Source organism: Rhamphochromis sp. 'chilingali', assembly GCF_963969265.1.
Source record: "Rhamphochromis sp. 'chilingali' genome assembly, chromosome: 7".
In the NCBI taxonomy this organism is placed as follows: Eukaryota; Metazoa; Chordata; class Actinopteri; order Cichliformes; family Cichlidae; genus Rhamphochromis; species Rhamphochromis sp. 'chilingali'.
In genome coordinates this window covers 23913236-23983682 of record NC_137934.1, presented here as the reverse complement: position 1 = coordinate 23983682, position 70447 = coordinate 23913236, and the positions used below count along the sequence as shown (strand labels likewise).

The following is a 70447-nucleotide window of genomic DNA, read 5'->3' as shown; positions in this document are numbered from 1 at the left end:
ATCTCATAACATTTCTAATATAAAAATACAACATATTAGAAAATTAGGAGTCACAGCTGGAAGATGTATTAAAGTCATTGCGCATTGAAATGCTTGTGAGTGGTTAGGTGGAACTCTGATTTGTTTAATTTATCAGTTTAGCATCTGTTAAAATTAGTTTAAGATTTAAAATCAGGAATCTTCATTGATGAGCAGCGCTCGGTGAGAGATAAATATCTGGAGTTTTTCATGTTTGTCCTGATATCTTCTGCTCTTCGCTGCAGAATACTGAAAGGAAAAGCCCATCAGCTGACAGACTCACAGCCATTAACCTTATCATCGTTTCCCTGTTTGCAGCTTTAAAGTGGCACAGTTGGCACTCACACTTGGCCTAATGTGAGCAGAGATGCTGCTCTGACATTTTTACTTGCTCTTCCAAACGGATGGTTGGCAAACGGCATGGCTCCATGCAGACGCCGTGGAAGCCAAGAACGTGTCCTTCTCTGCTGACTCGGAGACACAGTGACATTTGTAAGGACCGACTCTTTGGGCTTAGAGAGGTCGTTGTAAATGTCAGCCAAGTGCAGCAGAAATCAGAGCAGGAAAACACCGCGTTCAGCCCTGCAGGAGCTTTAAGTCACTTCACTACAGCCACTGATCACATGTCAACACAGGCAAGAGGAAGTCATGTGATCTGAAGGCTTTTGTGACAGGAAGAGAGGAACTGAATGCCCAATCTGAAAAAAGCCAAACAATAACATTTTTAAGTTATCCAAGTGACTTATAGATCATGTTTAACCTGAGCAGCTAAAAACTGTGGGGGGTTTCTAAATATATAAAGGGGGTCCGGTGTTCTCGTCAGCTCTAGTGAGCCTTGACCCCCCGGCTACCTCTGAAGCTGGTGGGTAACAGACATCTCTGAAAACGTCAGAGCACTTTAGCAAATATGTGATCTCTTGATAAACTGAGCAGATATTTGAAGTTTACACACCTGCATTCTGGCCTGAAAATATGTTAAAAGTTTGTTTTGTGACCCAGAAGGAGTAATAAGAGTAATATTAAAACTAAGTAGCTGTTGCCATTGTTGGAAACTGGAATTGGCTCGCCGTGCTATGAATTCTGGGATAGGTTGGGCCATGGGAAGGATACACCCGATCCATCCTTCAAATTCGGGGAAATGAACGCAATTGTGGGCTGCATTTGGAGGAGCCTTCGAATTGGGACAGCCTTCATCACCTGGCTGTGACGCAATCCACCTTCAAATGCGGCCTCTGAAGGATGTGTCATGCATAATGTGTCATGGTCTGGGTGAGTCACAGTAATTTTTCCACAGTGCCTGCTCTCCTCCTCTGAGTGGAGCCTTCATCGCCCCTCCCAGGAGTCACACCTGGAGCTAATCAGACCGGTTGTGTTTAAGACCAGCCTTTGCCAGATTGTCTGCTAACCTTGTGTTTTTCCATAGTGCTTGTACTTACCCTTTTCCTCTTGTCGTCTCAGTCGGATCACGAAAAATCCACACCCAACCCTGCAATAACCTCTCACGCCTGGTTGCTGGTCTCCTCTGCTCACTCACAGCCAGTAACATTTCTTTGCCTGCTCTCCTGCCTCACCTGCCTGCCTGCCTCCCTGCTCCTCTGTTTTGAAAACCTGGGAAAATTCTCGATTGGACTCACCCAGGCCTCTACCTCACGTCCTCCCCATCCTGCATCACTTCACCTGCATACAAAGTAAGACATTAAGACTTTTTACTGGATGTGTATTCATTCAATCCTCAGAACCACCCTGTTTCTCCTCTCCCTTGGTTTCAGTGCCATAGACCACAAGCTCTTGAACCACAGTTTGTTTGACATGCTCGAGCACCTGTATCCAGTCGGCCTAGGCTGGAGCCTCCCTGTCCATGTATATTGTATTTAGTTAATCTCGGTCTAGAATATCATAGTTCATGTTAACTACCCAAAGCCTGGTTCAAAGTCTAGTTCATAGCTCATGTTAAGTATTCATAGTCCTGCTCAGAGCTTTAGTTCATGCTTTCACGTTGCCTTTCACAGGGTCACTTTGTAAATAAAGCACTCAGTTCACACAATCAAGTCTCTGTTCTGAATCTGCTCTTGGGTCCACTTCGTGTTTCTGATGGCCGAACCATGACCAAATGAGGCGAGGGCCAAAAAACAGGAAGACCGTAAAACCTGAAGAAAACATAAGCAACATGAGAATAAGCAATGGAACAGAAAGAAAGATGAAAACAAAGATGATTAGTGGCTGAAAACAGAGCAGTGAGAGGTCAACATCAGCCCAGTGACTGTCATCAAAATCAGATCTGTTTCTGTGTTTATTGGCGCCACAGTGCCTTCTCTCAGAGGACAGAGATAAATGCCACGAGCACTGTTGAAAAACTGGCTCATTGTGGCAGGTGTACGAATATGAAAAATTATATATTAATAAGAATACTGAGAGGTGGGCTAAAATTTCAATTTAACAGGTTATCACACTTGGTTGTACACCTCGGACAGGCCTCTGAGACCCAACATCGCATAAAACAAAGCTGTGGCGATGTCAACCACTGGTTTGAAAGTTCCTGTTGCAAAACCTCAAGCTCACTTCCACAGCTTGGTGTTTAAAAGATCCATGTGAATAGTGAACAATGGCAGTAATAGTAAGTTGCTATTAAGCTTAGAAAGCATTTATAGGGACCATGTGGAGCAAAGCAAATAATATTGAGTGATGCGAAGCATCCACTTACCACCTCATTTAAAATGGCACCATCAGCACTGCGCCAACACAGGCACCACATAGGTTACCCAGTTAGTGTGGCCATGATTGCTGTTTCATACGTGCTCATAAATAAATTGACTTGACTGCATCTGAAAAGCAGCAGCTCTCTCTGAAGTGCAGCATGAGTGTTCTCTGCATCAGCATGCTGTGGTAAGTTAACAGGAGGTTTATTGTGAAAGGAAAGCAGTCTGAGTACGTCCTGCCACTCGGCTCTCGGTGCAGAGGTGAAGTCGCTCCAAACGTCTCTGAATTTCACGCCGCTGTGCTCAGGCTGTGACCCACTTCTTTCACTCAAAGCCTTCCTTTTACTTCAGCAGAGATAAACAAACACGAGCTCCCCACGAGGTGTTTCATTACCAGCCGAGACGCTCAAACACCATTCAACACATTTAAACAGGAATAACTCAGCTGCAACGAGAAGACGGGGTTTTGTTGAACTGGAAGTTGTCATGCAGGGATAATGTGGTGACATGATGAGTCAGTGTGTTTCTGTGCAGTGTTTTCAGAAACTGATGTCTCCTGTTTCTGCTTTTATTGTTTTGGAGCTTTTTAAAAAAAAAAAAAAAAAACATTCTCAGAGAGAAATGTAAATGAGCATCAAAGAAGAGGCAGCTTGTTAGCGGCTCAGAGGGGCTCCACAGGCTCATGTTTAACATCAGGAACAACACCAGAAAGAGTGTTTCTAATGGTACTGTTAGACTAATCATTGGTTTTTTAATATACACCACATGTTAAAATGTTTTTGTCTAAATGTAGATTTGAACCAAAGTTCAAGAAATGTTGTAATAAGATGCAAATTAATGGTGGGTATTTTGGCCTCTGTGGATAATTTCCCCCTTCATAACAACGGCGTTAACTTTGGTTACAGACAAAAGATCGGACAAAGTTAAAGCGAGGAACCAGAAGAGAGTGCAGCTACAGTGGGGCAAAAAAGTATTTAGTCAGCCACCGATTGTGCAAGTTGCCCCACCTAAAATGATGACAGAGGTCAGTAATTTGCACCAGAGGTACACTTCAACTGTGAGAGACAGAATGTGAAAAAAAAAAAAAATCTATGAATCCACATGGTAGGATTTGTAAAGAATTTATTCGTAAATCAGGGTGGAAAATAAGTATTTGGTCAATAACAAAAATACAACTCAATACTTTGTAACATAACCTTTGTTGGCAATAACAGAGGTCAAACGTTTACTATAGGTCTTTACCAGGTTTGCACACACAGTAGCTGGTATTTTGGCCCATTCCTCCATGCAGATCTTCTCGAGAGCAGTGATGTTTTGGGGCTGTCGCCGAGCAACACGGACTTTCAACTCCCGCCACAGATTTTCTATGGGGTTGAGGTCTGGAGACTGGCTAGGCCACTCCAGGACTTTCAAATGCTTCTTACGGAGCCACTCCTTTGTTGCCCGGGCGGTGTGTTTTGGATCATTGTCATGTTGGAAGACCCAGCCTTGTTTCATCTTCAAAGTTCTCACTGATGGAAGGAGGTTTTGGCTCAAAATCTCACGATACATGGCCCCATTCATTCTGTCCTTAACACGGATCAGTCGTCTTGTCCCCTTGGCAGAAAAACAGCCCCATAGCATGATGTTTCCACCCCCATGCTTCACAGTAGGTATGGTGTTCTTGGGATGCAACTCAGTATTCTTCTTCCTCCAAACACGACGAGTTGAGTTTATACCAAAAAGTTCTACTTTGGTTTCATCTGACCACATGACATTCTCCCAATCCTCTGCTGTATCATCCATGTGCTCTCTGGCAAACTTCAGACGGGCCTGGACATGCACTGGCTTCAGCAGCGGAACACGTCTGGCACTGCGGGATTTGATTCCCTGCCGTTGTAGTGTGTTACTGATGGTGACCTTTGTTACTTTGGTCCCAGCTCTCTGCAGGTCATTCACCAGGTCCCCCCGTGTGGTTCTGGGATCTTTGCTCACCGTTCTCATGATCATTTTGACCCCACGGGATGAGATCTTGCGTGGAGCCCCAGATCGAGGGAGATTATCAGTGGTCTTGTATGTCTTCCATTTTCTGATGATTGCTCCCACAGTTGATTTTTTCACACCAAGCTGCTTGCCTATTGTAGATTCACTCTTCCCAGTCTGGTGCAGGTCTACAATACTTTTCCTGGTGTCCTTCGAAAGCTCTTTGGTCTTGGCCATGGCGGAGTTTGGAGTCTGACTGTTTGAGGCTGTGGACAGGTGTCTTTTATACAGATGATGAGTTCAAACAGGTGCCATTCATACAGGTAACGAGTGGGGGACAGAAAATCTTCTTACAGAAGACGTTACAGGTCTGTGAGAGCCAGAGATTTTCCTTGTTTGAGGTGACCAAATACTTATTTTCCACCCTGATTTACGAATAAATTCTTTACAAATCCTACCATGTGGATTCATGGATTTTTTTTTCACATTCTGTCTCTCACAGTTGAAGTGTACCTCTGGTGCAAATTACTGACCTCTGTCATCATTTTAAGTGGGGGAACTTGCACAATCGGTGGCTGACTAAATACTTTTTTGCCCCACTGTATACTGGAGAAGAAGATAACTAACAGTTATCTGGGGTTCATTTCAGGAGTCAGAGACAAATATAACAACTGTATAGAGGAGAATATTTTAATAAATTTGCAGTATTTGGGGTGTGACCTCTTTGACTGACAGGTCGATGGTGACATAAGCATCACTATGGTGTTTTTCACTCATGTTCAACACCATAAACTCATCAGGGAAGAGTTTCCAGAGTTCGAGGACCAGCAGGTTCATTTCTTCATAGATTTCTTATCAATCAGACTTCCGAGGAATAGCCCCCTGCTGGTAATGAGAGGGAGTGCAGGTTTAAGTGATGAGTTCATTTCAAACTACTTTTCAAACAGTAAGTAATCTGATGTCTCGGAGGGTTTATTAAGCTTTGTGTAGCTGCTGCTTTATACTTTTGCTGCTTGGTCGGAGCAGAATCAAACTAACACATTACCCTGGAACCTCCGAGCCACACTGTGCAGCTCTTTGGCAGCAGCTTGTTCTAAATTTGAGGGTTTAATAGGAATGAATTATTAATCAGCATAATTCAATCATCTTAGTCTGATTGTTCTAAAGTCCCTCCAGTGTTTGCTGAGCCACTTAATATTAAGGCCGAAAGACAGTTTCTAATCAGCCGTTCTGAAGAGGCCGACGGGCAGACTCATTCATCACACAGATATTTCCCCAGGTGCAACATCAGCCCACAGTCGGTTATGAGCTCTGATCCACAGCGGCAACAGCGGGGAGGAGCAACCAGAGACGAAGAACCGAAGACGAAGCAGCAGACGGTTTAGATGACACGGTCCAGCAGTGTTGTGCAATTAAACACAGCAAATTCTGCAACTGAGCACAACTGCAGCAAGACCTGAAACAAACAAACAAACAAAAAAACTTGTGAAACTCAGCAGCAACAACACAGCAGCCAATCCAACTGCTGTGATTAAACACCTGCAGCTCAACACAACAACTTACCTGCAGCAACAATTGCAACTAAAAACAATAATATTATAACAACACCTATAACTGTATACAGCAAGTCCTGCGGCAAAAACTGCTTAAACTAAGGATGACCTAGTTTATTGGTCCGGGTTGCAGTGTTTGTTTGCAGAAGCAGGGCCGGACTGGTAATCTAGCATGGTCCCGGTGAACCAACCCACTTTTGGGCGGATGGGTCAGTTGAGGGGCTGCACTGGCCCTACATGCACTGAGAGCAGTAGTTTAGTGCAGAAGAAATGACTTAAAGGCAGAGCTGAAAATGTAAGACAGAAAAAGAAACTAAAAGTAAATTCAGCAAAATTGGCAAATTAACCGACATGTTAGCTATCGAATCTCCTGGACAGTGGACAGTACCAGTAACAACCAGCTACCACGCTGAAATTAACGTGGTAAGAAGACAGATGGATGGACATAATTAGGAAGGGAGAGATTTATTTTTGATCATGATGAGCTGCATTGACCGAAAAAGCCAGGGCCGATTATTTGTCCCTGTCCGGCCAGAAGTTGCTCTAGTTTTATTTGTTGCAGAAATGATTTCATGCTGTTAGTCGCAGCTGTAGCAAAAAGGTTTTGTTGTTTCTCTCTGAAAGTTCTGCAACTTGTTGAAAAATGTAAATGTTAAGTTTTCCTCTCATTGAAAACCAGCAAAAGTAAATATCCACATCCATATACGGATCTGAGAAAATTAAATCTATTTTCCTTTTTGATATGTCTGTGAAGGTTCTCAGTCATCCAGGTTATCATAGTCTAAGGAGCTTGGAAAGAAAAGCGTCTGGACTTCTTTAAGTTGCTTGAAGACGTTTCACCTCTCATCCGAGAAGCTTCTTCAGTTCTAAGGTCAAATGGTGGAGAGTCCCAGATTTAAGCCCTATGGGAGTGTCCCCCAAGGAGGTCGTGAACCTCCTATTGATCCTCTACCTAATCACATGAGCCAAGGTGTGAAAACGGGTGTGGGTCACAATCAGCCAAGGCTTTGGGTGAACCCACTGTGAAACCTAGCCCCACCCTATCATTTGATTTACTGAGGTCAAACGGCCCAGGATGTGAGTGGGCGTTAAGACGACTGGGAAGGGGTCGTAAGCCACAGCCTCTGTTCAAAGATGGTCGCTCACAGTGGACATAGATGGCTTCTTTCACTCATCTTTCAAACCATCTGTCTTCTCTGTCCAAAATGTGAACATAGGCATCCTCGAAAGAGTGACCTTCATCCTTAAGATGCAGATGGACTGCTGAGTCTTGTCCTGTGGAGGTGGCTCTTCTGTGTTGTGCCATGCGCTTGTGAAGTGGCTGTTTGGTCTCTCCAATGTAGAGGTCTGGGCATTCCTCGCTGCACTGTACAGCATTAACGACATTGCTAAGTTTGTGTTTAGGAGTTTTGTCTTTGGGACGAATCAGTTTTTGTCTGAGTGTGTTGCTGGGTCTGAAGTACACTGGGATGTCATGCTTGAAGAAGACTCTCCTGAATTTTTCTGAAACACCGCCTACATAGGAGATAACAGTGTTGTTGCATTTGTCTTTCTGATCCTCCCTAGATGGTGTCTGACTTTTTTTCTGTGCATCTTTGCTGATTTGACAAAAGCCCAATTAGGATAACCACATGTTTTAAGTGCTTCCTTTACATGTGTGTGTTCCCTCTTTTTCCCTTCAGGCTTAGAGGGAACATTTTTCTGCCCGGTGTTGTAGAGTTCTGTTGGGAGTCAAAGAGGATGTACTGGTCCTTTTGTGGGCTTCTGGTAAACTTCAATGTTTAGGTTTCCATTCTTCCATTTTTTTTCCATTTTTTGATGTGATGTGGGGTCTTCCCCACCAGGGCTGTTAGGATGCCAGCAAGGTGTTTAGAAATGTTGAAAAATTGGCTGAGTTTATGCTGCTAACAGTGGGTCTGAGTGGGACCCCTTCTTTGTGGATCTTAGGAAGTCTGTAAATACAGGGTATGGCATTCTCTGGGTATAGACGATGATATGCAGGGCGGCCAATGATTTTGTTCTTTTCAAGGTCTGGAAGCCAAGCGATAATTTGGTTGGATGTTGAGCTCCATACACAAGTCCAGTTGAAAAAAAACTCTGAGAGGAAACAGTAGAAGCTCTGATAACTTAAATTATTTTATTTAATGGAGACAGCATCGGGATCATTAAGAAACATGCTGCTTCCCTTTAATTTGTCACTGTACTAATTGCTGTCCACATTGCAGGGCAATTAATTCAACCTAATTAGAGCTCCATTTGCAAAAGCCTAATTGACACGTAGATCTGTGTGCTGAACTGGCGATTAGAGCGTAGACGCATGAAAAACTGTGAGCACTGAACAAAATGACTGTGAGATCTTAACGATTTAATCAAATGAAATTAATTAGAGGCGGGAATGTGAGGGCAGGTCTGCTGCGATGAGATTATTAAAGAAACGGAGTCAAAGCGTCAACCTGACAGCTGCACCAGAGTCCATTCAGAAAACACTCAATTTTAGCTCCACGCATTTCAGTTCTGATATTCTCCTCATAAAGAAGTAAACATAAGGGCACATGAGACACTAAATATACCGATTACTCAGAACAACTCAGTGAACACATGAAAGTGTGAATGAATCACTGAAATACTTAAGTCAGCAAAAGGATGGATTTATCAGGAACTCTTTATCAGCAGAAAAAACAACAAATGAAAAATAAATATGAATAACCTGTGAAATTAACGAACATAAAGGAAATGAAAGCATGTGTGATTACATCTGTGGAATAAATGAGCTAGTGAAGAAATATAGGATATGTAGTGATATTAACTATATATAACTATATATATTAACTATATACAATAAATTTAACAAATGACTTTACGGTGGTGTGACTGCATGACAATAACTGAGTGTAATACATGAGCAAATGAGTGAATGATGTTAAATCCACGTTGTTGCTGGACTTTTGTTGGTTATTTATTTCAGCCCTCCCGAGCTCTCTGATGTTCCGCATCTCTGCTGATCAGCAGCGCATCAGCTTTCTGGGAGGAGGCGACGCCTTTGATTCGCCGCTTGACTGAATGAATCCCCAAAAACCAGACCCCGCTGAGTGGCGAGGGCCCGGCCCGACTCGCAGTGACCCACCGCGCACAGCAGGAGGCAGCAGCTCGTGTTACAGCAGCCAAGTGTGCAGACCCGCTCAGCAGTCACACATTTTACTGACATGAAACGGAGAGAAGCAGAATTCATTCATGTTTCTGTAGTTTTAGACTTTTATGGTGTTTATAATAAATGTTTCAAAGGTTCAGTTCTGCTCTTTTTCTTTTCTTTAATTTGCACAAAATGCCTGAAACGTCACAGCCGTGGGAAATGATCTTGAAAATAAAATACTGGATGTGATATTTACATTTCCTTTTACCCTTGCAAACACCTGCTGCTCTCTGTCACATGACTATGACGTCATATGTTTCTTGTTTTTAATTACAGTCGCAGCCCAAAGTAATTTTAGCTGAGTCGATGCCTCACATGCAGTGAATTTATATAAAAGATGGACGCAGTCTAAACATGTTTCTTTAACCTGCATTCTTTCTAATGTCCAGCAGAGGGCGACGTCTCAGGTTGTAAAATCTGTTCGATCTGATCGTATTGACCTCTGCGAGAAAATGAGCCTGATTTCAACGTACAATTATAGATAAATCATGTTTTATCTTGTTGTTTAGTAGAGACACATTAAAACAGAACAGACTACAGCAGGAACATCAGACCTGTTTTACATAGTGGCATACGTCCACTGCACTTTGACCTTAAACTGGACTGTGAGACTCCCAAGCTCATTATTATTTAAACATACAGGTGCTGAATGTCGCACTGACTGTTTCCAGCCTGCACTCAGTTATTATACAGACACATGAAAACTGAAACTGCTTCTTATTCTTATTCTGAACAGTCTTCTTGCTGCAGCTGACTTTCTCCAAATGTTTTTAAAAATGATTTTTATGAAGATCCTGTCAGTCTGGATCATTAGTTGTTTTTTCATTCGTAAAGAGTGAGCCGATGAGATGTTGGTAAATAGAAGCAGGATTTAAAATCTGCTCTCGGTCGGTGTGAAGTGTCAGCTCCGTGTGTTTTATTTAAAAGGCTTAAAGAACCTCTGTGGGCCTGCATGCTGGCGCCTTCCGCATTAAACAGGTTTTCTCTTTTTTCTGCTGCCAGCTTTTTCCATTTTCTCCTCGCCAGCTGGTCAGGGGTCTCCCGCTGCCCACCAGGCCCACAGCTCACTTCCTTCTTTCTCCAGCACCTGTTCCTATTTGGCAGGCCGGGCGGGATGCTGGAAGCTTGGAGATGAGCCATCTGCTGCCCAACTCTACCGTTTTACCCCCGATCCCTCGTGTCTCTGCACGCAGCCATGAGGTTTTCTCTCCGCCTTTTTCACAGCACTGCTGAGACGAAGCTGAAGCATAAATCAGTGTTTAGCTGAAGCAAGAAGCTGCAAGTACGATGCTGAAATCACGACAGCAGAGCTCATTTACCTCATGCAGATGGAGCCACGCTCGTCTTCCATCTCTGAGGCTGAAAGTTAGTCTGAAGTCAAATCACAGGATTGTTTTATAAACATGTTTAACGCTCAGTGGACATTTCCTGCTTCTCCTTATTTTCTGTCATATGTGAGTCGTTCCACAGAAAAATCACTGACCTTCCACAACCAGCTGACCCCGAAAGAAGATGGTCCTAGAATTTAAGCGCAGCTTAAAGAAGACCTTTAATATTCTCTGTACTGTTCTGAGCAGCCATTAATTCAACAATGTGAGCCTTCAAAATTTACCCAGAATGCACGTCTAAGATGAATCATTGAGCACACAGCTTGGCTGATGTTGACTCCTCACAGGTTTCCTCTGCTTCAGCACATCCAGCTCATAAACATTGGGTGCTCCTCAGCAGGCTTCCAGAACCTGCCCAATCAAAGAGAATGGAGGTGATCCGAGGCCCAGTATCAGATAAAGAAGGATTATTATTAACTGGTGCATTAGAAACAAACACAGAAACGAATTACAGACTGCTGTAATGTGATGTTCTCTGTTTTGGTCAGGGAAAAGTGAAGGTAATAAAGGAAGGAGGACTAATCGACCCCAGACGATCATAAAGAGCCGAAAGAAACAAAAACAGGAGGTAAAATTAAAAAAAAAAGGAGCATTTTAAATTCCGGATTTAACATGGAGCCAATGAAGAGAAGCGAGTATAGGAGAAATATGCTCTCTCTTTCTAGTCTTCTTTAAAAACTTCCTGTTTTCAGTGGTGAAACAACATTTCCTCTCGAGCTTACGGGTTATCTGCTCTAAGCTGCACGTTAGAGAGTTATATAAGCCACGTACGTAAGGCTCTCTTTTTCACAGGAGCTACAGTATTAACTCATTCACTGCCATTGATGTCTATAGCCGTCAATTGCAGTGAATGAGTTAAGAGTCATACACAGTAAATATGAACCACTATTGTCGAGGATAGGCGTAGCTTTGGGTCACGTGGTGTTGATAATAGTAGTAGTGATTGCTATATCTCCTGTTCACGGCCCGAGGAAATTTCCTGAACGAGTGGGTGATGGTGGAAGTTGACTTTTGCTGACCGCTCAAGCCTGGAATGTTTTGATCACTGTTTTTTCTATGGATTTTAAGGATTTGGATAACAAATAAAGGAGTTTTTAAATTGGAACTTTGAGTAACGCGTCAACATTATCCCCCTATTCAGCTGCTCGGCGACTCAAAGGCTTGACAGTCGCCAATAACTATTAATGAGAAAATCCTCAATGAGAAAGCACTGTATACTTTCAGCTTTAGACACCATGATATAAATCCAACGCAAAGGTTCACTCACTGATGAAGTAACAGTTTTCGCCATAAATGTTATAAGTGGACAGACATGGATTTTAAGGTGCAGTTTACCAGTTATGGAATGTAGTCATACAACCTCCTGTGAATGCCGGTTGTACGACTACGTTCTAATAATACTTTCAGTTTTCTTCTCACTTAAGCTGCTCTGCTGAAAATACTCTGTGAGTTCAGACTTAGTCTTACAGTCACAGAGCAGCAGGAAGAAAACAAAATGAGTGTCTTTCTGTATTTTTGTACCATCAGAAGAATCATAAAAATAAGTTTGTGACTGGAAAGAGTCACAGAGATTATCTTTAAGGCTGAAACAACAACTCTAAAAGTCGAGTTTTGTGACATATTTCAGACAGAAAGATGGAGGATGGATTAATGATGATTGACACAGTTACTGTGACTTTAACAGATGTGACAGTAAATACTGTTTGTGTCCTGCTGCACATCACTCAGGTCAGCTGTGATGCAGATTTCAGGGTCATGCTCGTGTAGTTTGTAATGAGGCATATCTGAGTGGTTAGATATCTATAACTGTGACTTTTACTCCATGAAAATAATTCAAACTTCAGAGGATCGGTGAAGCAGAGAGACGCCATCAAAGTCAGAGAGCAGAATCAGCAGCTGTCCAACAGTAAAGACTGAAACAAGGAGGAGAGAGCTGTGAGACTGATGGAGACGATTTGTTTTACATTAACTCTGATATTTGATCACTTTGTTCAGTTAGAGTCGAATAACATGTGCAGAGATGTCGCTGTGTGACCGATGCACTCCAGTGGCTGAACAAACAGCTCTCCACGGGTTACAGTTGTGCCTCAACATCTCAAACCAGGTCTTCAGTTTTCTGCAACCACAGAGCATGACTGACCTCTGCCTGCATGAAATAATCAGCTGATCTGAGCTTCTTTTGTCTACCCTCTTTTTAACAGACCAACATCCATGACTGGGGAGAGTTTTTACCCTAAATGTCCTTCCTGGCATAAAGTGTTGCTGTAAGATCTACAAAATGACCCTTTGAACAGTCCTCTAATGTTTTCACTGCAGTTTGACTTTTGTCCAGCAGGTGGATTCACTGCACAGCAGGCTGTCAGTTCTCTGCAACTTCCACATAAACATGAAAAACATGAAGAAAAAAAACTTACACGGCACATTGTTTTGTTTGCTTTTTTATTCATTCAAATTTAAATGAATGTTACAGCTGCTGCTGTTGCTGAAGCCTGATTATAACAAACACTGAATCAAACATCAGAAACACTGACAGGCGTTTCTAATGTTTAAGAAACCTACAGTGAACTGAGATTTAGCTCACAAAACTATCAGTAACAAATCAATGAAACAACAATATTTCAATTGTTATTATTTATTTTATTTTTTAAAGGCAGCATGGAGGTTAAATTGGGGGTGATAACTGAAAAAGCTTAATTGTCCTTGTTTTTCAGCCAGGTTTTTGAGACTGCCAGGAGCAACACTGAAGGAACATATGGAGTCAGCAGCTGGCATATACAGTATCTCACAAAAAGGAGTACACCCCTCACATTTTTGTAAATATGTTATTCTATCTTTTCATGGGACAACATTGAAGATATGACACTTTGATACAATGTAAAGTAGTCAGTGTACAGCTTGTATAACAGTGTAAATTTGCTGTCACCTCAAAACAACTCAACATACAGCCAGAAATATCAAAACTGCTGCCAACAAAAGTGAGTACACCCCTAAGTGAAAATGTCCAAACTGTGGCCAAAGTGTCAATATTTTGTGTGGCAACCACTGGAGTTCACTACATCTTCAGAGGCTGCCACTGGAGTCCTCTTCCACTCCTCCATGATGACATCATGGAGCTGGTGGATGTTAGAGACCTTGCGCTCTTCCACCTTCCATTTGAACATGCCCCACAGATGCTCAATAGGGTTTAAGTCTGGAGACATGCTTGGCCAGTCAAGTACCTTTACCCTCAGTTTATTTAGCAAGGCACTGGTCTTTTTGGAGCTGTGTTTGGGGTTATCATCATGTTGGAATACTGTCCCGTGGCCCAGTTTCTGAAGGGAGGGGATCATGCTCTGCTTCAGTATGTCACCGTACATGTTGACATTCATGGTTCCCTCAATTAACTGTAGCTCCTCAGTGCCAGCAGCACTCATGCAGCCCCAAACAATGACATCACACCACCATGCTTGACAGTAGACAAGACACACTCTCTTTGTACTGGTTTCCACCACACACCCTTGACACCATCTGAACCAAGTAAGTTTATCTTGGTCTCATCAGACCACAGGTAATCCATGTCCGTAGTCTGCTTGTCTTCAGCAAACTGTTTGTGGGCTTCCTTCTGGGACGACAGCCATGTGATGCAGTGTGCGGCATTTGGTCTGAGCACTGACAGGCTGACTCTCCATGCCTCCAACCTCTGTAATAATGCTGGCAGCACTCGTACATCCATTTTCAGAAGACAACCTCTGGATATGATGCTGAGCATGTGTATGGGCTCAAAATGTGGTCATAAATATTTTGTACTTGTAAATCAGGATTTGTATTTGTGAAAAGAATTTGTGTGTGCGTAAAAAAGATTTGTGTGTGGACTTAGCCAAAAAAAACATGTGAATCTCTGCAAGTTGCAAGTACGAATTCTGACCCTATTTTTCTTCCTTTCATCTGATTGGTCAATGTCGTGTCAAGCACAAATGTAACAATCGAATCAGAGAACAGATGGGTTTGGCTGTCGGAGGGGAGCTATTTTGAACTAACCCTGCATGTTTTACCTGTGCAGAGCTGCCCCTTCGGAGCAGTGGTGGTGCAGAGCTTGGCCACTGGACCACAGATTGAAAGTCACTAGGGCTTGTGACCATTAAGCAAGACCCTTCACCCTGCATATAAAGTTAAATAATCACCGGTGACATATTTAATATTTAATATAATTTATGTGCGTAGTATGCATTTACCTTTGCGTTTTTTAACCTTTTATTATCGTTTTAAAAAACATATGGACTACAATTCCCAGACTAAAGGCCGCTTTGTGGTGCGCATGCGTGAAAAGTGGGCCGCGCAAACCCATGCGAAACCCACCCGCTCTGTAAAATGGCGGCGTAAGGAGGTTTGTTCAAAAATACAGAGCGGTGTTACCTGTTAAGGTGTTCAGCCAGACGTTACCTGGAGCTGTCAGAGCCGCGCGGAGGCAGAGACCGGACTTTACGTTACAGACAAGGTGCGTCACATTTACCTGTTAACAAAAAATCATTAAACGCCGGAAACGAGAGGAGCTCGTGCCATTAGCCTGCTGGCTAACATTAGCTGCTTGTGAGCGGCCCGGTTAGCTTGCTTGTTTAGTTCCGCGGCTAACAGCCAGAACATGATGTTAGACACCGGAGTGGACAGGCCAGGTGGCCTCGGTGTGTGCTCCGGTAATGGTAGGCCACTTTATCAGGAGCCAGTTTTTCAGTAATCGGAAATCTGAGTAAAACGTTTGTTAGAAAATCTCTCGGCTCAGGTACACAGGTGATTGATTATACCCGGAAAGAAGCGCTAACCGAATCAGGCTAGTTGATGGTTAACCCGGATAAAGGCTGCCTGACAGGAGTGCTTAACCCTGTGCATTTGATTTAGTTAAACATCAGCTTTCCTTGGACCGCACTAGGAATTCACAGGTATGTTTCAACCTTTACACCATCCAGAATATTCGAACAGCAGCTCCACCACAGCTGTTTATAGTCGATTAATCGGTGATTATCGGCCTCCGTTAATAACTAAACACCAAATGAAGCCGGGGTTTTGGCGAAAAGCTGTAAAGAATTTGGAGCTTTTTATCATTTGACGCACTACTTTCTTTTAGCAAAATGCTCAATTTATTGTTTCACATTTTGAGGTGAAACCTTTAAATGTTCAGAATAGCCATCCAAAGCTCAGATTTACACCTGTTGTTACCTGTTGCCTGTTCACTTGAATATCAGGTGTTTTATTGGAGAAAAAGCAGAGTGGTGTGTTCAGGTGAAGTAATACTGAAAGTAGGTGAGATAAAAGCTCAGGTTCAGTAAGTTAAGGTTCAGTCTGTGGGCAGCTTTGGACTAGGGCTGCCACGATTAGTCGACTAGTCACGATTACGTCGACTATCAAAATCGTCAACGACTGATTTAATAGTCGACGCGTCGTTTGAAGCTTTGTAAGATCACAAAAGACGCAGGAATATGTAGCAGGATTTAAGAGTGTAATAACTGATTGAAACAGAAGATGGCAGCACTGCATGTACAAGGATGCCAGCTGCCGTTAAAGCTGTGTCCCAGAATTCATAGCGCGGCCCAGCTCAGTTTCCAACAATGGCGGCAGCTAGTTAGTTTTAATATTACTCTTATTATTCTTTCTGGGTCACAAAATAAACGTTTAACATATTTTCAGGCGGGAATGTAGCTGTGGAAACCTTAAATATCTGCTCAGTTTATCAAGACACCGCATATTTTCAAAAGCGCTCCGACGTTTTCGGAGACGTCTGTTACCCACTAGCTCGATAGCTAGCCGGGGGCTAGGCTAACTAGAGCCATGAGAACACCAGACTCCCGGCAAATCGTTTTCAAACCCACCGCCGTCTTTCGCTACTCAGGTTAAACATATGAGTCACTTAGATAACTTAAAAATGTTATTGTTTGGCTTTTTTTTTTTTTTTTTTTAGTATTTTATTTGTTCCTGAGTAAATCTGTTTGGCTGAGATTAAAGTTATAGTTTTTACACAGCTGAATAAACGTCAAGCAGACAACTGATTATCAGAAGTGTGAGATGCTGGAGAATCTACTCCGGTGTCCTGTTATATTTTAGATAGCAAGGAGTTTATTAAACTTCACCGAAACAAACTATCATCTTGTCTTTATTTTTAGTTAGCACATACCTTAAACACTTAAAGCTGTAAGCTAATGATAGTTATATAAGAGCAGATGCTGCTGGTGCAATAAGCTGTACGTTTTACGTCCAATGGATGATGATCTGATTAGTCGACTAATCGCAAAAATAATCGGTGACTAGTCGACTATCAAAATAATCGTTTGTGGCAGCCCTACTTTGGACATCTGTGGATTCTTCCACAGATTTCTGTTCTGGAGCATTGAGCCAGATCTAGAAGATGAGCAGAAAAATGTTAACAGTAGTGATATTAACAAGAAAAGTCAACTAAAATAGTTTAGATTAAATAGTAATTGTAACAAACTGTCCATAAAATTGAGTAATTGTGCTAATAGACAAACTGAGCTCTGTTATCTGATTTACACCAGCTGGTTAATCAATAGTTATCAGTAATAATCCTGTTTTGTTTTTGTGTTCTGAATCTTTTCTACTTCTTATTCAGTTCAATTCTGTAAAATGCTGGTTAAGACGCACTAAACCCTGGAAAAAAAATGAAAGAGAACACAAACTGAATTCTTATGTTTTGTTACAGAGCCAGTGGGATGGCGAAGAGGATCGCTGATAAGGAGCTCACGGACAGGAACTGGGATCAGGAGGAGGAGGGCGAGGAGGTAAGAGGCCATGTTGAAACTGTAAGTCTGGCTTCAGGAAGTTGGAATTATGTGAGTCTGACTTTCTTGTCCTCCTTCAGGCCGGGACGTTTTCAGTGGCGAGTGAAGATGTGCTTAAGAATCGAGCAATCAAGAAGGCCAAACGCAGAAACACTGGAACCGAGGTACGAGGAGAAAACCATTGTTTACCTGTTGCGTCTGATTATAATCATGAAGTAATCTGAGTGTTTCCCTGTTTCAGAACGAGGGCAGTGGAGCATTTAAAGGCTTTAAAGGCTTCTCCTTGACCGCGGCGGCAAGCAGCAGCTCAGCTCCAACTCCAACTCCGTTCTCCGGGTTTGGGAATGGTGGAGGCTTCAAAGGCCTCGGCGGCCTGACGAATGGGAACAGCGGCACGCCCTCCTTCGGAGGTTTCGCCTCGCCCGCAGCGTCCTCGTCTGCACCTGGTGAGCAAAACATTGATCAGCTCGATCAGTTATTAATCGGAAACTATTTCCTCTTTATGTGCCATTCCATAGTTTCAGCTCAGATTCCTGTTCGTCCTTTGAATGTGATCCATAAATGAGCTTTCTTTTTGTGTTAAAATGTCTTCATTAGTTTTTAGAAGCTTTAAAAATGCTAAGACATGGACATGATGAGTTTATTGATCTCTTGTGGGTGTAAAATGTGTTCAGGATGCTCACAGCAGTTCATCTTTATGATCGATTTTAAAAAACCAAATTTTCCGGCTCTTTGTTTTAATAATAATAATAATGATGGATTTATATAGTGCTTTACAATTCCACTATTCATTCACACACTGGTGGAGGCAGCTACAGTTGTAGCCACAGCTGCAGACTGACAGAAGCGAGGCTGCCATATCGCGCCATCGGCCCCTCTGGCCAGCACCAGTAGGCGGCAGGTGAAGTGTCTTGCCCAAGGACACGACCGTCCGAGCCAGGGCTCGAACCGGCAACCTTCCGGTTACAAGACGAACTGCCAACTCTTTGAGCCACGATCGCCCCGTGTAACTCTCTTATTCTGCTTCCTTCTTCCTAAGCTGAGCTTTCTATGCCATCACTAACACTTTCTCCTTCCTCGAAGGTCTGACGTTTAACGGGCCATCCTCGGCTAAATCCGCCACTGATATTGCCACCAAGCAGACCAATGGCTCCGCCACCAGTGCGAGTCAGAGCTCCAGCAGCAGCAATAAAGAGTACAGCCGGCAGCTCACGGCGCTCAACTGCTCAGTGCGGGACTGGATCACCAAACACGTGAACGACAACCCGCTGTGCGACCTCAACCCCATCTTCAGGGACTACGAGCGCCACCTGGCCAGCATTGAGCGCCAGTATGGCGGCGGATCAGCTGAAGGAGGCTCCGAAGAGAAGAAGAAGCATGGAGGGACGCTGCCAGCCACGGCCGCAGTTCTTCCTCCTCCTTCATCTTCCTCCAGCAGCAGCTCAGCGACCTCCACTCCTGCTGCCTTGTTCTCCTTCACCAAAAACACAACGGACGAATCAACACGGGAGAAAAGCTCCGCCGCCGCTCCAATCCCTGCTGGAGTCACGTTCAACTTTGGCAAGAAGGTGGACAGCTCAGTTCTGGGTTCCTTAGGGAACAAATCGAATCCCCCCAGCTTCTCCTTCTCGTCCTCCTCCTCCTCCTCCAGTCAGACCTCAGTGTTCGGAGCTCCAGGATCAGCCGCTCCGCTGTCCTTTAGTGGGGCGAAAGCCGAGGACGCTCAACCCACAGGTCAGCAAAACACTCAAATACATGAAGTTATATCTAAGTTTTAAAGCTGAGATTCTGTCTCATATTTTTTACTGTGAAGATCAAATGGGATGAGTTTGGAAATTATTTGAAAATGATTTTAAATAGTTTAAATAAATCAGTTAAAACTTAATCAGTGCTCATTTTATCAGCAGTTTGAAAGACAAAGATTCAACATGAAAGGAAAAAACATGATGTGATTTATATTTATATATATATATATATATAATTTTTATATTTTATTTAATTTTATTGATATTTTTTTTGTAGACGAAAACGGTGACGAGGAGTCGGAAGACCCGCCCAAGCCGGAGGTCAAAGAGGTGAAAGAGGACGATGCTTTCTACTCCAAGAAGTAAGTTTCTGAAATGTTTCACCCTGAAGCTGCAGGTCGAGCTTCAGCTTCACATAGAAATCAATCTGAAAAGGAGGAAACAGGAGCAGCGTTGTGCACAGAACTCAGAGCTGTGGTGAATACAAGTGAAGTTAGAATAAATGAATTTCAGTCGAATTATTTAATAAAAATTAACTTCACACTGCATCTTGAAGGTTATCAGGAGGAGGAGCTTAGTAATGCTTTTGAAGCCAGCTGGAGCTGATTGGATCACATTTTTAGACAAAGATGGAGGAAAAGGAGAGGGCTTAGAAAAAAGTGAGAAACTGTAGCTCTGTAGCTTCCAGCTGTTGGTTCAGCTTCTCATCTCCCTGGCTGTTTGTCCTTTCCCTGCACTCACGGAGTTCACCTCCTCTCAGAGAGGAGCAGACAGATCATTATGTTATCCTATTGTAGTCATGAAATACAAACTTCCAGCAAGTTTTAAAAGAACACAATGAGAAATGAACTTGACCTGCAGCTGATGGAGGAATCTCCAACCTGCTGTAAGCTTCCTCCATCTTAGTAAGATTTAGAGAGCAGACTTTAAATCTTCATCACTAAAAACCCTGAAAGTGTCCCATCGACTCTGAACTTTGTTTTTTAAAAATAATCCTGTTTATTTAATTATAAGTGATTTGTAATTTATTAATTTCTTGTCTGCTCTGCTTCCAGGTGTAAAATGTTCTATAAGAAAGAGTCGGAGTTCAAAGATAAAGGAGTGGGAACGCTGCACCTCAAAAAGACAACCGAGGGGAAAACTCAGATGATCATCCGAGCCGATACCAACCTGGGTGAGAGCATCGCGTCGACAGATTGATTTTATATAAAACATCTGATGTCATCATAATATTCAATCCAACTTGAGATTTTTTTCTTTAAATCAAACAAACACATTAATGTCAGAGATGATCAGGTTTAAAGAATCAAACGTGCGTGATGTTTGTCAGGATGGTCACTGTGTCAGATTAGTCCTAACAAAAACAAAGGGGACACAAATAGACTTTAAAGTGTAATCTGAAATAACACAGACCATTTAAAGTGGTGTAACCAATAACTGCTCACTTATAATTGTAATAAGCCGCATCAAACCTACAACAGTGAAACATTTAATATGTCGAGCTTCAGGTTTTAGGCCCAGAAACATCCAAAACACCTAAAAGCATAAAAATAATCCACATTCAGCAGCTTCCTCTTCATGAGGTCTGAACTGTGATCAGACTGCTCCACCTGCTGGTCAGATACAAGCACTGCTGCTTCAACAATGAAAACGGATCAAATCCTTGATGACATGAAAGGACTCGATCAGGATTACTGCAGCTAATCAACGATATCAAAGATAAAGCTTTAAATTGAGAGCAAGTGAAACTTCTTCCACAAACAGCTGGAAGATCTGGAACTGGTACAGCTTTTAACCTCCATTTTTATCAAACATCAAATCCACAGATTCAGAAATAATCTGCAGATTAACCAACAGGAATCGCTGAAGGACACTAATAAAATATTTCTTTGTACTGTATTTTCCGCACTATAAGGCTCACTTTTGTTTGTTGGACCAGCTGGTAAATAATGATGTGCTACATGATTGCTAGCGAAACAGCTGTGTTAGCATAACATAAACACAAAACACAAAATTAGAAATCTTCAAGTCACCAAATATAAATATTAATTTTAAAGCCGGGTCTTCTGCTTGTATAACGTTCTCTCCTCCTCCAGGAAACATCCTGCTGAACATCATCGTGCAGCCATCCATGCCATGCACTCGGGTGGGGAAGAATAACGTGATGGTGGTGTGCGTGCCAAATCCGCCCGTTGACGACAAGAACCCCACCACCCCCGTCCCCCTGCTGATTCGGGTCAAAACCTCCGAGGACGCCGACGAGCTCCACAAGATCCTTGAAGAGAAGAAAGCCTGAGCTGACCCCGCCCCACCTCCCCCAGGGTTTTAGCAGACTCCGCAGTGGTTTTAGCAGTGGTCATCCTCAGACTCCGCCCCCTCCCACGTGGAATCACTGACCTCTTCATCGCGCCGGTTTATCCACACACACATGCACACACCCCCGTCGTTTCCTCGTCTGATCACAACGAATTGGTCGTCAAACTGTGAATCATTTCTTTGAATCGTAACAATCAAAGCAGGTCGTCGCCTACATTCCCTCCGGTTCATCGCCGCCGCTGCTGTTAGACTCGTAGTGCTTCAGTTTTACGGTTTGAATCTGTCGAGTGACTGAACGAGTGACTTCCTGAGCAGTTTTTGGGGAGCGCTCTAACTAACGGGCCAGTCGATTTGGTTTTACAAATTAAATACCTGCAGTAACATTTCCTCTTAGAGTGTGTCTGCTGAGTGTTTTTGTGTTATTGCTCTGGAAACTATTTATTGTGTCGGCAGAGTTTCTACTTGGAGTGAATGTTCCCCCGAAGAGCGCGGCGTTTATTCTCTGTAAACACAGACTGTCGTTTTCCAAGTGTCCTTTGTGTGGCCTTCAGCTCGGCCTTCCAGATGCCGTCATCATCTGAGAACATTTGTAAAGACATTTATTGGAGAATAAAAGGAAACGAAACAAGCGGCTCCTCTGTTGTCTTTATTTCTGCTTCACCTCCACAAACATCTAGCACCGCCCTCCTGACGGGCTGAGTGCTGAGAATAATTCCAGTTTAATAGTCCCGGGAGAAATCAAGCTGAGCGCCGTGTCAGTCTTTAAACCAGAACTGCTGCCAACATCAGGAGGTAAAACTGCATGAAGCATCTTCTCGCCCGACAAGCAACCCAAACTCTGCCTTTAACACGTGAACATGAGGTAACACTTTCATGCTCATTCTTAGTTTTAGAAAACTCTTGCACTCGCTTCATTTCAGTGCAGTGATTTATTGAAGTGTAGAAACAAAAATGTAAAATACAGAATATAAGGCAAAAACAGTTTTGATGTAAGTACCTTTATTCTTCAGTCTGAACTTTGTCATCTCTGCGTCTGCAGGCTTCACAGCTCTTCTTTGGATAATTCTGTTTTACATAGAAACACAGAACTATCAGGTGTGTTTTTACTGCACTGGCAGTGTGTTTGGGATCATTGTGATGTTGCTGCTGATCAGATGTGTGTATGTTCATAATTCATCAGTTTTAATAAAGCTCACCTGATGACCTGTACATACTGAAAATGATTTCGATCCATCTCTCCATCAGAAGTTTTCCTCTGATTTTCAGTCCAGTTGTGTCATTTTCATAAGTCCGCCTTTCCCTGACACTTTTTGTCTTTTGTTTGTTTTTGTCCTCCATTTGTCCAGTTTACTCAGCTTTTAAGGACAGTGCACATCATGTATTGTTTTCAGTTTGCTGGTGCAGAAATATTATGTCAAAGTGTTGTTTGCTATTTTAATCTAAACCAGTGTTTCCCAACATATAGGAACCACGGCACATATTTCACATTAACAAAAATGATAATAATCACACGGCACACCACCAAACAAATGTCACAAAATGCATATTGATAATTTTTCCCAGCGCACCAGCAGAATCGGATCGATTTCTCCCCACTATACCAATTTTGCTTTCTTGTGACCACTACTCATGCTATGGGCTTATCTGGGTTGGAATTTTCTCCAGGACCTTTTTTTCCCCAAAAAATATTTATCTATTGCTATTACGCCCTGTGTTGTCGCACTCACTATGTAATTTCTTTGTCGCCTGTTTTACTGGCAGTTTGCAACCCATTTAATTAGAGCAGGAAGTTGTACTGCCCTCTAGTGGAAGAGAATGTAGTTGTTCTGCCCATTACACCGGTCACTTAAGAATCAGGTGGAACCAGATAATCTTCCACTGCATTTCATTTGGCAAACAGTGATCTAAACAAATGAGTCGTCTATTTCGTGTAGACACGTGAGTGAAAGGTCAGCGTTGTGTTTTAACACAAACACACTCCTGTGAACACTGTCGAGTATAAGACCTGGAAAAGCCGCCAGTGTCCAAAGAACTTTGAAAGACCTTCAGGAAGAAAAATGTAAAGAAACAGGCAGTGGTTCAAGACTTCTGCACACTACAGTTCCAGTGGTGGATGTTAACATGGCCAGTTGAGGTTGGCGTGTGTACAGTAATCCCTGTGATCCAAGGCTTCTAAGACAGTTTTTTTTTTCTACTTTTGGAAGGAAAGTGTTTTTTTGTTATTTATTTTGGTGCCCTCATTACTACAGCCACACCTGGTCCTCGGCAGGCTTCCAAAAGCTGGTCAACCAGAAAAAACAGCTTTTGCAGAGGGTGTATTTAAAGGGGGAGGACCTAACACAGCATGTTTACACTGAAGGGCTTCACCACAGCTCAGTGTAACTGTAGTAAGTCCACCTTAATGACCTGTGACTGTGGGGCTGAATTCAGACGACTTGACATTGAGGTGTTTTTCTGCTAATGTGTATTTCAGTAAATAAATGCAGGAGAATGTACAGAGAGTCTGGAAACAAAGGAAGAGACAGAAACATGCACATTAAGTGTGTCTGTGTACAAAAGCTGTGATGGAAGCGTGAACACGTGAACAGAAAGTTTAACAAACTGCTTCCAAAAAGGCTGTAAAAGCGTTTTACAGTGCAAACCGTCACAGTCCGTCAAACGTCTCTCACTTAAAGCGCTTGTTAATCAGCGTGGATACATTCAGCTGGAGATCTATAAACTACATCAAAAACACTGACACAAAGAAAAAGGTGCAATACGACACGGAGGAAAACACTCTGAGCGACGATGGCTTCATCTGAGAGCAAACCAATACTGATGACATCTGATCAATAACACCAACAGCTGATCTGACTCCACCCTCAAACCTGAAAACACCAGGTGTTTGTAGTACAGCGTACATGCAAATCATTAAAACCTCAAAGTGTATTCTTGAAAAATTTTTTTCCAATATCTAAAACTAATTTTAATAATGTAAGATGATAACATTACATCATTTTATCACAAACTTTGGATCAGAGTTGGAGTTTTTTCTCAAGGTACGACTTACTTTAAAAACAGATTCATTTTTCTGTGAAATTTTAGAGTAAAATTGATTTCACTTTTAGGAGGTTACTGAGATTTTCTCCATTCAGGAGGTAAAAGCAGTTTTCTTTAATAAATGCCCTTAAAACTAAAATTTTTACTTACCTAGACTCAGTTCAATTTTAGCCCCCCTCCCCTCCTTACAGTGTTGAATTTGTTCCAGTTTTCTTAAAACATTTCTCAGCTGTAACTTTTTCCAACATCCAAAAAGATTAAGTTTTCACAGGAAACATAGAAAAAGGAGTCGCTGTGAGTCACACAGAGTGATTCTGATTCTGGTGTTCTGATGATGCAGGTGAGGAGCAGGTGACGCTTCGAAGCCTGGGCTGGTTGGTGTGTCTAAAACGTCTCACAGGTGAGTTTAAAGAAACAGGAAGTGAAAAGAGGAGATGTTACACAGTCAGTGTGTTTAAGGCTTCGGGAGCTCAGAGGGACAAAAACCGGGAGTCACTTTAACATCAACAGCCGGCTGCTTCAGTTTCTTTTGTTCCCTTAAAGTTTCGTCTGGAACTTCAGCAGTTTTTCAAGTCTCGTCCAGTTTCAGCCGCAGGTTTGAAAATAAATCTGTAAAAAGTAAAAGCTGGTTTTTATAAGCTGCTTTTTTTCTTTTACCTTTTTTCGCTTTAGTGAGTCGACGTGAAAAGTCGAAAAAGTGATTTCGTATAAAGACGAGGACACGAGGACGGGGTCAAATACTGAATCATGGTTCAACAAGTCCTACTGAAATGATCCCAAACTGAACATGTCATCAGAATTAAAGCTGTATCTGTATTCAAACTCGTTTTAATTTGAACTTTAAAGTAGACTCAAAGATTTTGGACTTAAAATTTTAATTTTAGTCAAGTATTTAAATACTGAAATAATTTTGTGTAACAATTCATGAACTGCAATTTTACAATAAGTTTTATTTTTTTAAACTGAATATTTTTAATGAGCTTAATGAGATAATGCAACAGAAAGAAAACTCATGGCACAAACTTGTGAAAAATCTTAAGTTCTAAAGTTCTTTTTAAAAAATTTCCTTCAGCGCTGACGATAAATGCTAGTATTAAAAACACTTGTCATAAAGTTACCATTAAATGTTATAGACGGGTTGCTTTCAATCATACGTACATACAGATAAAAGTTAAAACTATTTAGTGAATACTCTGGAGTGTTGGAATAAAATATGAGAATTTCTTCATCAGGATTACTCAACGTTAGCCTTTATGATGTTGCACCAGTTAAAATAATTCAAGATTTCTCTCAAAATGACTTTAATAGATTCTCGTTTTGTTAGTTGGAAATTTTCTGTAAATTCAGTTTTATTCATATAATCACAACAAAAGTCGCCTCCAAGTGTTTCACACTGGAAGGTAAGACAGAAGTACAAATTTGTGAAAAACGCAGATATAATAACTTACATTTATAGTTTCACATCTTAAACTTATAAAATTCATTATATACAAAGAAATTAAGAACGCACAAGATGAAGTTGGGTCTTCAGCATCAGAACTGTATTTATTTTCTGTATTTTTGGTTCATTAGAACACATTTACTCAGAAAATCCAACATGAAGCGAGTAGTGTTTAAATAAAGAGTTTTAGGTTTTAGTGTCTGAAGGACTCGTTTTACTGTTTGCTGATCTTAGTGAATGACTGAGGTCTGAGTCATTCTGAGAGAAATCTTAAGCTGAAAATGTAACTATTCTTTAGATGCATTTTCTTTCAGAAGGGAAAACTTTCAACATAATGAACAAAAATGATTATTTTTATAATACCTTTTCCTGTAAAATCTTTGATGTCTGATAATAAAATTCAACAACAAATATAAATAAATATGAAATATTTCATGTTTTCTCTACAAAAACAGGGGAAAAACTTGAATAAGTGTTGTGAAAATGTGGGTCATGTCTTAGTTGAAAAAAGTATCATTCTTAGAATTATTTTTAAAATTTTTGTCTTTAGTTATAATCCTGTAAAATAATTATGACAGAATCCTTAACTGACTGTGTCATGTGACACATATCACATGTCGTTTGGTTTAAACTGTGAACTCAGTTGTACAGGTTGGTGTTTTATTCTGAAGTGAAGCGACCACTTCCTGTATAAGTCAGGTGGATTTGACCCCGCCGTTTCCTCTCACACAATCACTGTGACCCAGAATTTCACCCGTGGTGGAGTTTAAACAAGAAGTCCACAGCGAGCCGAACAGGAAGTAGGAGGCGGTCTCTAAAAGCTCGACCTTTAGTCAAGGCGTCTGTGAGAAAAGCAGCAGGTATTTACAGACAAAAACATTCTTCGCTCTCATTTCCGGTCAGTTCACGCAGAGGTCATGTGATCCTGACTCCGGGCCCATTTCCGTGGAGATGGCCGCAGGAACCGAAAGAGTCGGAGGCACTTCTCGGATGGCTGGTTTGTTCGTCGTCCCTCTGACGCCGTTTCTGCGTCTCCGGTTGAAGCGGCTGTTTGGTTGCGGGTCTCGGTCAGAACACCGGGGGCGCTGCTGTTGTCTCGGTGGCCTGATGCAGGAGGCACTTCGTAGTGATGCTTTGAGTCCAGCTATGCTATGTCATCAGGATCGGCTTCTGCCTCACCTCCAGGATGTCTGAAACACACAGACACAATAAATAACAGAGCGCGCACAATCCATCAGTGATCATCAGCACACATCTGCTGTCACTGACAACACAAAACAATGTTAATGATCTCCTGCTGGGCAATGAAAGACAAACATGATCCTGCAGATTATCCAAAGGCAGGTTTTATCCTTTATGTAACCCTCAATAGAATCAATATTATGAATTAATGAGACCTAAAATAAATTTAAAATGTCATTCTTTACTTCCTGCAGTTCCCGCAGTGTCCCTGCAGAGGGTAGTAGGGCACTGTGGTGCTGTGTGAGACCTCTGACCTGTGGTGATGCGGTGCAGTGGCAGGGTGACGTAGGTCAGGTGTGAGTACAGCAGGAAATAATCCTCTGCCCGGTTCAGTTTGAGCCACGAGCCGACCAATGAGCGCCCGGTGCCCGACAGCGAGCGCGAGCGGAGGTTTGTGGTGGTGTGAAGATCTGAACACAAAAAAAAAAGAAAAAAAAAGAAAGAAATTGAAAAAAATGTTATTAATAAACCATTTTTGGTAATGCTCTTAAATGTTTTACAGAGTAAATTAAAGATTTTTGCCCACTGAGGGTTAAAATTCAGCTTTAAGTAAAACCAGAACATGTCATGGCGCCATTTTACACTTACTGTCATTAAATTCTCCAGCTGGGTTTCTTACAGAGGAGCAGGAAGTTTGCTTACTGGAGGTTCAAAGATGATCAGATATCATAGTGGCTCTGACCATAAACCATGCCAACATTTGATCGGGTAGCGTTTTTTTCCCCATAACCGACCAAGCAACATCCAGGAACCCAAAGTCTGAATTCCAGGACGAGTTTAGTTTACTGAGCCACAACCGCACAGGTTACATTTAATTAACTTTACTGATCTGTTTTGAGAACTCTGTTTTGTGACACATTCATGTTTCTGGATCTTTGATTACTTCAGGGGGAAAAGGAGATTTTGAACCTGCTGCTGAGAACTGCTGTATATTAGAAACGACTGTTTAATGATCTTTTATTAATGTTGTGTTATCACAAAGAGACTCACAGCTAACCTGATTAATAAACTGAATTAATTCAGGAAAACTTTACCCACACTTGTGGTGAGCGTCTCAGGAATGAGGCAGAAGTGCCAGTCTTTACCTTCATCTTCCTCCTCCCTGAAGAACTCCTCGCTGTCGTTGGCAGAGTGAGACTTCTTCATCTCAGCGATCCGGTTTCGAGGCATCTTGCGCCTCAGAGATGGCGAGAAGAAGGAGGGGCGGTTCTTCTCCGGGGTCGGAGGCGTGCTGAACGATGTCACCTGAGGAAGGACAGCAGGTTAGAGTCCACACAGGAAGTAAGATTTAATCACATGTCACCGAGACCTCGTTATACAGAAGTGAGACGGGGAGGCAGAAGAGATGTTTCACTGGCCGAAATCCTCAGTTGCATTTTATTCGTTTGCAATCCAACCTTAAATTCCCGATGTACTGTAAGTGTACGGCTGGTGACCAGAGCAGGGACACGAAATTCTCTAAAACCCAAACTGTTTGTCTTGTTGGGAAGTTTCACATTAATAAAGTGAGTCACATACAGAGATCGGAACCATCGATCGAAACATTTAAAAGCCCCAAAGGAGCAAATGTTTGGTTTTTTGTTTGTTTTTAAAAACAGGGGCACAAATAAACCCAAGAGGAGGGGCTCAAAGAAGGTTTCATAAAGGATGGCATCATCAGCAAAAAAGTATACTTTGTGTTCAGCTGTAAAGTCTTATTCAAGTAAAAAAATATATATATCAGAAGGCCTAATGTCGAACCCTGAGGGACATCTTACTCTGGAACAGCAGAGAAATTTGGCCTTTTCAGGAACAACATTGTGGATTATATATTTAATAAAACATCACAGGAGTCTAGGCTTTTCTGTCTGTGGTCCACAGGTGATCAGTGGTTTAATCTGCTGATTGTGCATCATTGTCCTGCTGGTGATGGTGGGATGATATGCAGCTTGTATTACAGAGACACAAGCCAACCTGAGCTAAAATTAATTAGCAATTAACTGTGTAAATATCCTAAAATTCACACCTGACCAGCACCAGATTCTTTGGTAATGAGGAGAAAGTTTAGCTGGAAATCAGCTGAAACGTTTTCTTCTACATCTCTGTGTGATGTCCTGATGTTCAGAGAGCTTCCTGTTGGAACGTCGGGCAGTTTGAAGTTTGTGGGGAAGAGCTGCTCCAATTAAGCAGAGTAAATTTATTCCTTCAGCTCTCCCATCGCTCCTGTCCTTGTTTCAGTAAACACCGTCACATCCTTTGGTTTTTTTGGTTCATGTGAATTTTTTTTTTTTTTTTTTAATTATTGTTCAGATCAATAATCAAAGAGTGGATTCATGCTGAGCTCTCCTTCCAGCAGACGTCTCTGTGAGAGACACATCCGGCTGTTAAATGATGCACAGTCAGTCCAGCTGCATGTATTATTGATCTCGACCTGATTTCGTCTGAGCAGAGCTTCGTGCCGTTCGCTCGACTCACTTCCTGAGTTTTGGGGTTTTCTGTTCTACTTCTCAAAGATCTCGGACACAGAAGTGAAACCACACCAGTGGTTGCCCGAGCCGAGCAGGTTTTCATCACAGCTCTGTGATGGAGATGAGCTTCAGGTGAAGACCTTCAGATTTCATTTAAGAGGTTAAACTGAAACATTCAATTAGCTGCTGAGGGATTACAGTCCTCTGTTGTAACTGGACAATTCAATCAAAACCCTTTTAATGCACAGATGTGGAGATATGTGGGCTGTTCATTCACTTTTCTTTTTAATGTAAGCAGGAACAAAGGCCTGGACATGATTACAAAAGTGTCCAAGGAACTCTGATAGCAGTAAAACAGACTGTTATAAAAGAGGATGGATTGATTTTATGCAGAATGATCCTTTTATCACAACATAAAGCTAAGCGTACCATATCCAGCTCTACTGTAAAGAGGTTTTATAGAGCAAGCACAGGCTTCAGTACAAGGTTCAAACTGTTTATCGGCCTCGGGAATGAAAGTGAGATCAGACTTCAGCAGCTCAAAAAGCAATTTAACTGTAACTCCACCTGCAGTGTTGTTCTGTGGTGGATGGTCACACGAGCCTCTCTGTGGTAACTCAGATTTCAACCTAATCACAACTGGTCTCATCCTCTGAAGAAAAACTTGGTTTGAGACATAAAGCAGTCCCCGTCCTCTCCACAGAGTATTACAGTAAAGTGCTTACGTTCAATCACATTTGAGGTCATGAACACAGCTGTTCAAAAACAAAACCTTCAAATCTGTTGTGGAGACATTCAGAGGAAAAAATGAAAAATCTCAAGACCGAATATTTAAACTGCATCTTCTCCCTCACCCTCTCGTGCATGGGTGACACCTGGTCCTCCTCGGTGCCGCAGGGGGAGGTGTTGCCAGTCGGCACCCTGCTGACGGCCATCTCGGCGTGACCTTTGCCCTGCGGCCCCTTCATCCTCACAAACTCCATGTTGTTGTACTTGTAGAAGCCGAAAGACATCCGCTGGGCCATCTTAGCAGCAACGCTCACCTGAAACACGACACGGACGTCAAACTGCTGACAGTTGATTGACCCATCACACCTGAGAGCTTCAGAGTCTGCAGGTGTTCTTAGCCCAAGTGTCAAGACTTCATAAATGTGAGCATGCTAAATGAGAACACATTCACACTCCTGTAGCATGTTTCTGCTAGTGTAGTGCAGGTGTTCATGTGTGCAGGTGTACGCTCTGGTCTCTAACCCGGTTGTCGTAGACCTTCTTGAGCGCCTCGTAGCGGATCGAGCCCTGGAAGATGACGCCCTGGAAGGTGTTGCTCTTGTCGCTCGCCACCAGCTCCACGCACACCATCTCGCCCTCACCCACCGTCATGTCACTGAACACCTGCACAAACAGAAGGTCACATGACTTCACCTGCAAATGTCCCGTGTCTTTCTGTGCGGCAGCAGAAACATCGACTCGTGACTGTGGTCAGCAGCGTTTCCCTTGCCTTGGAGGATCATCGGTTTCTGTCCCAGCACGAACTCTGCTGCTTGTGGCGGTAAAAACGCTGCACTTGTGCACAAGCTCGTTTTTAAAATGGGCCGAGAGCTTTTAGTCACGCTTCATCAACTAATCTGCGCAGTCACCGCCCTCACTCCTCCCCCACCTCCCCTCCTCAGTGTGATAGCACTGTGAGCTCAGAGACGTTTCACCACAGAAGCTCTGCACGAGCTGAAAACATCCTTTTACCTCCTCAAAGTTGTCGATCATGAAGAAGATGTTGGGGTAGCTCATCTTGGACTCCTCCCCTTTGCTGTCCATGGCATGTTTACTCGGAGATGCGAACACTTCCTGTGAGCACAGGAGGGGAAATAAAATGAGACAAATCACGGGTGGGATGAGAGAAGGTTGGTGGCTTCATCAGCTCGAGCTGCTGCAGAGCGCCTACCTGACATTTCTTCTTGTGGATGTGGATATCTCCTGCGTCTGAGCGCGTGCAGACGGCGCACGTCACCACATAGTCCAGCTGGAAGAGGGTGCAGGAGTCAGGTTAGTGAGGACAACAAAAAACAGTTTAAAAGATTATTTTTTTAAACTTTACTGCTCTGCACCTTCTGAAGGATGAGGTTCAGGTAGACGCTCTCCTCCCAGTCGATGTCGGGGTCACCAAGACCCGGAAGCTTCTTGGAGTCCCTCCTGTAGACCTCCACCTCCACCTGAAACACAGCACAAAGCCTCCATCAGCACCACGTCTGAACACACTTACCATCAGACTCAGCTCATTCAACCTTACTTCCTCCCAGATTCCCTCTCCTACTTCCTCTTTTTCCCCATCCATCCCGCCTATACACATACTTCCTTCCTTCCTCCACCGTTTCCTTGCCCACTTGGTGAATTTCTCTGGTCTTGAGGGAAATACAAGTTTTCCACAAGCCAGCCTTCATATCACTCAGAAACCATTTAGAGCGTAGGAGCGGTCGTCATGGTTTCCCTGTGAAGCGCTTGTGTGTGTGTGTGTGTGGTTTTTATGTGGCCTCAGATCCTCCTGCTTTGACGAACTGAAACTGAAAAAGTGACGCTGATTCAGCAAAAACACAAAGCTCATTTCAGGTCAAATGACTCTAGTTTTCCATTGTGTGTGTGTGTGTGTGTGTGTGTGTGTGTGTGTGTGTGTGTGTGTGTGTGTTGCAGGAGATTATGATCCTGATTTCACAGCAATGCAAACTTCATGAACATTTTCTGACCTGAACGATGAAGCAAACACGTCACAGCAGCGTGACCCGCTTTACGGCAGCTGCCATTTTGATTTCACATCTTAAACCAGGTGCAGCTTCTTCAGTTTGATGTCATGAACCATTTCTGGTCCAGATGTTCAGTCTGACATCACGCAAACTCCAAGGGTTAAAGCGATTGAAGCTCCAGGCGTCCATCAGAGAACATGAAACCAATGAAGAAGAACCAAAACCCACAAATCCTCCAAAGGTCAAATCACACGTCACACACACTGATGCCAGCTGAAAGATCACCTGTAATGCACTTTTTGAATGATCAGAAGCAGAGGAGCTGGTGTCTGCTGCAGGTTGTTCACACTCGCACTGATGCTCACAGCTGGTTAAACTTACAAATGCTGGAAAAAAGTTCCTGAGCTTAAATAAGTTTTCCCTGGAAACATTACAAATGTGAAGGAGAAAGGTTCCCAGAGCTGTTTCTGCTCTGGGACAGGAAGCAGTGACCTGGACACAGCAGGGGGATGAAGGACGAACAGAGCCTGAGCTTATAAAATATAATTATGACGACCAGAGATGAAGAGCAGGACGAGGCTGAGATTTAGGGCATCATGAGAAATCTGCAGGTTTAAACGTTTGATCACAAAGACAAAAACTAAAATGATAATAAGTTAACCTCAGATTAATTTCAGTTACTGAGACTAATGCTTCTGTCTCATCAGCTGGTTCCATCGTTTTTCTGATCTGCTCTGTTTCAGGTTCTGTTCCTGTGACTGAAGCTGCATTCTTCAGAGGACAGAGTGATGGGAAGCTGATGGCTGCTGTCGCTGCCGATCATCTCGCCGGCTGTTATGGCGTCTGCTGTCTGTATCGTCTGATCTGCTGTTAGTCTGACTGACAGCCACGGACGCTGCAGTAAAAATGAACCACACTGTCCACCTGCGGGCGAAGCCGCTCTGCTGCAGACTCAGATAAATCTAATCATCAGATCTGTCAAAGGCCAGAGCCACGGAGGAAAGTGTGAGCACCTCAGAGAGCAGGAAGTCCTCTAGGGTCTTTTCAGGGTTGATTGTGGGAAAGATGTAACCACTCTGGGTCGGTGCTTTGGATAACCGAGCCAACGTCTCAGTGGTTAAAGTTTAGTTCTCTGATTTTCCTTTTTTCTGTCACATATTCTGCTCCTGTGGTGGACAAACTATCATAACCACATCCAAAATTTGCAATATGTCATTTAATGGGCCAAAAACTCACAGGTCAGGTGCACCGAAGGTAAAAATACAAAAAACTACAAATAAATAAAGGAGATGCCGGAAAGGGTCTGAAAAACTCTGCATTTTCACAGTAAAAGTAGTAGGAAAGCTCAGGGCAAGGGAGCGATGGTGGGTCAAAGTCCCCCTCTGAATGATCCTCACATGAACACCAACGTTACACAACCACTGCAGCTCACAGGGAGCCTGAACATGGTTTATTTTAATGCTGCTCCACATCCAGACCAGCAAGCCATCTATTACTCACCAACAGAGACACAAATGCAGCCTCACATCCATCATGTCTCACCGCCTCATTCACGTTTCTCTGAAACCTTTTATTTTGGAATCCTGGCCCTCAGGCTCTGCTGGTGCTCTGCAAATGTCTGAAACGTGAGCGATGATGACTCTTTACATCAAGTGTCATGTCACCTTCTTGCCCTCGCTGTTGTCGGCGCTGACGTAGGAGAGCTTCCGGCGGACGTAGAACAGCATGTCGTCCTGTCGCGGCGCCCACTTCTCCATAAAGTACGTGGAAAACATCCAGGTCCAGAAAACGATGCGGTCATCTTTAAAACAGCCTGCAGAGACAAGAAACACAAGGTCAAAACAACAAGTCAGCACGAGAATTCAGTTTAAAGCAGCTTCATGCAGATTTTTAAACAGTCTGTGGAACGATTTCTGAGTAAATGACTGGGATGGATTAGACATGACTGTCTGAGCATGCTCGCTGGCGCACACCACATAATCGTCCCGACGTCATTAATGACCAAATTTTACTCAATTAACTCCATGTTTTATTCAATGTTACTGAAACTATCGCGACTCATGAGGAGGGTGTTTACGTGTTTTCCCATCAACGTTTATGGGACCAGAAGCCTTTAGGCAATCGTTGCCCCTGGTGCAGAATGCAGATTTAAGACCTAGAAGCTACGTCTATCCTTTACTTTTCTTGTTGCTTTGTTGTACACATGTATGGAATGGGCATCTTCCTGTTCTTTCCTTTCACAGTAAAAGTACTTGACATATGTGTGACTGCCCAACAAAAACCACTTTGACAGGATTCACGTTCCTTACTGTTGTGGGTGTTCCTGACTGTTAAGAGCTGCAGTGTGTAGTCAAGTACTGTACATACACCATTTTTCTCCACTTACGGTCCGAGTCCGGCAGTTAGAAAAAAGCCGACAGTTTATTTCATGCACATATTGCTCTCTCATGATATTTGCATAGCATTATCTAACTGGCTAACAGCTGTCACCAACTGTGACATGACAGATGTTTCAAACGTTGAATAACTAAATAAATGAATACATTTTGGTGCTGTGTGACATCACAGCGTTTAAAACGAAGGAAAGGCGAGACTAGAGAAGCCTGAAACACGTCCAGTGATTCCTACCTTACACTTACAGAGTGATCGGCTGCTCGAGGAAAAAATATTTGTTCTTCAACTGCTAACGAAATCTGGCCTCAGTTCAAGCTTCTTTATAAATTTTGGCCTTTCAGAGGAACAAAAACAGAAAAAGGGAAGAAACTATTCGGCAACAAGAGTTCCTTCAGCAAAAATACATGCATGAGCATTTATTTACTCATATCGAGGAACATAACAGACAGCCGTGACAGTTCAGTCATTTTTAATCCAACATCAGCACCGATCTTACTGATCTATGGACAGAATCCAGCAGCTGCTGATGTCAAGCAGCACACAAGTGGTATTTAGGACAGCAGTGCTCCTCAGAGGTTTAAACCAACCTGCAGCCACGGGAAACAATCAGATGATTAATTAACCAAACATCCAGGTTCAAGGTCTGCACTTCAATAAAAGCTTTAACTACAACTGTGACATCACGAAATCTGAAACTGTTCCACAAAAATTAAATATTAAAATAACCTTTTTCATTCAGACGGGCTTCAAAAACCCGAGCACTGACACTAAACCTGGACTTAAACGTTTCAAAAGGCCTTTCCCTGTGAATATGGTGTCAGTGAGTGTTTAATGTCTGAAAGCAGCTCAGAGGAAGTGTGCTTTGTTCACACTCTGTCTCTAAAATCTATTATTCCATTATTCAGCTCCAGCTTTTGTTCAGATCCACAGTTATTTCTTCCTTATGACCAATAAAATCAGCTCATGCATTATTCACAGGCTGCTGGATTACTAGACACGCTTTTATTTTGAAGGATCAAACAGGGCCGAGTGTGAGAGGATACAGACACCAATCGATTTCATACTGACGCTCTGTGTTTCACTCGGTATCGACCCCCTGTCCTCCGTCACCCCGGGTTCTTTGCTACCTTTTTACAGGCCGGAGGCACCTGCCTTGTTGCTTAGCAACAGTTGTCAGGCAGTTGCCAGAGAATGACTCTGCATTGAATTAAATTTCCTGCGAGAGCTTCTCTTGCAGATAAACCTGGAGAGCAGCAGGAGAAGGTCAGCGGGTCAGACGGCTGAACCGGAGCCAATTAAGATTCACGCTCATTAGAGTTTTTGCTAATTTTGATTTAATTAAAGAAAACTGGTGAACTTTGATTCCTCACACAGTTTAACATGTTTTAAATTAAACACATCGATGCTGAGCTGTGTGTGTGTGTGTGTGTGTGTGTGTGTGTGTGTGTGTGTGTGTGTTCCTGTCTGTGATTGGCTCTTGTTGAGTTGGACTCTTTGTGGACCACAAAGCCACTGTGACACCACGCCACATTTAGAAGCCTCGGCGTTTGTATTTTAGCTGCTAACGTTTTGTGTTTTGGTGTCAGAAGTTATTTCTGACACCAGAAGCGCAGAAAAGAAGATGAGACGCCATCTAGGGAGGATCAGAAAGACAAACTCAACAACATTGTTATCCCCTATGTTGCCGGTTTATCAGAAAAACTCAAGAGTCTTCTTCAAGCATCACATCCCAGTGTACTTCAGACCCAGCTACACACTCAGACAAAAACTGACTCATCCCAAAGACAAAACTCCTAAACACAAACTTAGCAACGTAGAGCATGCTGTACAGTGTAGCAAGGAACGCCCAGACCTCTACATTGGAGAGACCAAACAGCCACTTCACAAATACATGACACAACATAGAAGAGCCAACTCGACGAGACAAGGCACGGCTGTCCATCTGCATCTAAAGGACAAAGGTCACTCTTTCGAGGATGCCAATGTTCACATCTTGGACAGAGTACAGATAGTTTGAAAGATGAGTGAAAGAAGCCATCTATGTACATTGTGAACGACAATCTTTGAACAGAGGCGGTGGCTTACGACACCAACTGTCTGCCATCTATAATCCAGTTTTGAGATCCTTGAGGCTCCAACAGCACAAACATGATCCAGAGGGCCAGTTCAGTGATTCCAATTAGCTGAGGTGGAGCCTAGCAGACAGCTAGCAGCTCCAGCCATCTGTGTCACCATCCACCCAGTCAGTTAAAGAGGCCACGCCCCTAATCATGCAAACTTTAAGCCCTAATACAAGTTATATTTGTTTCTGACTCCTGATATTACAGTCTCAGATAAACAATTACAATCTTCCTCTTTTCTAATAAATAACACTGTCATCTGCAAATAGTGACAGTTTTCTTACTATTCCTCTCTTTTACTTCCTCTTTATTCCTTGGCAAAAGTTGTTGTGAAGCTGGAACTTCTCTCTAGAAACCAAAACAGTTTGTGCATCAGGGTGTAAACATCTTTATTTCTGCTGTAAAAGTTTTAACACGGCTGTCCGCAGTTATTTTTTAGCCTGTTTAATGTTTAATTACCTTCTGCTATAAATATATCTATATTGTCTATTTTACCTCCCATCTGTTTAAAAAGTCCCCCTCTCTAAAGATCAGATCAGACTTTAAGATTTTATTCTGTTTCTAGATTTTATAAGTAGCCTTTTATTTTCTTTTGCTGTATATCCAATTAAAATTAAAATCAAATTCTAAATATTCTAAGATCAGTACAAAGTTAAAGGAGACAGCATGACGAGGAGTAACCAACCCACATGATGTGGGTATAAAGCCCTTCCATGATGGTGTATTGGCGTTTCATTAAATTTCACAGATATTAAATGAATTAGTTTAACTCTATGTCGGTCCAGGAGGATAAACTTCGTTTGCTTTGATTTGTTCAGGCTTTAATTTAATTTGAGATGAAGATGAAACCAGAGTAATTGTACAAACACTTCTTATGGGTTTAATTAAGAGTGACTGAGAGGACGAGTCTGAATAAACCTGCAAATAATGGAAATAAATGAATACTTATCACTGGTTCTGGTAGGTAAATACAATTTTTTCTTTTTTTTTCTTTTAAATGGTACTTCTCATAAATAAACATCTCATAAAGAACTGACATGGCGATCGTGGCTCAAGAGTTGGGAGTTCGCCTTGTTATCGGAAGGTTGCCAGTTCGAGCCCCGGCTTGGACAGTCTCGGTCGTTGTGTCCTTGGGCAAGACACTTCACCCGTTGCCTGCTGGTGGTAGTCAGAGGGCCCGGTGGCGCCAGTGTCCGGCAGCCTCGCCTCTGTCAGTGTGCCCCAGGGTGGCTGTGGCTACAATGTAGCTTACCATCACCAGTGTGTGAATGGGTGGATGACTGGATATGTAAAGCGCTTTGGGGTGCTTAGGGACTAGTAAAGCACTATATAAATACAGACCATTACTGCAGAAGTAATTAAGCTTCTCTGATGACAAGCACCCCAAGATGGGTGTTTGTGGTCTTGTTGTCTAGCCTCTCCGAATTACTCATGTTTAACTCTGCGCTCCTATAAAAGGACTAAGACTTCCTCTGTGGTGTTAGTACCCGATGTCAGCAGTCATTATTCAGAGTTTACAGCTGAAACTCAAGTGTGTGAATTAATGTTTAGGCTGCTGCTTAAAGCTGTTCACATCTCACACAAGTCAACACCTCCAAGCTAAGGCAGCAGCCAAGCAGAGCCGCTGGCTGTAGAAAGGAAGTGACCTCTGGCCTTCATCCAGTCACGCTTGGCATGAGGGATGTTTTCCCCAGACGGGGGGTGAGTCAGTGAACACGACCTGCTGGCAACCCAAGCAGAAGAAGCTCCAAAGAGCAACAGGAAGCACTGAACCAGCCAAAAGAAATCCTTAACTCAGGCTCCAATATCAGGTAACTACAGTCAGAGTAATGACTCAGTAACTTTAAACCACGCCTCACAGCCAGCATAGTTTATTAAACCTCAGCATCTCATACTTGACCATCAGTCCTTTAATTTCTGGTACTTTAAAACGGCAGCTCTGCAGGAAGGACAAACCACATTCTTCCAGGGTTTTGATGACGGTGCAGCGTCAACTGTTGCCACACCTTGTGTTGTTGGCTGTTGTTTTAATCACATGTGAACACCAAACAGCCCAGATTTTGCATTTAAGATCCACCTATCATGCCAGAGGTGTAGCTGTTTACCAATATCCTTAAATATCCTCGGAGTATTTGCTGTGAAACTCTGGAGCCCAGACGACTGTGTTTGGGATAACTCTAGAAATCCGAAAGGTTCCTAAAACAAAACAAAACAAAAAAATCATCTGAGAGAGCAAACCCTGAACCACTGAAAACCTGAACAGAGACCAATAAAGGCTCCATACAACCTTGTAGTGACTCCAACAATACCTAAACCACAGGTGTCAAACTCCAGGCCTCGAGGGCCGGTGTCCTGCATGTTTTAGACGTGTCCTTGATCCAACACAGCTGATTTAAATGGCTAAATTATCACCTCAACATGTCTTGAAGTTCTCCAGAAGCCTGGTAATGAACTAATAATTTGATTCAGGTGTGTTGAAACGGGGCGATATCTAAAACCTGCGGGACACCAGCCCTCGAGGCCTGGAGTTCGACACCCCTGACCTAAACTATACCAAAGGCCTCCTACAAGAGAACTTGAACCACATATAGACCTAAAGGAAGCACCTACATTTTCTCTAGAACTCCTAAAACTACCTATTGAATCACATTTATAATTAGAGCCAAAGGATTCTTCAAACCTCCCTAATGGCAACTCAAACCTTCTTTCTTGCTGCTGGAACCAACAAAAGTTTGACTACAATTGTCTTGAAATCTTACTAAAACCTCCTAAAGGAACTAACCACGGCAGGTTCAGGATATACGAGATCAGCCTAGTTATGGTCAGATGCAGAAGACTGAACCAATGGTTCAGATCAGGAATGATAATGACCACTAAATGTTTTAGAAGACCAATGCTGCGACACCACATAACATGCCACTAAAAGACTAGCATGTTTCAGTTTCTCCTGATGACAACGTAAACCACCTAATGGATGTTAAGGACCTCTATTACCACTCCAACCACCCAAAGAATGGCCAAACTTACCCAGAGAGCCCCCAGCTCTCTTTAAATCCCACTAAAAAGTTGTTTTTTTCCTTTGGTGTGATAATTGTTTGTCCAAAAAAGGTTTCTCCTGTAAATGAGATATTGTGTCTCAATGGGAATACCTGTATAAATCAAGGTTAAATTAAAAAAAAAATATACACACACACACACACACACACACACACACACACACACACACACACACACACACACACACACACACACACACACACACACACACACACACACACACACACATGAAAGAAAACCAGCGCTGCCTTACATCATCCTGACTGAAAACCAGCATGTTCAAACTTTTTGGGGTCTTCAACAACTTCTCATGACATATGTCGATGACCCTGCTGAGTCCCATATGAACCACTTCTGCTGACATGATCATGAAAATCACTAGCTACCACGCATGTCATACTAAGCAGTCCGCATAATCGATTAGATCAAGTCTTTCATGAAAAGATTTTATGACAGAAACTGTGACCATGTCTGAGTGTGACATAACCCCACTTGCAGATCCCTGAAATCACAGCTTCACACTGCAACGAAGGTGAAGATGATGACGTCATGAACCAGAGAACAGTAAAAAACAAAATCATCTCGTGAAGGCTCACTGTAATGTATGAATTACATTCAAGAAAATGTATTCTGATTTGAGTCGAGGATGAGTCAGCCTTGATGTGCTGAACAGTGTCATTTAGTTTAAACTCACCCAGGTATCTTGTTGTATCTTGTTATAATGTCACCTGGGCTTCAGAGTGTTGTTTAAAGGTGTTAAAGGCTCACAGCTGACTGAAGCAGAGTACAGTTCTGCAGGAGCCTCTGGGACGTTGATAAAAGTCCAGCTCTATTTATAGCTGCATATGCCATTTTAAAAATACATCAACTGTGTTATGAAGCCCGGCGCACTATCACTCATCATCTGAGGAAAGTGAGCTGAATCACCCCAAATCTCTCTGCAGCAGTGGGTAGAAATATCATGAGCCGTGGTAGGCCTGCTGCATTTTTCATGACAGTTATATAATCCTGTGTGATGTGCTTTCGAAGCTCCAGTGACCTGGATGAAAGGATGAACAAAGTGCACGCACCAGCGCCGAATGAACCAGCGAGACTCTCTGCAACGCCTGAGCCACTGAGGCCAAACGTCTGAAAGTGCTTCGTAATTAAGCTCCAATGTACTTAAAGAAAAATGCAAATACTCACACCTACAACCTTTGACTGGCCAGCGCTCATTCTGCTCTGATACAATCTGCATGTCACAGATGTTGTACGGCAGCTGAGAGAGCGTTGGCGTACCATCCAGCTGAGCATCAGTATGACGACCACAAAGCTGACTTTGACGTGATGAAGCCAACACAGCTAAGCTTAGCTTCCTCTCCAACATTGGAGGCAAACCCAAAGCTGGGTGGAAATATTTGGAATATTAAATTAAAAGGTTACACAGACTGTGCTTTAAATATAATCAACATGTTCTTTCTGAGCGCACTGAGGGTCACTAAAGTCACAGTGGTAAGGAACATTTCCAGTGTCACACTTGTGTTTGCAGACACACTGAGTGAAACTCTTTCACACCAGCTACACGAGACCGCAGCAATCTTCTACTGACCAAAGCAGCCACAGGGAGGTTTGTTTTGCTGTCACCCTCGCTGAAACCAGCCAGTGACCTCAAGCAACCACTCACCAACGATCTGGGAAATACAGTTTTAAAGCAAGGCTCGGGAATAAATACAGGATTATTTTAAACTGTGAATCATGCAAAGCTACTCTGAAAATGATCCAAACAGGTCTGATTTTACTTTTTGTTAAACAAATTACAAAAACCTTTGTCTAGAAGTTCAAATTTTACAGCCTTACATAAATTAAAGCTAAAAACCAATCGGCTAAATAAACGCAGCACTGAGATGTTTCCATTCGCTTATTAAAGGAAATCGACGGTAACAACTGGTCCTGTACATTAAACCTTTACAGTCTGGCTCCAACAGTCCACTCCACAGACAGACTGTACACAGCTTGGAGCTGCTGTGACGTCCTGCGGTCACACACATATGTGCACGTAGACACAAACTGGAGCACTTCAACCACCTCTGCACGGACTCGGACTGCGGCCTCATTAAATATTTAGCAGGATTTGTAATAATTTGTCAGCAGAGAGCGAGTCACGGTCAGATCGGCGGTAACTCTGCACCACAGTTCCTGAAGAGCAGATCTCAGACGATCGATGGACGCTCTCACCGTTAGCGTCAGCGTGAAAGCTGCGCTGATGTCAGAGTATTTACAGCAGGAGGTAATTAAAGCTAAATCATTCATGTTCATCTCTCTGCCTCGCCTGGCTGCCGCTTCACTGCCTCAGCGAGTATTTATAGTTCAGACCGTGAATTCTCAAATAAGAGCTCGTATTCAAATTATACGAGCCGCCACCAACCGATAAAAAGCACCGAGGCGGTCTAATCGCCCTCCATGTTTTTCTATTTTCTATCAAACTTTCAGCAGCTGTGTTTATTCAGGTGTGGCTGCAGAATAATAGTCACACCCAGAGTTCTGAGCTGCTCATTAACCCAGCAGAGGTGCTGCCGGAGCTGACATCATGCCACTTGTCACCACACACAGACCTCACCTGTGTGGACTGCCCAGGTGGAGCTTTGCCCCAAGAGCTACGCTAGCTGCAATGGATTTATGCTCTTATTTTGAAAGTTCAGCCGCTATACTCAGCTCGCCTTTCCCCTTCCTCTCCCGTGTTTTCATTCAGCTGACTCTCCAGAGAGCCTCTCCGCCCACGGTCTGATAGTGATGGCTCAGCGGCGAGCTGGAGGACGTTTCCCCAACATGGAGGAGGGAGGCAGCTGGTTATCATTTCCTGTGAAGAGCTTGGTAAGTGAAATATCTGAAGCATGTTCAGCTCATGGTTTATCATAAAAGCTAAAATAAAATAAATTCTTACTGTGTAAACGAGCAAAAACAGAACTGTAAGAACATCCCTTAGGCTTTTAATGTGAAAAACCTCAGTTTCCTTATTGAGTCAGCTGTCGTGATTGTCAGCTGTGTGTGAGCTTATATACTCACCATGCTTTTAGCGACATCACCATGTTTTTGCGTCTGAGAGACTGATCCGAGTTATTCTGTGATCAGAGCAAAGACCTGAGTCACTGTCGGATCAGACCTGAGTCACCACCAGCCGCCTGCAGAGGAGCATCCAAGGACACGACAGAGTCTGCATGAAGAAACAGGAGCACCTCCAGCCCCACTGTACAGTCTTTACCGTTAAATATTGCCCTGTGTGACACCACAGGGGTGCGTGTGTGTGATACTGCAGGTGTCACACACACGCTGTGACGTATCCACAGACTCCTCTTCTCTACGATATTTAAGTTATCGATCGATTAGTCTGGAAACCTGCTCTTATTCAGAAAAAATAGATCTGTGTCACTGTAAACTAATCCAGAGTCTATTAAAAATTAGCTCAGTTTAAATAATTGTGTTTGTGGCCTTAAATATAAAACTAACACAGACTGACTTTCTCTCCTTGAGTTCAGCTAATAAACGGTCCACTGTATTATAAAACCATGAATAATGAAGTTGAAGCCACAGCCTTGAGGAACACGTAGAGTCAAACTGCATCAACTGGTTTCATTATTATTTAAGTTGAGGATGTTTCATGTGATCAACGCTCGAAGACCCAATGTTTAGTTTGCGATACTGTGCAGAAGTCTTGAGCCAAAACTCATTATATTTTGCTTTTAAGGAGTCAAGAGTTTCTGTGAATTTTTAAAGTGCTCTTAAACAGCAGTACAAGTTCTTCTTTGGACACTGGCTGCTTTTTCACTTCTTTTCAGTCCAGTCCTCGTACCAGAGCATTTCCATAGGATCGTGTTTGTTAATCCTCTGAACTCTGACCTGTGAATCATTCAAACATGAAAAGGCTCCAAATTCAAGGATGAACCAGTGCTGCAACTGCACATGATGGCCACCTGAGCAACAAATCATTTAATCATGTCTTTTATTACCAGATGATCCCTGAAACACTTCATTTCTTTAGTTCTGTTAAAGAAATGAGAATGTGCCAAAGATAAAACAGGTTAACATCGATACGATTTTTGTACTAACAAGGTGATTTTCAAAGAGCTGAAGACCTAGATTATCTCAGCATGGTGTGTCCTAAAAAAAAAATATAGAAAAATAATTTTATTTATTTATTTATTTTAAAAGAAGGAAAAATGGACAAGTGAAGGACAAAAGAAGAAGAGTGAGGCCTAAAAACCATCTACAGCAGATGATCAGAATCTGAAAAGACCCAAGACCAGGCTCATCTCTGTAATGACAGGAGGAAATAATGTGGTCAGACCACAGATCAGCTTTCAAGCTCATCAGATTTGTACAAACTCTGATTTCTATTTAGTTTAATACAGTGGAAAAGAAAGAAAGAAATGAGGCCTGGCTCGAGACTGTATGATGACACGAAGCAGAGGTAGCACTGCAGTGTCTAACATTTGCTCTGCTCCTGGTGATGACAGTGAAGTTGCTGTGATGAAGTCATGTGCTGTGAACAGAGCTTCATTGATTTATCCATCAGAACAAATGAGCAGCAGAAACAGGCGGAGCGGCGCTCCGACGATGTTGGCGGCAAACGCAGGCCGGAGCAAAGATCAACTTTCATTTTTATTTTCAACGAGGCTCGTGACGAGGACCGGGCGACAAGGCAGTCACGAGGACTCGACACAGTCCTTGCAAAAAAGAGAAACATAGAGATGGAGGATCCACGGCAGCTGAGGTCATTACAGGAGACATTCAGGTCCTCCTCAGAAAACAGATTTCTGACCTTTGTGGAGCTCAGAGTTTAGAAAATTAACCATAAATGTCATTACATTAATTCAGTTATTTTTATTGATCAAAGCTGCCTTCAGATCATTATTTTATAATCACTCCAATATTTTGGGGCTTTTATTCTGCTGTAAAGTTGGACATTTGTTCACTGCTGGAGCCTCTGGTGGACACTAGAGGACCTGCAATTTCTTATTTAACATTGACAGTTATTTACTGTATTTTTAAAACTCCACTGTGCGCTGTGGCTCTAAGCCCGAACCCTGTTTGAACAGCATGTGCATTTTTAGACTTTTTTGGTTAACTAAAAAACCTTTTCGCACCTGTCTTTAGTTTTTAGTTTAAAGAAATGTCCACCAATGCTTAAACATGGAAACATCTGCTGGGTTAGAAAGCGAGGAGAGCACTGTGTTTGGGTCTTCACGGGGTCCCAACACCAGAGTACAGCCCCGGGGGCCTTCAGCAGATAGATCCGGCCCTGCTCCAAAGTAAACCAGACCCACAGATAAATGAGAGCCAGCCTGAAACACGTCAGAGGGCTCATCCCTGCTCACGGGAGTTCAGGTGCTGCCTGTGTGGATACGAAGAAGCCCGCAGACACTCACCGATGCCGCTGATCTCCTGTCGGCTGTTCAGGCGGCTCCTCTCGTCCGCGATGGCCTTCAGCATCTGCTGCAGGGATCCGTCCAGCTCCCCGTTCTCCTCCTCCGCGGGCCCGACAGCCTTACACAAACCGGGGAAGGACGCCATCTCCGAGCTGGGATCATGACAGTCCGAGCTAACAGCTTCCGACGGCCCCGGCTCACGGCTATCGGACGAGAATAAGCCCCCGGCTCTCCTCCTGATTTACCCCGGAACGACTGTCTCTTCGCGGCGCAAAGGAGCCGCCGGAGGTCAGGACCGGCGAGCTTTGCTAAGGTGCCCGAAAAAAGCACAGACAGGTCGGACTGCTGAGGGAGACTCCGGTCCTCCTGTTGTTCAGATCAGCTGGAAACACCCCTCACACTTCCTGTAACAACACGAGGCTCTTAAAGGGACAGGGCACCGCGACGGCGGGCACGCGCAGGTCGAGCGTGAGAGCGCTGAGGTGTAACAGAAAAATACGTACCGAAGAATTCAGTGATCCTGCAGGACCTGTCCGCCTGAACAAAAATACCCAAACTTTAGACGAATAAACAATAATAAAATAAAACAAACTGTTTAACAAAAGCTTAAATAAACAATAGAAAAAGTGGACAAATTTAAAACAAAACAAAATGTAAAACAAAAATAAACATGAATCAGAATCAGAGACTTTGTTAATCCGAGAGGGAAATTGAGCTGTCATAGCAGAAACTATACAACAAACATCAAGCACTTCAATAAAATTAGTGTAGAAAAATAGATATTGATGGATAAATATTAAGATAAATAGATAGATATAGAGGTATAAAGATAAAGATAAATATAGAAAATAAATGAATACAAAAGGATGTATTCATTCATATGTCGTGGTATACAAAAGTGACAGGGTGCATTGAGGTGTTATTAAATTTGTTCCAAATGACCGACAAATGTAAAAGAAAAAGTTAAAATATAAAACACAAGCTTTTAAAAATATTAAATCAGATTCAAGAAAAAAAATTTTCAATAAAGAAAACAAGAAATATTTAAGATACAAAGTTAAATTAAAATATATATTTTTGAAAAATTATAAAACGAAGTTTATAAAGTATAAATTTTGATAAGAACTAAAAACTATTAGATGAATTTTAAATTGCAACAGAAAATTCCAGTTATGACATTAAGGAAACGGTTCAAGATAATTTTCTTATTAAACTGGGAGCTGAAAATGAAATATATGAGAAATAAAATAATTAAATAAAGACTGCATTTTTTTCTTTTAATTTAAACATTTATATAAGTTTATTGAATCTAAACTTCAAAACTAAATTAAATGAGAAGGGGGAGCAATGTTTTTTCTCCCATTTCCACTCATTGTTTAGTCTGATGTGGCATGAAAGATCGTTTAAGTACTAATTATCTGGACATCGATAGTCTGCTTGGTTAAACTTCTATAACCTACTGAAAGTAATAAGCTATTGTAAATGAGTTGCTTTGCAGTAGTGACTGAGAAGGATGATGTATTTGAAGGTTCCTGCCCTGTTTGTTTAACAAAACAAAAAAACACAAAAAAAAATCATCAGATTTTGATTTGATTTTCTTTTCCTTTTTTTTTGTATTACAACTGAAGAAATATTGATGTATATGGAACTTAATAAAAAAAAGGGAAACAATCCCTTTGGTCCTGCAGGATGTCGCTGGTCTACAATCCTCCGGGGCTCAGCAGTTAATAAATCAAACACACCCTTGTTACTGTTGTTTGTAATGCGAAGACAGTCCCCGCCCTGCTGGCCGGCAAAGAGAAAGGAGAGCAATTCGAGTGTAAAACACTGAAAATCTGCGTCTCTGTGAGTCGTCATAAATCATCTGGTCATATTTCAGCTTCAGTTCACTAACGGCTTCAAGCCTGAGAAATGAACCTTTGAATTTCACTGAAGGCGCGATCAGGTCCCAGTTTGTGACAGTCACGGAATTCTGCAAAACATCAGCGTCGTCCCGCAGCAAACCCCGCACACAGAAACCAGACCTCAGCGCCGGACAAAGCAGTGCATGTAAACAAATACACCCTTTGTTCAAGACAAAGGATTACGTCATTGTTTTACGAGATAAAGTCGCGGAACGTAAATAAATAATTGAATAAAATAAAATATATAACGAAAATAAATGACTTTTTTTCTTGTACTGTAGATAAATAATAAATACTTTTCAAAGGGATTTATTAAAACCCTCTATTGCATGACTATTTAATTTTGTGGGGGAAAAAAATATTTCACCGTATTTTGGGGGAGCTTTAGGGTCCCTAATAATATATCAATCATAAAGTTTGACACCCCCCCCCCCCCCCCCCCCCACCACCCCAAACAGATATTGGTTTGTTGCTTCAAGGCAACATTGTGCGACAAGGGTAGTCAAAACGAAGTTATTCTATAATAAGTTTTATTAGTACAACAAGGATGAACCAATAATCAAACAACAAATAAACAATGTAAACATTTCACAGAACAATAAACCACCAAAATACATCCGACATTTGATCCTAACCCCATACACGCCTGCGCGCACACACATACACACACACACACACACACACACATGTTGTGTTTCCATCACTTTCCATTAACTTCCATTCACTTCCTGGAGACTTATCCTGACCCATCACAACTACCTGCCTGAACCTAACCCTAACCTTACCCTAAACCTGACTCAAGCCTTCACCCTAAAATGTAATGATTTACCTTGCCATTTGTCCCCATAAAGTAGGCGAGACATCACAATGTGAGTGTGTAAACAGATTTGTGTCCCCACAACAATAAGTAATACATGTCCACACACACACACACACACACACACACACACACACACACACACACACACACACACAATTACTTTACCAACTGACCCCTGAGCTCCTAAGTGTCCCTCAAACCTGATTCAGGGATCCACTCCTCCACTTCCCTGTCACTCCCTGAAAGCTCACTGTCCTCACTTTCTGAGGGAATGTCCCTAACTGCACATTCCCTTGGTTTCCTTGCATAAAAGGTTTTTACGTCCATGTCCTGTAATTATCAGTAGATTGTAAAGTAAAAAACAGTGACTATGATCCTATAAATTCACACAAACACATCTCTACACACATATGCATTATTTTGCCTGAAAAAAATTAGGCTAACTCCACAGTGTTGCCTTGAGGCAAAGAATGAAAATTAACAGTTTTACTGTATAAATAAATTTTAAAAAGTAGAACAAACAATCAAATATACTTCTTAACATATTCATGCACATACAAGTGTTTTTTATATACATTTATTTCACTAAAGCGCTATATAAATGCAAACCATTATTATTATTATTATTATTATTATTATTACTATAATGATGTAAAATAGTGATCTTTATCTTACCTTCTAATGGAGATGTCTCTCATGTAATGCAGCCCCCCCCCCCCCCCCCCCCCAAAAAAAAATGAAAGTCACACCACCTTCAACTCATCCTTTTATTGGAAAGTTGTCGCATTATTTGACAAAAAAAAAAATGTTTTTTTTGAAGGCCCAGTGTGAGGCATGAAAATGTGGTTTGTTGCCTCAGGGCAACGCTATGCAGTAGAGGGATAAGCGTGTTAAAAATATTGGAAACTAATGAAATTAATATTTCATTTTTGTACTTACTCGTTTAATATCATTATATATTTTTGACATGAATCATTTAATTAATAATAAAGTTTATGAATAAACTTTTTAGACAAAAATAAAGATTTAAAGAACATTGTAAAGTAAAATCTCATGTTTTCTACTGATAATTTTGTGTTACAGATATGAAAACATTATTTAAATATAGGGATATAAAATAACTATAAGGATATAATAATACTACAACCTATAGCAATAATTTTACATACTACTATAAGAATATATGAGTTATTTCCAAGTTTCTCTTTGTTCACAGCCATTGACATGTCGAAGAGGTTAACACGTGAGGAGCGGATCGAAATTGTGTTGATATCTGGTGAATGCAGTAACCGGGTCATTGCAGCAGATTTCAATGCAAGACACCCTACGAGACCACCCATCGCCCATGCTACAGTTAGCAAACTGCTTGCTAAGTTTTGTGAAACTGGTTCAGTGTTGGATTTGCAAGAAAAGTGTCACTAATGAAGAAACATCAGTGGCTGTCCTAGCTTCATTCAGCAAGAGCCCACAGCGTAGCACTCGCCGCATGTCACTGGAGAGTGGCATTAGTCGAACATCCCTTCGGTGGATATTAGCTACTCACAAATGGCACCCTTACAAACTCCAGCTACTGCAGCATCTCAATGAGGATGACCCAGATCGGCGCACAGAATTTGCAGAATGGGCAAAACAAAAATTGGAGCAGGACCCTCAGTTCACGCAGAAGATTTTGTTCAGTGATGAGGCAAACTTTTATGTGAATGGTGAAGTTAACAAACAAAACCACCGCTATTGGTCTGACACTAACCCACATTGGATGGATCCCTCCAAGACTGTTGGAACAATAAAAGTGATGGTTTGGTGTGGTATATGGGGTACAACGATAGTGGGTCCATTCTTCATCAATGGAAACCTCAAGGTCACTGGATATTTAAAATTGCTACATGATGATGTGTTTCCCTCTTTATGCACTGAAGCTGGCACGTTCCCTGAGTTTTTCCAGCAAGATGGTGCACCACCACATTATGGGTGCCAGGTCCGAGCATTCCTAGATGAACAGTTTCCTGGAAAGTGGATTGGTCGTCGTGGGCCAGTTGAATGGCCCCCAAGGTCTCCCGATCTGACCCCCTTAGACTTTTATCTTTGGGGTCATCTGAAGGCAATTGTCTATGGTGTGAAGATACGAGATGTGCAGCACCTGAAACTACAGATACCGGATGCCTGTGCTGGCATTTCTCCTGCGGTGTTGCCATCAGTGTGTGAAGAGTGGGAGAAGAGGGTTGCATTGACAATCCAACACAATGGGCAGCACAGTGAACACATTTTGTAAGTGGTCAGAAACTTGTAAATAACTCATGAAAGAATAAAGTTACGTTGAAACCAAGCACACCATTGTTTTTCTTGTGACATTACCAATAAGTTTGATGTGTCACATGACCCTCTTCCTATTGAAAAAACAAAAGTTGTATCCAAGATGGCCGACTTCTAAATGGCCACCATGGTCACCACCCATCTTGAGGAGTTTGCCCCCTCACATATACTAATGTGCCACAAACAGGACTTTAATATCACCAACCATTCCCATGTTATTACGGTGTATCCATATAAATGGCCCACCCTGTAGATTGCATTTTTTAATTGACATTTTTCAAACTTCTTCTGTTTGATGTTTAACCCATAAATAAATGGCTGTCACATAAAATTATAACTTTAAATTAAAATGTTTACTTTTTTGTCTTTGTGGAATAAAAGGATTTAAAGATTTTGTTCAGTTGTGAGGTTATAAATGATTCCCAGACAGAATGTTTTAAATTCTGATTTTATTGTGAAAATGAATTTTTGTCAACCCGGAGTCAAACAGGAAGTTGTGTCATTGATATGTGATCAGTGACGGAGTGATCAGATGAATCCTCGTCGGATGTCTGAAGGTCGCCCTCCTGTTGGTCGGATTCTGTGGAAGTCGTGGCGAGGTCGTCTGTGCGGGTCTGCGAGCGGGCCTATGGGGTCGTAGCGGGGGCGGGGGAGTAGGCCGTGGGGCAGGTTTGGTCGCTGATCGTATTCTCCACCGATGATGCCCGGCACCGGGGGGAAGTGAGGGTAGGGGATGGGGTGGAAGATGTCTCCTGGATGGAAAGGCAGGAGGGGGCGGGGGCGGGTCGGGGCAGCGTTTCGAAGTTCAGAGCGAAACTTGTACGACTTTTTGTAGAGCTGGAAAACAAATAAAAACAAATTAAATTATTTACACAAAAAATCCCAAAAAAAAAAAATCAACAACAAATCACATTAAAGCTTAAATTCTGCGAGCTATCATCAATCTGCCCCACATTAGTCTAATTTATTATTACCTTAAAATATTCATATTAAAAACGACACATTAGGAGGTTTTAAGAGTTTACAGTTCTTTAGTTATTTACTTTGATGAAGTGTTTCTCTCACCTCTTTCCAGTCTGTGTCTCTGGATCTGCCTGAGCCTGAATCTGAAAAACGGCAAACACAATCAGTCACTTTAATTATAATGATTTTGTTGAAAAACTGGACAATCACAATGAATCAATCAATAAATTTAATTGACTCATTTCACAACTTCAAATCTGTGTAAATTTAGAAAATATTTTGATACTTTTTAGTTTATTTATTTCTAAAAACTATCTTAAACACAGTGGACATTCAGGTGTTTCCCCCACAATTTCTGCTTATTTGTGGAGAAAATAATGACTGATTTGTTTTTACATTTTTTAAATGTTATTTTCTTTTTTAATGCTGTCATTTAAATTATCTTATTCAGATTCTAATATTTAATGTAGAGTAAGCTGTTTAAAACTTCACTGAAAATTATTTAATTAATAAGTAAATTAAGACATTATAACAGGTTTTAATAAGTTAAGGGTGTTCTAAGGGTGAAAAATAGAAAAAAAATCAAGAACATCTAAAAAGCAAGAAAAAGAACATTTAAACAGTGTCAGTGGAACATTTGACCCATAGTTAGAGAAATTTGCAGAAATAATTGTAAAAATAAATGAAATAGTTTTAGGGACTCTTTTTCCACCTGCGAAGTCGCGGCGGTACAGGTGTCTCCACAGCGACGAGTCTGCTGTGGCGATGTTGAAGTGCCGGCTTACCGCCGACAGTCTGACCACAGAGCGAACGTCGAGCAGGCGGAGGACTCGGAGGAGCAGCTCCGGAGGAAGAGCAGGCAGACCGAACGCCACGGGGAGAGCCATCGCTGAAACACATCACAGACTGTCAGTACCAGACATTAGCATGTTAGCACGTTAGCATCTGCTTACAGAGAAACATCATCAATGAAAACGCGACTCAAGCTCATATGAGTCAAACAAGCTGTTCCTCTAAAGCAGCTTCCCAAATGTTTCGGGACAGATTTTACTAGAATTCTTCGGGATATTAACATGAAATAGTTTATTACAAAACAAATGAGTTTGTGTGAAAAGAAAAACTAGAAAAGGAAACTCTGTATGAACTCAAGTCTGAAAGTAAAAAACGAATTTAAGATGGCAAAATAATCTGTAATCCTTTTTTTTTTTTTTTTTTTTAAACTCATGGCTTCAAAGGTTGGGATGAAACCTTTCATGGACACTCATATAAGTTCTTTATCCAACACTTTTTTACTACAAATAAAAGTTATTTGTTCTTTGGTATTTAAATAAGATGATGTAGTTGATAAAATGGGATTTCGATCAAAATATGTTTTGATCATAAGAAACGTAAAATTGAGTGTCATCTACATGTAACTTTTAAAGCTGCTAATCTTCTCAGTTCGAAGCACATAGAAGTCAAACACCAGAGGACCTAAACTGGAACCCTGGGGAACACCGTAGGTCACAGGTGTCGAACTCCAGGCCTCGAGGGCAGATGTCCTGCAGGTTTTAGATGTGTCCTTGATCCAACACAGCTGATGTAAATCACTAAATGACCTCCTCAACATGTCTTGAAGTTCTCCAGAGGCCTGGTAATGAACTAATCATTTGTTTCAGGTGTGTTGACCCTGGGTGAGATCTAAAACCTGCAGGACACCGGCCCCCGAGGTCTGGAGTTTGACACCCCTGCCCTAGGTGATAAAATACAGAATAAATTTGACTTTTAGAGGCACTTACTGCTAATTTATGGTGAAGTTATTTAATAATGTAATCCCCTTACATAATGCAAGTGAACAGTTTAAGAGACGCTTTAATTACATGTCAAAATGTCTTAAAATTTATAATAAAGCTGCAAATTCAAGGAGTAATCTTTTAATTTTGTATAACTTTAAATAACTTTCATTAAGATTTTGATTGGTTAATATAATTCTCTTTGCCCTGTATGTTTTTTATGAGTGGGATTTTGAGTTTTACATTTTAATTTTAATGAAATTGAACATCGATTTAAATAAAATCTTTCTTAAACTCACTAAAAGCTGTAACATGGCTAATGTTCACAGCAATTTAACTTCTCTGAGGTTTTCTCTGATTAAAGCTGATGAACTGGATGATGTCAGCACCAGCATGTTGTGACTCATCTGAGAGGGGGTGTTACCTTCTCTGGCGGTGGCGATCAGTGGGTACGCCAGCTGGTCTTTGAAGAGTCGGGACAGTTTGCTGAGGTCTTTAAATGCTGCTGCAGCACTTCCTCCTGAACAACATCAGACACAGAAAATTAATCAAAGACGCTCCTGTGCTGGTGGCGTTATGCCAACCAATCACAGCTTTACCTGGCCACTCATTGGTCACGTAGCTGGATGCATTCAGACATAGTTTGCGGACAGTGTCGACCGTTTCTGTAACCTTCAGAGTCGCTGCATGAAGAAGAAAAAGGTCAGAAACACAGTGGGAGTTGAACACTAAAAGGTCAAAGAAAAATAAATTCAGCCCATTTAAAGAGGACTCACTGTTCATGACGAGCATTGGGCCCATGCACACAGCCACCACCGAGGCCAGGCTGCTCTCACACAGAGGATGAGTGTACTGCAGCTTGTAGACTCCACCTGCACACCTCCATCCAGCAGGCATCTCACCGGGCTTCAGCTCGGTGCCCTGTGGAGGCGCACACACTTACTCAAAGCGTCTGCCTTCACCTGTTTACTCAGCAGGATATTAACCTGTCCCCCTCGCCTCACCTGAGCAATGAACCCAGTCTCGAGCATCAGGAGATGTCCGGCCACCATGATGGCATCATTGGGACTTGTTGGCTGGGCCGTGTGGTACAGGAGCTCCAGAGAGAGTGGTGCCTGACCCTCCTCGGCCTCACTGCACAGCATTGGCTCCCAGATGGAGGCTGAAGATTCAGAGTCCAGCATCTCACAGGACGGCTGGGACTCTGAAAGGACTGCAGGACCGGCAGCCCCACTGACACTGCTGCTGCTGCTCGGCTGTTTACCAACAACAAAACTGTGAGCTTGGGCACGTCTACGCCCCATCGTCAGGTCTGATGAGTGACGCGGCACAGGCTAAAATAATCTGCTGTTGTTTCTTTGTTATAATAACATAAAATATAAAACAGACATGAACAACATCAAAAACAACAACCTGCCATAAACAGGTCAAGGCTGATCTCCTTTAATGTTACAGCTGACCACAAACATCAAAACACAGTCAGATCCATAAGTATGTGAACAATGATGCCTCTGCTGACCAGCCTTTGAAAATGCAGGACTGTAATTGGCTGAAATTCCTGAACAGTCAACGCAACACTTTGTTGTCTTCTCGAGTTAAAGCTCAAAGTCTTATTGTTTGATATGAAATATTCTGTGATGACCCACGAGGCTAAACTACCAAGGCTCTGTCAGTTTTCAAATACTTGTGGTGACAACTGTAAAAGACAAACAGCAAGGGGCCTGGATGGGAACCTTGTGGAACACCGTACGATTATAAATCAGTGTTTGTCTTCATTTTCAGAATGATAGGGAATTTTAAAATACCATCAAACCATTACACAGATTTAACGCCCACTATGCTCTTCCAGTGAGTTTGTTTTTATTTTTTGGCACCAGTAACACTGGAGACCATCTCCTGCAATGGGTAAAGCTCATCCTTTTAAACCTTTGCAGAACTTTGTTTTTCTCTCCAGCTGTTCATGAGACGCACATCTGTAAGGATTTAAAAGCGCCCCAAGCACCAAATATATAAATGCTTCTCAGGCTGACTGAGACTTCGCTATTTAAAAATGTGTCTGGTGATGTGAAGCTGAGGATGTGTCTGAAAATGCTCCGTTAGACTCCTGCAGCTTTCCAGATGTGAAGATTTCTACTGCTGCGAGAGAGCCGGTGCTTCCACGATGAAGGCTGGCACGCCCATGACTTTTAACTGTTCTTTAATCCAAAGTTCCCTGAAAGCTTGTAAGTATCAGGTGAGAAAGCTTTTGAACCTGTGAATTCGTCCAGCTCCAAACAAAACATCTCAGGTTTCAGAGGCACAGCTGGTTCACCTAAACACTTTCAGTCTGATGCTGCTGATGCAAACTGAGATGAGTCAGAGTGTCATCAGTGTTGGATGATGTGAAATTAAGTGTGTCCTCGTGTGGATCCACAGAAGAGAAGCTGTGAGGGGGTGTGGCCCTTTAAACCAGCTTTAACCCTTGCTGTGTGCTCTGTGGTGTGTCTGTATTTGCGAATTATTTTATGTTATAATTCAGCTCATAAAAACACGAGAAAGTAAAACAGAAACTGTGCACTGAAGCCAGAAGTATGTGGATGCTTTCTGGGCCTGTTTCTGATCTCTGGCCGAGGCAGTCTACAGTCTGTGTAGACTGACCTCCCACACATGGACTGGAAACAGGCTCGATATGTCTCACACACCTATCCAGCCCACCTGAACAACCTGCTGGAGGTGAACATCATACCTGAGTGGAGGCCATGATGGGGGTCTGCTGGCTTTGCCTCTGGTTTGCAGAGCTCTTGGCTGCCGTGTAGGTGGAGCTTGTAGACGAGGCTGAGCTGGTTGAACCGGCGGCAGCTGTGGCTTCAGACTGAGGCAGATGGACACAGATCAAATCTCCGGACACGATGCCGCAGGATGCCAAAGTCTGAGCAGTGTCCGTGAGCAGCTTGGAGCCGTTCAGAGACAAACCAAACTCTGTGTCTGAACTGAAGCGCAAGTAGGGAGTCAAATAACTGAAACTTTATAAACCACAACTCAGATTACAGAGTTAGACATGTGCAGCACCGACCTGAGTCCATGTGAGGACAACAGCATCTCCTGGATGTGATCTCTGAGCTCTTTCAAACTGGGATCTTCTCCAAGTAACTCCACCCGGCTGGTCTGCCTGTTGATTCGAACTCGCAGCTTCATGATGCTGCTCACACACAGACACAGGAAGAGGACTCACACTAAGTAATGCACAGACTGCAGAGGGCCATGATGCTCTTAACAGAACTGTATTCACATGTTTGGATTTTATATCACGCAGTCTGATTTTTCATATAATTTTATTTCCATGTTGTATTTAATATTTTATTTATATGCAACTTTGTTTTATTCCTTTATCATTATTATTATTATTATTATTATTATTATTATTATTATTATTATTCAAAGGAGCTTGCAAAGAAAAGAGTCTGGACTTCTTTAAGTTACTTGAAGAGGTTTCACCTCTCATCCGAGAAGCTTCTTCAGTTCTGAGAACCTTCACAGACATTATTATTATTATTATATTTTAATCATCTTTCTATTAATGTTTAATTGTTTCATTTCTAATTTTTACTAATAATTATTATTTTTGTATGTAATTGTATTCATTTCTTTAGTATGTATTAATCTATTTCATTTTTTGTTATCAGGTTCTTATTTTTCGTTTCTTATTGTATTTGTGTTTCTCATAAAAATATGTTGTCAAATTTCACTAAAAACAGATAAAAAGTGAATGGAGTCTGGTGAAAAGATTCCAGCTGCTAAATCAGATCATCAGTGAACAGTGACGTAATATCTAATGAACTTTAACTAACATTAATTTAATCTGTGCACATATTAAAAAAGTATCACGTGATTTTTACTGTGCACAAAGTGACTCTGATTCAAATCCAAACCTCACAGTAAACTTTAGCTCATTAAGTACGAAACCTCATTACAAATCTGCCAAATTTAACTTTTGATGAGTCACTAATGACGTTTTGAAATTTCTTAGCAGCTTTAGCTCCGCTTTACCGCTAAAACGTCACATTTAGAGGATTTTCGTTCATTTTGCGCTGATTTCAGAGCGTCGTTGGTTCTCTGTGAGGTAGAAAAATATGTAAAGAGCTGCGTGAAAACAAACGTTTCGTTTTCGTTTCCGCAGTCTTATCGTTAGCTAACGTTTCACTGACGCTGCTGCTGCTTAGCGCGGGTTAGTGTTAACTAACCGGGTTAAGGAGCGTTTGTAGTCCTGAAAGCTGGAAGTCAAACAGAAGAACACTCACACCGTGAACTACCGGGAAGACATCCACGACTCTTCATGTGCTTCTCTGTAAACACACAAACCTGCAGCGCCCCAAAACACGCACACACCGCTTCCGGGATGGATTTTCATAATACAACACGTCGAGGGCACTCAAATCAAAAGTTTATAAACCAAAGTTTTTTAAAAAAAAAAATCGTAATAATTCTGTTAGAATAAATGTATTATGCCGTAAAAAGGCCCAACTTTTCAAAATAACAACTTTTATTAAATTAGATGCATGTATTTATATTTTTTATTTATATGTACGCATGCATTATGTTGCTTTGTGTAGATTCTGCTTTTGTTTTGAAGGCTTGTCACTAAACTTCCTGAATCATTATCCAAAATAAACTTTCGTAAAACTACAAATACGGCAACCGGGCTGCATAAAATCCTGAGTATTCTCCAGAACATTTCGATTGGTATGAATAAATCTGCAGGGGAGATAAAATTAATCATCTTTATATACTGTTTAAATAACGGCATTTTATGTTCCCCAAAAGGTTGATTCTGTTCATCTGGACGTAGCTTTGTCAGTGGGAGAAACGTTTCATCACTCATTCAAGTGACTTCTTCAGTCTCAGCTGACTGTGGGTTTCCCCAGCATTATAAACAGTACATTTGCACGATAACTGAAACTAGCCCACTGAATGAACGGTGGGCTGTGAGGTCAGTTCCTTGATCATTAATATGCAAATTCTCATTATCATTGATCCATAACCACTGATCGAAGTCCGTTGATCAAAGCCCGTTGATCAATGGTACTCATTGACCATGAGTACCATTCACAGAGAGTTGGGAAATGTCTGCAATCACAGCATTGTAAGATAGTGAAAGATGTACCCTTACTGTATTTTCTGCTGAAAGTAGAAGAAAAACAAGATGATGGTTTAAGTTGAAAATTTCCGCTTCTTATTTCTGTCTATTATATCTTGAGATCATTTAATGAATTCACAGATCAGTGCTGCTCTCTCTTTCTTTGCTAATATAAGTCAGTGGATCTCACTCAGCAGTGTCTGTCTCTGTCATTTATCTCCATAGTAACCATCTCAGTATTTATTATATAATATTTATTTAATGACGCTTTGAATCTCCAAAAATTCAGTGATTAAAAAGCCAAGAAGCTGGATGTAATTCAGCCAAAGACTCTATGTGGAGCACTTTTATTCCACAACAGTATTGCCATGACAAGAAAAAGAAATCAGAAAAGAAAAAACAAATTAGTGACTGATGGAAAGAGCAGACTGAACACACAGTTCAGGAGGACAGGGCCGTGTCTTATTTGCAGCGTGGGCCACCAGAATACCCAGAAATCATAAATACATCATCGATGAACGACAGCAAAGGTTGTCGGAAATGACTGAAAGGGAAGGGTTTAGTTTATGATTCACAATACAGCAAGGACACGTGTGAGTGTGGGAGCACTGTCACGGGCAGGAACTCCTCACAGAGGGCAGGAAGTGTTTCCATCACAGAAATTGAACCCGCAGAGCAGGAGGAGCAGAGAGATCCTGGAGCACGTCCACACACTGCTGTTCTACTGAGGATAATACCGCATAGAGAATAACCGTGGAACACTGAACAGTAGGTGGCAGTAATGCGCGTGCAGCCTGTTGAGCGTAGAAGAAAAAGAAGCCGAAGAAGACTCTTTTCTTCGGCTTCTTTTTCTAATCTTACATTAGACAGCCAGTGAAACGCGGCGTTAAAGAGTGAGATTTGCCGTTTTTGGTCGTTTGTGGAGTCATGAGTCGCAGTTACAATGATGAGCTGCAGTTTCTGGATAAAATCTCCTCCACCTCCTGGAGAATCAAAAAGGGCTTCGTCCCCAACATGCAGGTACGAGCTAACAGATAACAGCTCACAGCTAGCTGGTAACGTGGCTGGGCTGACAGCTGCAGGTGACTTGATTAAACACAGGTGTCCACGGCATGAGAGGAGAACATCAGAGACAGTAGAACACAGGAGCTGATGGAACCCCCGAGAAATGCCGAATAAGCACGAGGCTAAAAATGATTCTGAACAGCAGCACAAACTTAAAAACGCTTAAAATGATTTACGAAAGTTTTAAGTGTATCTGTTCTGCTCCACCCGCGGGTGGACGCTGGGAGGAGGTGACTCTGCTCCATTTTAGTTTATTTTCAGTTGGTTTCATTGTCTCACAGAAGAAAGATTCAGAATAATCATTAAAGCGAAGCAGGGACGCTCCTTAAAAGCTTTTATTTCCTCTGCTGTCACCTCTTGACTCCTCCTCCTTTTCCTCTTTAGGTGGAAGGAGTTTTCTACGTGAACGAGTCTCTGGAGAAGCTTATGTTCGAGGAGCTTCGTAATGCCTGCCGAGGAGGAGGTTGGTGACCTTTGAACCCCTCTGAGAGCCCCCTCTACCTGACCTCCACCCTCCTCATTTCTCTCTGTTCCTCCTCCTCAGGTGTGGGCGGGTTCCTTCCAGCCATGAAACAGATTGGGAATGTGGCGGCGCTGCCGGGGATTGTGAACGTGAGTGTTGCCGTTCTGTATGTGTCCACAGTAAATGTTTTGCTTCGTACTCAGGGTGTCTCTGATTGGTCGGCAGAAATCCATCGGCCTGCCAGATGTCCACTCTGGGTACGGATTTGCTATCGGGAACATGGCAGCCTTTGACATGGACAACCCCAATTCCGTGGTGTCTCCAGGTAGGAAGTACTATGATAAAACATAAGCAGGGTCCTCTAAAACCTGATGAAAAATGAATGGAGTTTGGTGGGAAGCTATGTGCAGGAAGTAAAAAAATCTTCCAACCTGTGGATTTCCCTGCTGTGGTCACCCGTCATGAAACTTACTCTGTGACCCACCCTGTTAAAACAGTACTTCCCATGTGCCCTCCAGGTGGCGTGGGCTTCGACATAAACTGCGGTGTCCGCCTGCTGAGGACAAACCTGGACGAGGGCGATGTCCAGCCGGTGAAGGAGCAGCTCGCTCAGTCACTGTTCGACCACATCCCTGTGGGAGTCGGCTCCAAAGGCGTCATCCCGATGGGCGCCAAGTAAGTAGAACAGAACAGACCTGCCTCTCCTCACCTGTGTGTCACCTGACTAATGCATGTGTCACCAGGGACCTGGAGGAGGCGCTGGAAATGGGCATGGACTGGTCTCTAAGGGAGGGCTACGCCTGGGCCGAGGATAAGGAGCACTGCGAAGAGTACGGGCGCATGCTGCAGGCCGACCCCAACAAGGTGTCCTCCAAGGCCAAGAAGAGAGGCCTGCCGCAGGTAGCCCTGCAGCTCACACCTGTGTTCACACCTGCAACCCTCTGCTGGTGTCTAAAGCTGTGTGTGTGTGTGTGTGTGTGTGTGTGTGTGTGTGTGTGTGTGTGTGTGTGTGTGTGTGTTGCAGCTTGGCACTTTGGGAGCAGGAAACCACTATGCTGAGATCCAGGTGGTGGATGAGATCTACAACGACTACGCCGCCAAGAAGATGGGCATTGACCACAAAGGCCAGGTGTGTGTGATGATCCACAGCGGCAGCCGAGGCCTCGGGCATCAGGTCGCCACAGGTACGAGTGCCGCCGAAATGGATCGCCGAATATTGCAAACCTTCACTTCTGCCTTTTAAATTATCAACGAAAACACCTGGTGATATTTACAGATGCTCTGGTTGCCATGGAGAAGGCGATGAAGCGTGACAAAATCACGGTGAACGATCGACAGCTGGCCTGCGCTCAAATCAACTCTCCTGAGGGGCAGGATTACCTGAAAGGCATGGCAGCCGCAGGAAACTACGCCTGGGTCAACCGCTCCTCCATGACCTTCCTCACCAGACAGGTACGCTCACCTGAGCCGCTCTCGGGTCATAAACGCACCGCTGCACCCGCCCTAACAAGAGAAGTGACCTCACATGGTGCTTAAAGCGCAGCTCTTCTCATGAAGAAGTGAGTTCCATGATCAGGAGGATGAACCCACTCTGTTCCACTCCGAGTCGGGGATTCGACGAATGCACTTAAACGCACCACAAATAATATAAAAATACAACTGTAAAAATCATTAATGTGATAGAAAATTCAATTTCTGCTTCTGTTCATTTGTTTTTTATTTTCGTTACATTTTTTATTAATTTTTTTAATCTTTTAACTTTTATTTAATTCATAATTTTTGTGTATTTCTTTTGTTTTCATTTCATTTATAGGATATTCTGTAATTTGAACTTCCGGCATCGGATTGCTGTGGAGTCTAATAATGTCCCGATTCTGCTATGATCGTTATGGGGAGAGGGTTTGGGTGAGCGGAGTCTGTAAAAGCAGTTTTCGTGTCTTTCAGGCCTTCTCCAAAGTGTTCGGTACGACGCCGGATGACCTTGACATGCACGTCATCTACGACGTCTCTCACAACATCGCCAAAGTGGAGGAGCACATTGTGGACGGGAAGCAGAGGACGCTGCTCGTTCACCGCAAAGGATCCACGCGAGCCTTCCCCCCTCACCACCCCCTCATCCCCGTCGACTACCAGGTAAGAGCGCGTCATGTTCGTCTGTTTACTCGCCATCATGATGTGAGTCTTGCCTGAACTCGCTGCCATTCCCAGCTCACAGGTCAGCCGGTGCTCATCGGTGGGACGATGGGGACCTGCAGCTACGTCCTGACGGGGACCGAGCAGGGCATGATGGAGACGTTTGGGACCACCTGCCATGGAGCGGTACGAGTCTGAGCGCCCTTCGCGCTGTCACATGGTCAACCTTGGTTCGTTTCATGTCTTTAAGCAACTTCCTGTCTGTTTCAGGGCCGAGCGCTCTCTCGAGCAAAGTCACGCAGGAACCTGGACTTCCAGGACGTCCTGGACAAACTGGCCGACATGGGCATTGCCATCCGGGTGGCGTCGCCCAAACTGGTGATGGAGGAGGTGAGGGGGAGGAGTCAGGGTGGGTTTTTATGCACTTTAAGCTGTTTTCTGTTTGACTTTTTTTTTTTTTTTTTTTTTGTTAAGGCTCCTGAATCATACAAAAACGTGACAGACGTGGTGAACACGTGTCACGAGGCTGGCATCAGCAAGAAGGCAATCAAACTGAGGCCGATCGCTGTCATCAAAGGATGAAGCTGAACCACAGAAATGACTCATGGGCGAAAGACGATAAACACGACTTTTCTGTTTGGAGAGAATTTACGTTAAAGAAGGATTTAAAAAGAAAAAAAAAAAAAAAGACATTCTGTTTTTGTTTGGTTGCCAAGAAAACCAGATCGCACTGCAGTGGAGGTCAGAGGTCACCTCTCAGGACTGAAGTGGCCGCTGTAGTTTCCAGTTTCTGCTTCATGAGCTCTCTGAGACACGTCCTCAGAAATGAGCGGCTGCACTTCTTGCAGATCAAAAAACGAGCCGCTGCGGCTGAAAATTTTCTCCGCTCAGCATGAAGTGAGTCCCAGAAGAAAAGCTGGATCTGAATCCTTTGAGATAAATGCAGAAATCTGCTTTCATTTCAGTGTGCTCACACTACTGCAATAAAAATCGAATTCATGCCTTAAATGTGCGTAATAACGAAGACTGTCTGAGAAAACGTAAACATGTTTAATTTCTGTTTAGTTTCCAAAAAAGACTTCAATAAAGAACCAAGTGTGCAGTGAACGGGTTCAGTCTTTGTTTTCCACTGCCGCTGAGAATACAAACACCTGTGAAGTGTTTGGTCCACAGTGAGAAAAAAAGATTTTATAAAATGAAAACAGATGTGCTGTGGATGAATGATGTTCTCCTGTTTTAGGACGTAAATGTCAGAGCTGTGAGTTTAGCTTCTTCTCAAGAAGCAAAATTGAAAGAATTCGTGATTTTCTCATATTTTATTCCATTACATCTCAGGATCCACCTCTGGGAACGTTTCCGGACACGTTAACCAAATAAAAGCAGTCACATGATCTCTGTAGAGGAGGTAAAGTCAAAGTCACTGTCCTAATCCCACATGTAGGCTCAGAGATTTAATCTCACATTACGACTAGAGATGGCACGATACCACTTTTTTATGTCCGATACCGATACCGATATCATAAATTTGGATATCTGCCGATACCGATATGAATCCGATATAGTGTTTTTTAATCAACAAAACTGTTTTTTAAATATCTTGCTGCATTTTGTATAAGTTCATACTCAAGTTTAAAACAACAACTACACTAAAGCTATTCTGTTATATCTGTATGCAAAAAAAAAATATTTCATAGTTCAGCAATACTGATCAATCTAACTTAAACCTACACCATCCTCCCTATTCTGGTATTTTAAAGAGTACTTAGCATAAATATTAAGCAACCTAACTAATAGGGTTCCAACTCCCAGCAACAACAAAAATAAAAAAATGGGGAACCACCCCTCACGCTCCACCTCATGATGCTTAATCGACGTAATCAACCTTAATTTGATGCAGTGTGAAAAAAAAAATGCACAGAAATCAATTATTTTTCAAGAAATATTAAATAGATTCAACATCTTTCTTCAACAAAATTGCAGACTTCACAGATGGTACCTTCCCAAAGGAAAAAGTACTATAGCTTACTAGGGTATATTAGACTTAACAGTTACTATATGCAGTAATGGACTTCTATACATTTTACATCAGATTAAAACTTTGGGTGTAAGATTCAGATAAATATTAAATAATTAAAAGCGAGACATTTTAAATGAGAATAAGAAAGAAAAGTATGTCTTTGTGCCCCCTTTTCCCTGTTAATTCCCTATCGGCCCCCCTGGCTAAACTTTTCTAGATCCGCCCCTGCACAGTTACCAGCGTCAGCTAAAGATCCTGGAGTAGAAAGTAATATTAAATACATTCTAACAACAGCTGATCAAGCTTAAATGTGCTGCTGTTGTTCAGCCGCTGGTTTCCTCTTTCTGGTGCAAAGTGGGCCAAAAGCAAACAAGAGACACGGACTCGCAACAGAAAAGCCGATCAGCTGATCATTAAGCAGTTTCATGATTGAAGTAGCAGCCGGAGAGGCAATCGCTTGTTAAGCTTAACGCAGGAATGCTTTACAAACATTCAGAGATGGACTTACACACTTGCTTTACTTCTCTCGGGGATAACTTTGTCGGAGATGAAATGCCGGGTTGCTAGCGAAGCTCCAAATGCTATCCAGACCACCGACAGGTCCTGCATGCCACAGCTGCTCTATCACGTGATGCATACTGCTCCGACTGCTAACGTTCTGAGGTGAGTTACGGCGTGTTGCAAGTTTTGTGAGGTGCTTTCGTGATATTTAATGGATCGGATTACATTTTTTATTTTTCTCCGATATCCGATCCAGTAATTTAGGTCAGTATCGGACCGATACCGATACGTAATATCGGATCGGTCCATCTCTAATTACGACAGCAAACAAAAAATTAAAGGAAATAATTTGCGTGGTTCAACAGGGTTAAAATAAAAACGTTATTACAGAACCTGAGACTGACTTTACTGAATGATATTTGCAGTTTCCTTCAAACATTTACATAAATTGAAGTTTACAAACTTGTCTAACATATTTAAGTCTTTATGATCATCAAGGACTGAGCTGCTTAACTACAGAAATAAACTTTTTTTTATGTGAGCTGTTAATATTAGTAATAACAGAGCCTGGATGTCACAATATTTCCTTTGTGCAGATTAAAGACCCCAAATAATTCACAAGGATGTAGGACTGAATTTATTAATTTACAAATACTTCACTTTGTCAATATTATTAATATACATCTTAGTTGTAAACTTTGCTTAGCTATTGTGGCACGAATATACCTCCATACATCATATAAAATGAAGCCAATTTCTGAATTTTTACTGCATCTTTATCCAGATATATAAATAAAAAAAGGATGAGGTGGCTGATTAGTGAACACTTTTTATGGACATTCAAACAGAAGGTTCAAAAATAAAAGTCAACACATTTCACCATCAATAAAATGTATTTATTTGGCAATTTTTCAGTTCTCTCTCTGCTCAGGACCACTTACAGGAAAATATAACCTGAAAATTCAAACATCCATTAAATCCTTTAAATTAAAAAAAAAACCCAAAAAAAACCCTGATTCTGCTTTTTTGTGGGTTGACGGATTTGCAGAGCTGACCCTTAGTGTCGGCGTGAATACTTCTACAGTATAAAAAAGTCACTTCAAGCTGATGGGGCATGAACAACATGTGGAGGTGCACATTTTTCTATAGAGACTACAAGGTGTAGATCCTGGTGTTAGTGTAACAGCTGAGTGTTTTTTAAAAGCGTTCGGCATTTGCAGAAAGGGAGATATTAAACAAGCAATAATTCCAGTCTTTCATTTACAGTCATTAGAAACAGGTGCTCATCAGGTGTAGTTTTACTTTGGACAGAGCTAAGCTAGTCATTTACAGTCTTTATGCTAAGCTAAGCTAAACAGTAAACTCTCAGACTTGAAGTAAAATCCAGCTGAGCATCTCCCTGAAGGAAAGTTTTAATTTCGCTACAGACATTCTTTTAAAAGAAAGGTCACCTAAAAAAACCAAAAAAAAAAAAAAACCCAACTTCCCCCCCAAAAAACCCTGACATTTAATAAATGTTTTTGTATTTCTATAGAAGACAACTTGAGTGCATTTTTGTATCAATGCTGGGACCTTTTTTAAATTTTCAGTGGCGGAATATGGCTTTTATATGTTGCTAAGAAATTTACAGTCTGAGAAAATCCAAATCCAAACTGCAATTAGTTTCGTTTAGCACAAAGACTGAAATCAAGGGAAACGAAATCAGAGAAACTGCTAATCAGCGTGTCATCAAAACAGCTACCAGTCAACATAGCTAACATTACAAAGGGTATAAGCAGCCACTGTAATGTTGGGTTTTTTTTTTGTTTGTTTTTTTACATCCTTTTAGCTTTGACCATCTTTGTGATATACTAACATCATCATGGTTATGTTTAATTTTCATTGTTATTAATTAGGAATAAAACATTTGAAGCCTTTTAAAAACAGGTACCCCCCCCCCAAAAAAAAAAAAAAAAAAACCCAAAACAAAACCCTGTACCCTATAGATCCTTTTAGCCTAGCTTAACATAACGCGGAAATTGAAATGGGAGGAACCGCAAGCCTAGCCTACACTGGCAAAAAAAAACAAAAACAAAGACAAAAGACCCACACATTTAATAACTACTGTAAATAATTTCAATAACAATGGATTTTTTTTGGATAAAAATATAGAAATGACAGATCTTTGTTTTAGCAGCAATTAGCATTAGCTTGTTAGCTAAACCAGATAAAACTAAAATCTACCTTTAATTAGGTAACAGGCCTCTTTAGCTATTTATACTAAGCTGGGTTAAAGTTGCGGTAACAACACTGGTCAATTTATAAATGGGACATAATGTTCAAAATGCTAATAAAATAATTTCTAACCACAGATATTTGTAGCTAAGCAGGCTAACTGTTTTCGCGTACTTAGCTTGGCAGCTTTTATTAACCTAACATCATTGAGTGAGTTCTTTCATATCACCAGAGAACTGAGGTGGATTATATCAGAGCCAGAAACCAATTGCCCTGCGTTAAACCATGTATTTAGACCACTAGCACTTTGCTAGGTCTATGGAAGCCCACATCTGCCAAAAATAAACTATTTACGATTTTTTTTTTTAAAAAGCTGAAAATATTCACATTTTAGTTCAGGCTCACTATGAATGTGATATTCGTATTTGTCTAATAAAGAAAATGTTTTTCTTTTTATTTCAAATGCATTAATATCAGATATTGTTTGAAGAGATAGCATCTTTAAATTCACCACAGAGGAGAAAAACCAACTGTATTACAGTTAACTGAAAAGGTAAACAATGATTTAATGACATTTCATTAGATTTTTGTTGTCATCAAATCCGTTCTGCATCATTAATTGGCAAACTGTACATCCAATTCAATCTGTGTTAATATGCAGCTGACAACTGTTACTCCTCAAATAAATATTCGCTTTTTGGGTAAATTACGGAGCCTTTTCTTTAAAGAAAAAAAAAAATTACTATCGTTGATTAGATTTTTTTCCCCCGCTGGATTTCTTGAGAGTGTAAGATGTCCCCTTTTAACTGGAACCAACAATTTCAGGCACTTTCTCAGCAGGTTGTCCAAAGGCAACGTTTCAGGAAAATTACAGCAAATTACGATGAACACACCGACTTATTCAAACATTGGAAATATTTCCAGGGCGTCACAAAATCTGGAGGTGTGAAGAGCATCTGTACAGATTGTTGCTGTTTCAGGACAGTTATAACTGTTTAGCAGCTCCTTCACAGTAAAAGTGTTGCATAATGAATTGTCCTGAATTGTCACTGCAATATAAAATTAATCGAGCTGCTTCTGCAAACAGCAACGGTCTGTTTTTACAGGAGATTCGCATGATTTAGTTCCGATTTCTACGGTCCTCATATGCCAAGAAAAAGGAATGAAAGTTGTCCAAATTAGAGATGAACAGATTCAAATTTTAAGTTTGGTAAATCAGCATTACTGAATAAATCACAACAATTTCAATGCTAGATTACATTTATTATTGTTCAGATTTTTTTTCAAGTTTTAGATTTTGAGATTTGAGGCATCAAAAGTACAAATACTCAGAATAAGTAATTTCTTCCCCGAAAAAACATTTTTCAATTGCCAAACGTTAAACTATAAGAGACTAGAACAAAATATTTAATTAATAAATTGATGATATGAATAATGTAAAATCTATGAAAGTCATAGAAACTCACAACTTAACTGAATACAGCAAACCTCAAAATATTGAGAAACTGCACCAAAAATGTTAATTACTCAATCAAAAAAAAAAAAAAAGTCACTCATGTTTGACTAAATACATCAAAGCAGTTAATAACCGGATAAACTTTTGGAATAATAAACATATTTATGTTTACTTTCACATCACACCTGTTAAAATTTTAATTTCAAACAACCTAAAACTGTGACTTTAAGGTCGAGAAAAAAACCCAAACAAAAAGCCACAGCAAGCTTTTAAGTCACAACAGAGTAACTTGCAACCTTTGCAAATTGTAATTTTTAAATTTATCAAACGAAATGTTTTTTTTTTTAAAGATGTGTCAGTGCAATAATAAATATAACCATGTACTGATTAATTTACATGATTTTTGTATTGAAGTAGTAAAACTAATGGTGTGGGTCAAATGTTTTGTATAAAAGTTTCATCGGTGAAATTTATAGTTTTACTTTAAAGTCACGCTTTATAGTAAGTTTAAATATTCACTTTTTATGAAATTATGGAAACCAAATTTTTACGCATTGAGTCCCCATAAGGTAACCAAAAAGAAAATTCAAAAAACAAATACAAAGTTGTGTTAATACTCAGCAAGTTGCATTTATAAGAAAATACCTGGAATAAAATGTTCATTCTGAAAGTGAATTTAATTGAATACTCCATTGATTTATAAACAAAAAGTTTTAAGAACGCATATTTAATTTTTTGTATAAACTTTTGATGCCACAAATCGGAAACTTTCACTTTTATATTACATTTTTTCCCTGGCATAAATGGGCCTCCGCACATGGTTTCCAGATGGGAATGAATATTTAAAAAACAAAAAGAAACTAAACCTAGGAATTTTATTTACATTTTTAACATCTTATTCTCTTATTTACACTTTGTTCCTCCATTGCATTTTCATTTCCATCTGAAATTAAAAAAAAAAAAAGTCAGCCACTTCCAGCAAACAAAAATGTGGTGTCTATTTCCGTCACGTCTTCGGTTTTAAAATCCACGCCGAGGATCTCTGTCTGATCAGGTAACAAGATAATACTTGATCTGCAGATCGAGTCGGGCTGTAACGTTTCACTTCAAACCTAAAACCAACCGTGCAATCCTCAGCATGTATGTTTAAAAAAAACAAAACAAAAAGCCACATTTTAAATAAGAATAATGCGTCAGCCCTTTTTATTCTTCCTTCTTATAAAACTCAGTCTAGCCTGTTCTGAAATGTGGTTTCTAATGTGAGTGTAAAGCTATCGATTCTTCTAACCTAGAAGGTCACTGAGGATAATTACCCAATCTTTTCCCGACAAGAGGCATCCTCTCCTGAAAAAGGAAAAAAAAAAAAAAAAAAAGCCCTTTCCTCATGGCGTCCACAAAGTTCTCCACGTTTCTGAGCAGACGTGGCGCTCCTGCACATCTGCTGATCTCAGAGGGAGGGGTTTCACCAGGCTTCGTTCCGCCTCCCCGACTTAGACAAGCTGGGCTTTGTTATGCATTTAATTCTAAGTGCAAGAGCAGCGCCTATGCTAAGGTCCTGTATTTTTCAGTTGTTGAGTGGCAGTATGACCACTTCCTGTGAAGAGTCCTTCAGTCCCCGTGAACTTCCAGGTTTTTTCCCTACAGTTTTCCTCGCTGGAAGAACGCCTGTTGACATAAAAAAAAGGTCATCAGTAGAAATGAAACAGGTGAACTCGGCCGTAAACCAAGAAAGAACAACAACTCGTACCTTAATGTAGTTTTTCAGGACTTTGACGTCAGGCTGCTGGAGAACCTGGCAGAGCTCCTGATGGATAAAAGAAAAGACAAACTGTTAGCAGGCTTTCTGACACACCCACCTGTCCAACGTCAAACACTAGGTAACGTTCAACCACAGTTCGTCCAAAGTACGGAGAGTCAGCAGGGTCAAACTATATATTACGATACCAACAAGAAACTATCAAGGGCGGGAAAAAAAATGCAAGAACAAAATTATTAAACATATTTAAATAAAGAAACACTTTGAAATGAATAAAACTGAACATAAATAAAGGAACACGTCTCGAGGTATTTTTGGACGTCAGGGTTTAAGCTTTTCTGACCTGTGAAATTTCCGGTGCCACCTGGAGTGATGGCAGGTACTCCTGCTGCAAGAACTGGATGAATTCGAGTCCCTGAAACAAAAACAGCACGTGTTCAAGTGGAAGCGCGGT

General features: G+C 41.8%; 5 protein-coding genes and 1 long non-coding RNA gene across 6 annotated transcripts in view; 2 read left to right on the top strand and 4 right to left on the bottom strand.

The window, feature by feature from the left end:
• Positions 1–10511: 10511 nt before the first annotated feature.
• On the bottom strand, positions 10512–11046 carry LOC308399894. The gene is made up of 3 exons (XR_013972267.1): positions 10903–11046; positions 10739–10790; positions 10512–10659 (listed from the first exon to the last, which is right to left on the bottom strand). It is a non-coding gene; the product is annotated as an uncharacterized lncRNA (long non-coding RNA).
• A 4075-nt stretch (positions 11047–15121) lies between these two features.
• On the top strand, positions 15122–22157 carry nup50 (nucleoporin 50). The gene is made up of 8 exons (XM_080886482.1): positions 15122–15281; positions 17493–17571; positions 17652–17735; positions 17813–18017; positions 18655–19305; positions 19594–19678; positions 20372–20490; positions 21413–22157. The coding sequence occupies exons 2-8, from the start codon at positions 17503–17505 to the stop codon at positions 21610–21612; spliced, it is 1413 nt and encodes a 470-aa protein (XP_080742608.1). The 5' UTR covers positions 15122–15281; positions 17493–17502; the 3' UTR covers positions 21613–22157.
• A 1922-nt stretch (positions 22158–24079) lies between these two features.
• Positions 24080–45970, bottom strand: kiaa0930. The gene is made up of 10 exons (XM_080886483.1): positions 45507–45970; positions 34198–34346; positions 31904–32008; positions 31741–31818; positions 31542–31643; positions 31053–31193; positions 30656–30844; positions 28440–28599; positions 27609–27764; positions 24080–27302 (listed from the first exon to the last, which is right to left on the bottom strand). The coding sequence occupies exons 1-10, from the start codon at positions 45649–45651 to the stop codon at positions 27262–27264; spliced, it is 1266 nt and encodes a 421-aa protein (XP_080742609.1). The 5' UTR covers positions 45652–45970; the 3' UTR covers positions 24080–27261.
• A 5008-nt stretch (positions 45971–50978) lies between these two features.
• Positions 50979–57617, bottom strand: fbxo7 (F-box protein 7). Its single transcript, XM_080887188.1, has 10 exons — positions 57555–57617; positions 56328–56453; positions 56001–56244; positions 54280–54531; positions 54052–54196; positions 53875–53958; positions 53700–53795; positions 52216–52392; positions 51606–51646; positions 50979–51377 (listed from the first exon to the last, which is right to left on the bottom strand). The coding sequence occupies exons 1-10, from the start codon at positions 57587–57589 to the stop codon at positions 51069–51071; spliced, it is 1509 nt and encodes a 502-aa protein (XP_080743314.1). The 5' UTR covers positions 57590–57617; the 3' UTR covers positions 50979–51068.
• A 1587-nt stretch (positions 57618–59204) lies between these two features.
• On the top strand, positions 59205–63156 carry rtcb (RNA 2',3'-cyclic phosphate and 5'-OH ligase). Its single transcript, XM_080886084.1, has 12 exons — positions 59205–59408; positions 59838–59916; positions 59998–60065; positions 60142–60241; positions 60435–60591; positions 60660–60816; positions 60941–61100; positions 61193–61368; positions 61861–62049; positions 62125–62235; positions 62320–62439; positions 62524–63156. Exons 1-12 carry the CDS (start codon positions 59316–59318, stop codon positions 62629–62631), a joined length of 1518 nt encoding a protein of 505 aa, XP_080742210.1. The 5' UTR covers positions 59205–59315; the 3' UTR covers positions 62632–63156.
• A 6226-nt stretch (positions 63157–69382) lies between these two features.
• The window catches only part of xpot (exportin, tRNA (nuclear export receptor for tRNAs)), a 9909-nt gene continuing 8844 nt past the window's right edge, over positions 69383–70447 (bottom strand). The window contains exons 22-24 of the mRNA XM_080886134.1: positions 70337–70408; positions 69985–70041; positions 69383–69902 (exon numbers count right to left, since the gene is read on the bottom strand). Coding sequence (XP_080742260.1) covers positions 69876–69902; positions 69985–70041; positions 70337–70408 — 156 coding nt within the window. The 3' untranslated portion in view covers positions 69383–69875. The remainder of the gene's footprint in view (positions 69903–69984; positions 70042–70336; positions 70409–70447) is intronic.

Excerpts from the sequence above, each read along its gene's own strand:
- nup50 (XM_080886482.1), top strand. The coding sequence starts at position 17,503 with ATGGCGAAGAGGATCGCTGATAAGGAGCTCACGGACAGGAACTGGGAT. Across the intron at positions 17,736-17,812 it reads GCAGAAACACTGGAACCGAG|AACGAGGGCAGTGGAGCATT; the intron begins GTACGAGGAGAA and ends TCCCTGTTTCAG. Across the intron at positions 20,491-21,412 it reads CCGAGCCGATACCAACCTGG|GAAACATCCTGCTGAACATC; the intron begins GTGAGAGCATCG and ends CTCCTCCTCCAG.
- kiaa0930 (XM_080886483.1), bottom strand. The coding sequence starts at position 45,651 with ATGGCGTCCTTCCCCGGTTTGTGTAAGGCTGTCGGGCCCGCGGAGGAG. Across the intron at positions 28,600-30,655 it reads TGTCACCCATGCACGAGAGG|GTGACATCGTTCAGCACGCC; the intron begins GTGAGGGAGAAG and ends GTCCTTCCTCAG. Across the intron at positions 27,303-27,608 it reads ACTGCACCGCATCACCACAG|ACATCCTGGAGGTGAGGCAG; the intron begins GTCAGAGGTCTC and ends TGTGTGTTTCAG.
- rtcb (XM_080886084.1), top strand. The coding sequence starts at position 59,316 with ATGAGTCGCAGTTACAATGATGAGCTGCAGTTTCTGGATAAAATCTCC. Across the intron at positions 60,592-60,659 it reads GTCATCCCGATGGGCGCCAA|GGACCTGGAGGAGGCGCTGG; the intron begins GTAAGTAGAACA and ends ATGTGTCACCAG. Across the intron at positions 62,236-62,319 it reads GGACCACCTGCCATGGAGCG|GGCCGAGCGCTCTCTCGAGC; the intron begins GTACGAGTCTGA and ends TGTCTGTTTCAG.
- fbxo7 (XM_080887188.1), bottom strand. The coding sequence starts at position 57,589 with ATGAAGAGTCGTGGATGTCTTCCCGGTAGTTCACG. Across the intron at positions 56,454-57,554 it reads TGTCTTCCCGGTAGTTCACG|CATCATGAAGCTGCGAGTTC; the intron begins GTGTGAGTGTTC and ends GTGTGTGAGCAG. Across the intron at positions 54,197-54,279 it reads AGACTGGGTTCATTGCTCAG|GGCACCGAGCTGAAGCCCGG; the intron begins GTGAGGCGAGGG and ends GCGCCTCCACAG.